This window comes from Ranitomeya imitator, chromosome 6, assembly GCF_032444005.1.
Source record: "Ranitomeya imitator isolate aRanImi1 chromosome 6, aRanImi1.pri, whole genome shotgun sequence".
In the NCBI taxonomy this organism is placed as follows: Eukaryota; Metazoa; Chordata; class Amphibia; order Anura; family Dendrobatidae; genus Ranitomeya; species Ranitomeya imitator.
This window is the reverse complement of record NC_091287.1, coordinates 271,911,556-271,983,644: the sequence shown is the minus strand read 5'-3', so window position 1 is coordinate 271,983,644 and position 72,089 is coordinate 271,911,556.

The window sequence follows — 72,089 nt, the reverse complement described above, 5'->3', positions numbered from 1 at the left end:
ACTGCTAAGACTCTTACTGTCGCTCTCATTCATTCCCGTCTGGACTACTGCAACTCTCTTCTGATCGGTCTCCCTTTTTCCAAACTTTCTCCTCTCCAATCCATCTTAAATGCGGCAGCCAGGGTCATATTTCTGTCCAGCCGCTTCACTGATGCCTCCATCTTGTGCCAGTCATTACACTGGCTACCCATTCGCTGCAGGGTCCAGTATAAACTCATCTCTCTCACCCACAAAGCTCTCCACAGTTCTGCACCGCCTTATATCTCCTCTCTCATCTCAGTCTATCGCCCTACACGTGCCCTCCGTTCTACAAATGACCTAAGACTAACATCCCCCATTATCCGAACCTCGCACCTCCGTCTTCAAGACTTCTCTCGTGCTGCGCCAGCTCTCTGGAATGCACTTCCCCAGACATCAGACTGATACCTAGCCCCAACCTATTCAAGCGCGCTTTAAAAACCCATCTCTTCAAACAAGCCTACCAAATCAACTACTCTGTAAACTAACTTTGTCCTGTTCCCTCCTTCCAAATATTATCTGCATGTGAATCTGCACCCTACTATTCATCTGTCTCCACACCCTCCATGCACATGATAACTGCACTTGATGCTTGACTATTGCACTTAAACACACGGGCTGATGACCGGATCATGCAGCTTTATATGAAAATCCCTATTTATTATAATTGCCAGACCTGAAATAACACGCACTTTTCACCTATTGTGTCCCCCCATTTCCTTGTGGATTGTAAGCTTGCGAGCAGGGACCTCACCCCTAATGTCACTGTTTAAATTGTCTTAACTTGTACTGAATTTGTCTGTACATGCCCCCGCTTAATTGTAAAGTGCTGCGGAATTTGTTGGCGCTATATAAATAAAAATTATTATTATTATTATTATTATTATTAATTGTGGTAATGTCTATAATCAAAATTAGAAAAATGTTGTCTCTGTCCAAATATATATGGACCTAACTGTATGTTTTTGATCTCCTTTTATTGCATCTTTTTGCAGTAGTATGCTGAAAAACCAATGTTTGCCATGCTTTTAATTTTTTTGCTGCATAAACTGAAGGAGTTAGTTAGTGTGACAGCTTTAAGGATGGAGTTATTGAGGACACGATGATGCCAAACATGTGTACTTTTTCATTATTATTTTTACATAAAATGTATTGTTTTTTATTATTATTATTATTATTATTATTATTATTATTATTATTATAACATTTTTTATTTAGTTTTTTACTTTGTCCCTCTATGAGACTCTCACTTTTTTTTATTTTGATGGCACGTTTAATGCATTGCAATGCACTATGCCTGTAAAGAACCACCTTAGACCATGCGCTGAGCATGGTCTAAGGTTCTTTCCATAGCTTGGTGACCCGGGGTCGTCATGATGACCTCGTGTCACAATGGCAACAATTGTGCCCCCCTCGATTACGTTGCTGGGGCTCAGATTAGCATTTAAGGGGTTAAACATCGTCTCTGGCTGCCACAACAGGAGCCCAGCCACTAGCAGCATCGAGCTCCTGCTATAATTGTGCTTGAGGTGCTGAAATTTCAGCACCTTTTGCGTCAGCAAGCTGTGATCAGTCAGTCAGATTGACCGACTGATCACAGCTCTTTAAGGGCGGGGACAGAGGCATGGGTCCCTGCACCTCTTCCTGTGCCACTTATGTGTCAATGACAGCTGTTGTGATTCAACTGTCACTGCATTTTATATGCAGTGACAGCTTAAATGCATGATGGACATAACACGTCATGGTGTGGGAACTGACACCCATTCATGACCGGCTATGTCTTTCATTAGTCATTATGAGGTTAAAGGGGATTCAATACAGTCGATAAGACCTCTGAGTGTTTTCCAGACACTAAGAAGCCTTGCAGCATTGAGGTTCACTGTGAATTTATCAGCTGCAAATAACATTTTAGGTGAAATTATGAATTTCAAATGCTCATTAATATTAGTAGCATTAATAGTAACATAGTAACATAGAAACATAGTTAGTGAGGCCGAAAAAAGACATTTGTCCATCCAGTTCAGCCTATATTCCATCATAATAAATCCCCAGATCTACGTCCTTCTACAGAACCTAATAATTGTATGATACAATATTGATGGTAACATAGTTAGTAAATAGATTAAAAATATTCTCCAATTCATGCCAAGTTACAGCAGTTTTTCCATCTACCCCACAAAAAAGTCAATGAAGGAAAACCAATACATATAAAGGTAACCTGTAACTCTCTTTTTTGCTATTAAACTGCCCTCAATGTCTTGTTAGTGATGCACATTGCATCATTAACATGTTTATCTCAAGTAAAACGTCCCAGTACACCATGTTCCAAATTATTAAGGTACCGTCACACTAAGCGACGCTGCAGCGATACCGACAACGATCCGGAACGCTGCAGCGTCGCTGTTTGGTCGCTGGAGAGCTGTCACACAGACCGCTCTCCAGCGACCAACGATGCCGGTAACCAGGGTAAACATCGGGTTACTAAGCACAGGGCCGCGCTTAGTAACCCGATGTTTACCCTGGTTACCATCGTTAAAGTAAAAAAAACAACCACTACATACTTACCTACCGCTGTCTGTCCCCGGCGCTCTGCTTCTCTGGTCTGGCTGTGAGCACAGTGGCCGGAAAGCAGAGCGGTGACGTCACCGCTGTGCTTTCCGGCTGCCCGGCGCTCACAGTCAGAGCAGAGAAGCACAGACAGGGAAGGTAAGTATGTAGTGTTTGTTTTTTTTACTTTAACGATGGTAACCAGGGTAAACATTGGGTTACTAAGCGCGGCCCTGCGCTTAGTAACCCGATGTTTACCCTGGTTACCAGCGAAGACATCGCTGAATCGGTGTCACACACGCCGATTCAGCGATGTCAGCGGGAGAGCCAGCGACGAAATAAAGTTCTGGACTTTCTTCCCCGACCAGCGACATCACAGCAGGGGCCTGATCGCTGCTGCATGTCACACTGGACGATATCGCTAGCCAGGACGCTGCAACATCACAGATCGCTAGCGATATCGTCCAGTGTGACGGTACCTTTATGCAAGACATTTTTCTCGGATTTTCCTAAGTGGCCAGTGCAAATGACAGTCAGTCTAATAAAAGTCATCACCCGTTAGAGTATACATCAAATTTTATTTAAGAAACCTTCCAATGATAACAGTATAATCTCCAAAATGAACAAAAAATCAAAATGCACTGTTCCAAATAATTAGGTACAGTAGAATTTCTAAACATTTGATATGTTTTAACCCCTTTCTGCCAATGGACGTACTATTCCGTCCATGTGGGGTGGGCCCTACTTCCCAAGGATGGAATAGAACGTCCAGCGCGATCGGCCACGCTCATGGAGGGAGCGCGGCCGATCACGGCAGGGTGTCAGCTGCCTATCGCAGCTGACATCCGCCACTATGTGCCAGGAGCGGTCACGAACCGCCCCCGGCACATTAACCCCCGGCACATCGCGATCAAACATGAACGTGGTGTGTCGGCGGTACAGGGAAGCATCGCGCAGGGAGGGGTCTCCCTGCGGGCTTCCCTGAGACCCCCGCAGCAACGCGATGTGATCACGATGCTGCGAGGGTCTGCTCACGTCCCTCCCTGCTCCAGGCCCGGATGCCGCGGCCATCTTGGATCCAGGAGGGAGGTGGCTTCACAGAGCCTGCTCAGATCAGGCACTGTTAGCCTGCAGTGCTGCAAGTCAGATCGGTGATCTGACAGAGTGCTGTGCAAACTGTCAGATCACCGATCTGTGATGTCCCCACCTGGGATCAAATAAAAAAAAAAAAAAAATTTCCACACGTGTAAAAAAAAATAAAAAAAAAATTCCTAAATAATGAAAAAAAAAATATATTATTCCCATAAATTCATTTCTTTATCTAAATAAAAAAAAACCAAACAATAAAAGTACACATATTTAGTATCGCCGGGTCCGTAACGACCCCACCTATAAAACTATATCACTAGTTAACCCCTTCAGTAAACACCGTAAGAAAAAAAAAAAAACGAGGCAAAAAACCACGCTTTATTATCATATCACCGAACAAAAAGTGGAATGACGCGCGATCAAAAAGACAGATATAAATAACCATGGTACTGCTGAAAGCGTCATCCTGTCCTGCAAAAAACGAGCCACCATACAGCATCACCAGCAAAAAGTAAAAAAGTTATAGTCCTCAGAATAAAGCGATGCAAAAATAATTATTTTTTCTATAAAATAGTTTTTATCGTATAAAAGCGCCAAAACATAAAAAAATGATATAAATGAGGTATCGCTGTAATCGTACTGAACCGAAGAATAAAACTGTTTTATCCATTTTACCAAACGCGGAACGGTATAAACGCCCCCCCCAATAGAAATTCATGAATAGCTGGTTTTTGGTCATTCTGCCTCACAAAAATCGGAATAAAAAGCGATCAAAAAATGTCACGTGCCCGAAAATGTTACCAATAAAAACGTCAACTCGTCCCGCAAAAAACAAGACCTCACATGACTCTGTGGACCAAAATATGGAAAAATTATAGCTCTCAAAATGTGGTAACGCAAAAAATATTTTTTGCAATAAAAAGTGTCTTTTAGTGTGTGACGGCTGCCAATCATAAAAATCCACTAAAAAACCTGCAATAAAAGTAAATAAAACCCCCCTTCATCACTCCCTTAGGTAGGGAAAAATTAAAAAGTGTAAAAAATGTATTTATTTCCATTCTCCCATTAGGGTTAGGGCTAGGGTTAGGGTTAGGGTTAGGGTTAGGGTTAGGGTTAGGGCTAGGGTTAGGGCTAGGGTTAGGGTTAGGGCTAGGTTTGGGGCTAGGGTTAGGGCAAGGGTTAGGGCTAGGGTTAGGGCTAGGGTTGGGGTTAGGGTTAGGGCTAGGGTTGGGGCTAGTTTTAAGGCTACAGTTAGGGTTGGGGCTAAAGTTAGGGTTAGGGTTTGTATTACATTTACAGTTGGCAATAGGGTTGGGATTAGGGTTAGGGGTGTGTCAGGGTTAGAGGTGTGGTTAGGGTTACCATTGGGATTAGGGTTAGGGTTGTGTTTGGATTAGGGTTTCAGTTATAATTGGGGGGTTTCCACTATTTAGGCACATCAGGGGCTCTCCAAACGCGACATGGCGTCCGATCTCAATTCCAGCCAATTCTGAGTTGAAAAAGTAAAACAGTGCTCCTTCCCTTTCCGAGCTCTCCCGTGTGCCAAAACAGGAGTTTACCCCAACATATGGGGTATCATCGTACTCAGGACAAATTGGACAACAACTTTTGGGGTCCAATTTCTCCTGTTACCCTTGTGAAAATACAAAACTGGGGGCTAAAAAATAATTTTTGTGGGGAAAAAAAGGATTTTTTATTTTCACGGCTCTGCGATATAAACTGTAGTGAAACACTTGTGGGTTCAAAGTTCTCACAACACATCTAGATAAGTTCCTTGGGGGGTCTAGTGTCCAATATGGAGTCACTTGTGGGGGGTTTCTACTGTTTAGGTACATATGGTGCTCTGCAAATGCAATGTGATGCCTGCAGACCAATCCATCTAAGTCTGCATTCCAAATGATGCTCCTTCCCTTCCGAGCTCTGCCTTGCACTCAAACGGTGGTTCCCCCCCACATATCGGGTATCAGCGTACTCAGGACAAATTGGACAACAATATTAAGGGTCCAATTTCTCCTGTTACCCTTGGAAAAATACAAAACTGGGGGCTAAAAAATAATTTTTGTGGAAAAAAAATATTTTTTATTTGCGCGGCTCTGCGTTATAAACTGTAGTGAAACACTTGGGGGTTTAAAGCTCTCACAACACATCTAGATAAGTTCCTGGGGGGGTCTAGTTTCCAATATGGGGTCACTTGTGGGGATTTCTACTGTTTAGGTACATTAGGGCTCTGCAAACGCAATGTGACGCCTGCAGACCATTCCATTTAAGTCTGCATTCCAAATGGCGCTCCTTCCCTTCCGATCCTTCCCATGTGCCCAAACTGTGGTTCCCCCCCACATATGGGGTATCAGCGCACTCAGGACAATTTGCACAACAACTTTTGGGGTCCAGTTTCTCCTGTTACCCTCGGGAAAATACATAACTGGGGGCTAAAAAATAATTTTTGTGGGAAAAAAATATTTTTTATTTGCGCGGCTCTGCGTTATAAACTGTAGTGAAACACTTGGTGGTTGAAAGCTCTCACATCATATCTAGATGAGTTCCTTAGGGTGTCTACTTTCCAAAATGGTGTCACTTGTGGGGGGTTTCTACTGTTTAGGTACATTAGGGGCTCTGCAAACGCAATGTTACGCCTGCAGACCATTCCATATAAGTCTGCATTCCAAATGGTGCTCCTTCCCTTCTGATGCCTCCCATGTGCCCAAACGTTGTTTCCCCCCACATATGGGGTATCAGCGCACTCAGGACACATTGGACAACAACTTTTGGGGTCCAATTTCTCCTGTTACCCTCGGGAAAATACAAAACTGGGGGCTAAAAAATAATTTTTGTGGGAAAAAATGTTTGTTTTATTTTTACGGCTCTGCATTATAAACTTCTGTGAAGCCCTTGGTGTTAGGGTTGGCGGAACGCACCAAATATATAGTTTATTAGATGGAATTGGTGCGTTCGCAACCCGGGATCCACCGTGCAGGAAAGTACCTGCTGCTAAGTAAGACGGACTATATGGCGGTACTATAAGTATACATACAAGGGTTAACTTCACCCTGCGTGAAGGAAGCGATCCTGTTGCGTCACAGGACCGCAGTACCGCACATAGAGCGCGAGCAATAAGTCAGCGAACACAACCCCAACTAGGATTGAAGTCCGATTAGACCACTGCTGGCACAACACCGCAACTAGGTGTGTAAGGAAACTAAAGAAATAGTAAATAAAAGCACGAGAGTGCGTGCGGTGCCGCACAAATGGACGCCGCTAACCACCCAGGCTTGGGTAAGGAAAGCGCACGGCACCGTACAGGCGGTCACAGCAACTAGACGCTGTTATGTGTGTTTTGTGCTGATGGCTAGTCGGGCGCTAGATAGCTATCATCATCCGCAAACAGTCAACAACACTAGGGAGGGATATTTAGGAGCTTTCATCCTTCGACATACATCCATCTACACACACACATATTTTCAAGACAATACTAGCTCATGGCCGTGCGGTCATGCGCAGTTTATATAGTTGCAGCACAGGAAGCTGCTACTGAAGTTTTTGCCCTTTCAGGACCTTCCAGAAGGACCAATGGAAAGTGCTGCAGTACTTGAGCATGTTTTGCCCTTTCAGGACCTTCCAGGAGGACCAATGGAATGTACTGCAGCACCTGAGCATGTGAGCAAACATGTGGCCCTCGACCTCCAATGTGAGACCCTGCCCTGGGCATGCTCAGTGTGAGTAAACAAGGACTTAGTCCCAGAGAGGCTCGCTCACCGCAGATCAGTGCAGGGTACCATAGGAAAGCCAGAAAAGGCAGTAGTGACCCTATGCACCGAATCAGCCTCAGCGAGACGCTGGGAGCGACGTCTCCGCTGAGCAGAGCCCACTGCGGACGATACCGAATGGGAGACCGCAGCAGACACGGATCGAGATTCCCCCTGTGCAGCAGAGGAAACTCGACTCCTAACATTACCCCCCCCTCCTAGGGCCCCCCCTCCTTGAGCCTCACTACGCTCAAAAGCTGCGATAAGCAGTGGAGCCCGAATGTGCTCCACAGGCTCCCAGGTTCTATCCTCTGGGTCGTGACCCTTCCAGTCCACCAGATAAAATTTCTTGCCACGTACCACCTTGCATCACACAATAGCATTCACCTCAAACTCATCCGTGGATGAACCCGATGTCCCAGCAGATGACTCAGAAAACCGGGACAAATGAACGGGCTTTAAGAGGGAAACGTGGAATGTATCGGTGATACCAAGGTGTGGAGGAAGAGTCAAACGGTAGACTACAGGGTTGACCTGTTCCAGAAGCTTAAACAGGCCAATGTAGCGAGGAGCAAACTTAGTGGACTCAACTCGCAGCCTGATGTTACGGGCGGAGAGCCACACTAAGTCGCCAGGAGCAAAGACCGGAGCGGGGCTCCGGTGTGTATCAGCTGAAACCCTCATTCTCTCCTTGGAGGCCCGGATGGCATCCTGTGTGTGGTCCCAGATGTCATGTGCCTCCACCGCCCAGTCTGCCACCCTAGAATCGGTGGATGACACGGGCATGGGCACAGGGATACGCGGATGCTGGCCGTAATTAAGGAGAAAAGGAGTTTGACCAGTGGAATCGGCTACGGCGTTGTTCAAGGCAAATTCCGCCCAAGGTAGCAAAGATGCCCAGTCATCCTGCCTAGCAGAGACAAAATGTCGCAAATATGTCACCAGAGTCTGGTTGGTTCTCTCCACCAACCCATTCGTCTCGGGATGGTATGCAGAGGAGAGGTTTAACTCTATGCTGAGTAAACGGCAGAGCTCTCTCCAAAACCGAGATGCGAACTGGGGACCCCGATCACTGACAATCTTATCAGGCATACCATGCAATCGGAAAACGTGCTTAATGAACAACACCGCCAAGGCCCGTGCTGAGGGTAACCGAGGAAGCGGCACCAAATGCACCATCTTGGAGAAATGGTCGGTGACAACCCAAATAATGGAGCAGCCACGCGACTTGGGTAGACCCACCACAAAGTCCATCCCGACCATCTCCCAGGGCCTGTCTGCCACCGGTAGAGGGTAAAGCAACCCAGCAGGCCGTTGCCGAGGAGACCAATTCTGGGCGCAAGAAACGCACACCTGAATATAGTCCTTGACATCTCGGGCCATATGCGGCCACCAGTATGTTCTCGCCAGAAGCTCAGATGTCCTCTTGGTCCCAAAATACCCACCCACTCTGGAGGAGTGAGCCCAAGAGAGAACCTCCGGTCGCAAGTTAGCTGGTACGAAAGTCTTGCCCGGGGGCACAGACTCTAGCGAAACCAGAGCTACAGTTCTCAGGCTCTCAGAAGGGACAATAAGCCAAGGCTCCTCCTCCTCCTCTTCCGATGACACCACGGAGCGGGAGAGAGCGTCAGCACGAACGTTCTTCTCCCCGGAGAGGAAATGGAGAGTAAAATGGAACCGGGAGAAGAACAGGGACCATCTAGCCTGGCGAGAATTCAGCCGCTGGACCGTTTGCAGATACACCAAGTTCTTGTGGTCAGTGAAGACTTGGAAGGGAAAGCGAGCTCCCTCCAAGAGATGTCTCCACTCCAAAAAAGCCAACTCCATGGCCAGCAACTCCCTGTCCCCGATGGAATAATTCCTCTCCGCTGGTGTGAAGGTCTTGGAGAAGAAGAAGCAAGGATGCTTCCGACCTTGAGCATCCTTTTGGAAAAGGACTGCTCCAGCACCAACGGATGAGGCATCCACCTCCAAGATAAATGGCTTATCAACATCGGGGCAATGTAGGATGGGAGCGCTAGCGAAGTGTGACTTGATCGATAGAAAGGCTTTGGAGACCTCCTCTGACCACAACTTGGGATTTGCTCCCTTCTTGGTGAGGGCAACCAAGGGAGCTACCAATGTTGAGAAGTGTGGAATGAACTGGCGATAATAATTAATGAACCCCATAAAGCGCTGCACCGCTTTAAGAGAATGGGGTTCCTGCCAGTCCATTACAGCCTGTAGCTTGGCAGGATCCATAGCCAAACCCTGGGCAGAGATGATATAACCAAGAAAAGGCAAGGACTCCTGCTCAAACACACACTTCTCCAACTTGGCGTAGAGGGAGTTTGCCCGTAAGAGGTCGAAGACTTTGCGAACATCTCTCCGATGGGAGTCAATATCTGGAGAGTAGATGAGAATATCATCCAGATAGACTATGACCGAGGTGGTGAGCATATCCCGGAAGATGTCGTTCACAAAGTCTTGGAAAACGGCTGGGGCATTACAGAGCCCAAAGGGCATCACCAGATATTCATAGTGCCCATCCCTGGTGTTAAAAGCCGTCTTCCACTCATCCCCTCACGGATGCGAATCAGGTTGTAGGCACCTCGCAGATGCCTCCCCGTAGCCTATCAAAGAGCTCAGATATCAGGGGTAATGGGTACTTGTTCTTAACGGTGATGGAGTTAAGACCCCTGTAGTCTATGCATGGACGTAAGTCTCCAGTCTTCTTCTGTACGAAGAAGAACCCAGCCCCTGCCGGTGACACTGACTTCCTAATGAATCCTCTTGCCAGATTCTCTTGGATGTACTGAGACATTGCCTCCGTCTCCGGGAGACATAACGGATAGACTCGACCCCGGGGAGGCTCAGCACCAGGCAAGAGGTCAATAGGACAGTCATAGGGGCGGTGATGCGGAAGGGTCTCCGCAGCTCTTTTGGAGAACACGTCTGCATAGGGCCAATAGTGCTTGGGGAGAGAGGAAAGATCTGTGGGTACCTGTGTAGTAGCAACCTGAACGCACTCCTTCTGACATCTACCCTCGCAGGATTTACTCCATCCCAAAATTCTCCCAGAGGACCACTCAATATGAGGAGAATGGTAGCGAAGCCATGGTATCCCCAACAGGACCTCATCAATTCCCTCAGGAATGACTAATAGGGAGATTATCTCCTGATGTGATGGAGACACAGAAAGCGTGAAAGCAATGGTTTGGTGGGTAATCTGTGAGGGTAGTGTTGACCCATTTACCACTCGAACGGTCACAGGCTTGGCGAGCATCACCAAGGGTATTGCGTGACGCTGGGCAAAAGAGGAAGACATAAAATTACCCTCTGCCCCAGAATCCACGCATAGCTCGACCATAAGAGTGGATGGGCCTATGGTAATTGTCCCCTTGAAGGACAACTTTGAGGCAATCGTCGCCGTGTCTAGTGTACCTCCTCCAACTGCCACTAAACGCTGACGTTTCCCCGACCGCTGAGGACCCTTGGAGGCAAGATGTCCTGACTGCCGTTAAACATGACGGACCTTATGTGCACGGGCGGACTGAGACTTGGATCCCGCTCGTGTCACCTCTAAGGCCTCATGTGACTCGGACGCCTGGACTGGAGATTCCAAAGGTTTGGCGAAGGTGGGAGCCAGCCGAAACCTCTGCCTACACTGGGCTCGCTCCAACCTTCGCTCGTGAAAACGAAGGTCTATGCGAGTAGATATGGCTATGAGTTCCTTCAGTGTGGCGGGAATCTCCCTAGTGGCCAAAGCGTCTTTCACATGGTCAGCCAGCCCCCTCCAAAATACGGGAATGAGGGTTTTATCTGACCATTCCAACTCAGACGCTAATGTCCGGAAGAGAACAGCAAAATGGCTGACCATGGTTGAACCCTGAGTCAAAGCCAGCAGCTGGAGTGCTGTATCATGGGTGACTTGAGGTCCTAAAAAGACCTGTTTCAGAGAGTCCAGAAACCGAGGAACACTCCGCACCACATGATCGTTGCGCTCCCACAGCGGCGTAGCCCACTCCAACGCTCTGTCCGACAAAAGGGAGATTATGAATTCCACCTTTGCCAGCTCAGTAGGGAAACGTGCAGCCAGGAGCTCGAGGTGTATACCACATTGGCTCACGAAACCCCTACAGGACTTACTGTCCCCAGAGTATCTCTCAGGCAAAGGAAGGTGAGATAGGGTCGGAACAGAGGTGGCAGTGGGTAAAGCTGCTGCAGCCACGCTAGCAGCCTGAACAGCTATTGCGGTAACATCCACCGCCGAGGTTGCACGCTCAAGAGACGCCAACCGGCCCTCCAGCAGCTTGATGTACCCCTGCAATCGCTGTTCATCCGCCATTACTTAGCCAGATCCTGGCGCTAGTATTCTGTTAGGGTTGGCGGAACGCACCAAATATATAGTTTATTAGATGGAATTGGTGCGTTCGCAACCCGGGATCCACCGTGCAGGAAAGTACCTGCTGCTAAGTAAGACGGACTATATGGCGGTACTATAAGTATACATACAAGGGTTAACTTCACCCTGCGTGAAGGAAGCGATCCTGTTGTGTCACAGGACCGCAGTACCGCACATAGAGCGCGTGCAATAAGTCAGCGAACACAACCCCAACTAGGATTGAAGTCCGATTAGACCACTGCTGGCACAACACCGCAACTGGGTGTGTAAGGAAACTATAGAAATAGTAAATAAAGGCACGAGAGTGCATGCGGTGCTGCACAAACGGACGCCGCTAACCACCCAGGCTTGGGTAAGGAAAGCGCACGGCGCCGTACAGGCGGTCACAGCAACTAGACGCTGTTATGTGTGTTTTGTGCTGATGGCTAGTCGGGCGCTAGATAGCTACCATCATCCGCAAACAGTCAACAACACTAGGGAGGGATATTTAGGAGCTTTCATCCTTCGACATACATCCATCTACACACACACATATTTTCAAGACAATACTAGCGCATGGCCGTGCGGTCATGCGCAGTTTATATAGTTGCAGCACAGGAAGCTGCTATTGAAGTTTTTGCCCTTTCAGGACCTTCCAGAAGGACCAATGGAAAGTGCTGCAGTACCTGAGCATGTTTTGCCCTTTCAGGACCTTCCAGGAGGACCAATGGAATGTACTGCAGCACCTGAGCATGTGAGCGAACATGTGGTCCTCGACCTCCAATGGGAGACCCTGCCCTGGGCATGCTCAGTGTGAGTAAACAAGGACTTAGTCCCAGAGAGGCTCGCTCGCCGCAGATCAGTGCAGGGTACCATAGGAAAGCCAGAAAAGGCAGTAGTGACCCTATGCACCGAATCAACCTCAGCGAGACGCTGAGAGCGACTTTTTCGCTGAGCAGAGCCCACTGCGGCCGATACCGAATGGGAGACCACAGCAGACACGGATCGAGATTCCCCCTGTGCAGCAGAGGAAACTCGACTCCTAACACTTGGTGGGTCAAAGTGCTCACTACACCTCTAGATAAGTTCCTTAGGGGGTCTACTTTCCAAAATGGTGTCACTTGTGGGGGGTTTCAATGTTTAGGCACATCAGTGGCTCTCCAAACGGAACATTGTGTCCCATCTCAATTCCTGTCAATTTTGCATTGAAAAGTCAAATGGCGCTCCTTCCTTTCCGAGCTCTCCCATGCGCCCAAACAGTGGTTTACTCCCACATATGGGGTATCAACGTACTCAGGACAAATTGTACAACAACTTTTGTGGTATAATTTCTTCTCTTACCCTTGGGAAAATAAAAAATTGGGGGCGAAAAGATAATTTTTGTGAAAAAAAAATGATTTTTTATTTTTACTGTTCTGCATTATATACTTCTGTAAAGCACTTGGTGGGTCAAAGTGCTCACTACACCTCTAGATAAGTTCCTTAGGGGGTCTACTTTCCAAAATGGTGTCACTTGTGGGGGTTTCAATGTTTAGGCACACCAGTGGCTCTCCAAACGCAACATGGTGTCCCATCTCAATTCCTGTCAATTTTTGCATTGAAAAGTCAAATGGCGCTCATTTGCTTCCGAGCTCTGTCATGCGCCCAAACAGTGGTTTACTCCCACATGTTGGGTATCGGCAAACTCAGGACAAATTGTACAACAATGTTCCGGGTCCATTTTCTCCTGATACCCTTGGTAAAATAAAACAAATTGGAGCTGAAGTAAATTTTTTGTGAAAAAAGTTAAATGTTCATTTTTATTTAAACATTCCAAAAATTCCTGTGAAACACCTGAAGGGTTAATAAACTTCTTGAATGTGGTTTAGAGCACCTTGAGGGGTGCAGTTTTTAGAATGGTGTCACACTTGGGTATTGTCTATCATATAGACCCCTCAAAATGACTTCAAATGAGATGTGGTCCCTAAAAAAAATGGTGTTGTAAAAATGAGAAATTGCTGGTCAACTTTTAACCCTTATAACTCCCTAACAAAAAAAAATTTGGGTTCCAAAATTGTGCTAATTTAAAGAGACATGTGGGAAATGTTACTTATTAAGTATTTTGTGTGACATATCTCTGTGATGGTATTGCATAAAAAATCAAAGTTGGAAAATTGTGAAATTTTCAAAATGTTCGCCAAATTTCCGTTTTTTTTCACAAATAAACGCAGGTAATATCAAATAAATTTTACCACTATCATGAAGTACAATATGTCTCGAGAAAACAATGTCAGAATCACCGGTATCCGTTGAAGCTTTCTAGAGTTATTGTTATGAAAGGCAATTCAGTACTACAATGGACATAGCGGTCAGAGCACATACAGTGATCTGACAATAACCCAAAATCATAGAACGAGCTCTGAGACGTGGGAACTCTGCAGACCGCAATCCCTAATCCTCTCCAAACAACACTTGAGGCAGCCGTGGATTGCGCCTAACTCTGCCTATGCAACTCGGCACAGCCTGAGAAACTAACTAGCCTGAAGATAGAAAATAAGCCTACCTTGCCTCAGAGAAATACCCCAAAGGAAAAGGCAGCCCCCCACATATAATGACTGTGAGTTAAGATGAAAAGACAAACGTAGAGATGAAATAGATTCAGCAAAGTGAGGCCCGACTTTCTTAACAGATCGAGGATAGAAAAGGTAACTTTGCGGTCTACACAAAACCCTAAATAACACCACACAAAGGGGGCAAAAAGACCCACCGTACCGAACTAACGGCACGGAGCTACACCCTTTGCGTCCCAGAGCTTCCAGCAACAAATTAGACAAGCTGGACAGAAAAAATAGCAAACAAATAGCAAAGAAGAACTTAGCTATGCAGAGCAGCAGGCCACAGGAATGATCCAGGGAAAAGCAAGTCCAACACTGGAACATTGACAGGAAGCCAGGATCAAAGCATTAGGTGGAGTTAAGTAGAGAAGCACCTAACGACCTCACCAGATCACCTGAGGGAGGAAACTCAGAAGCCGCAGTACCACTTCCCTCCACCAACAGAAGCTCACAGAGAGAATCAGCCGAAGTACCACTTGTGACCACAGGAGGGAGCTCTGCCACAGAATTCACAACAGTACCCCCCCCTTGAGGAGGGGTCACCGAACCCTCACCAGAGCCCCCAGGCCGCCCAGGATGAGCCACATGAAAGGCACGAACAAGATCGGGAGCATGGACATCAGAGGCAAAAACCCAGGAATTATCTTCCTGAGCATAACCCTTCCATTTAACCAGATACTGGAGTTTCCGTCTAGAAACATGAGAATCCAAAATCTTCTCCACAATATACTCCAATTCCCCCTCCACCAAAACCGGGGCAGGAGGATCAACAGATGGAACCATAGGTGCCACGTATCTCCGCAACAATGACCTATAGAATACGTTATGTATGGAAAAAGAATCTGGAAGGGTCAGACGAAAAGACACAGGATTAAGAACCTCAGAAATCCTATACGGACCAATGAAACGAGGTTTAAACTTAGGAGAGGAAACCTTCATAGGAATATGATGAGAAGATAACCAAACCAGATCCCCAACACGAAGTCGGGGACCCACACGGCGTCTGCGATTAGCGAAACGTTGAGCCTTCTCCTGGGACAAGGTCAAATTGTCCACTACATGAGTCCAAATCTGCTGCAACCTGTCCACCACAGTATCCACACCAGGACAGTCCGAAGACTCAACCTGTCCTGAAGAGAAACGAGGATGGAACCCAGAATTGCAGAAAAATGGTGAAACCAAGGTAGCCGAGCTGGCCCGATTATTAAGGGCGAACTCAGCCAAAGGCAAAAAGGACACCCAGTCATCCTGATCGGCAGAAACAAAGCATCTCAGATATGTTTCCAAGGTCTGATTGGTTCGTTCGGCCTGGCCATTAGTCTGAGGATGGAAAGCCGAGGAAAAAGACAAGTCAATGCCCATCCTACCACAAAAGGCTCGCCAAAACCTTGAAACAAACTGGGAACCTCTGTCAGAAACGATATTCTCTGGAATGCCATGTAAACGAACCACATGCTGGAAAAACAATGGCACCAAATCAGAGGAGGAAGGCAATTTAGACAAGGGTACCAGATGGACCATCTTAGAAAAGCGATCACAGACCACCCAAATGACTGACATCTTTTGAGAAACGGGAAGATCAGAAATAAAATCCATAGAGATATGTGTCCAAGGCCTCTTCGGGACCGGCAAGGGCAAAAGCAACCCCCTGGCACGAGAACAGCAGGGCTTAGCCCGAGCACAAATCCCACAGGACTGCACAAAAACACGCACATCCCGCGACAGAGACGGCCACCAAAAGGATCTAGCCACCAACTCTCTGGTACCAAAGATTCCAGGATGACCAGCCAACACCGAACAATGAACCTCAGAGATAACTTTATTGGTCCACCTATCAGGGACAAACAGTCTCTCCGCTGGACAACGATCAGGTTTATTAGCCTGAAATTTTTGCAGCACCCGCCGCAAATCAGGGGAGATGGCAGACACAATTACTCCTTCCTTGAGGATACCCGCCGGCTCAGACAAACCCGGAGAGTCGGGCACAAAACTCCTAGACAGAGCATCCGCCTTCACATTTTTAGAGCCCGTAAGGTACGAAATCACAAAGTCAAAACGGGCAAAAAACAGCGACCAACGAGCCTGTCTAGGATTCAACCGCTTAGCAGACTCAAGATAAGTCAAGTTCTTATGATCAGTCAATACCACCACGCGATGCTTAGCTCCTTCAAGCCAATGACGCCACTCCTCGAATGCCCACTTCATGGCCAGCAACTCTCGGTTGCCCACATCATAATTTCGCTCAGCAGGCGAAAACTTCCTGGAAAAAAAAGCGCATGGTTTCATCACTGAGCAATCAGAACCTCTCTGCGACAAAACAGCCCCTGCTCCAATCTCAGAAGCATCAACCTCGACCTGGAACGGAAGAGAAACATCTGGTTGACACAACACAGGGGCAGAAGAAAAACGACGCTTCAAGTCTTGAAAAGCTTCCACAACAGCAGAAGACCAATTGACCAAATCAGCACCCTTCTTGGTCAAATCGGTCAATGGTTTGGCAATACTAGAAAAATTGCAGATGAAGCGACGATAAAAATTAGCAAAGCCCAGGAACTTTTGCAGACTTTTCAGAGATGTCGGCTGAGTCCAATCATGGATGGCTTGGACCTTAACAGGATCCATCTCGATAGTAGAAGGGGAAAAGATGAACCCCAAAAATGAAACCTTCTGCACACCAAAGAGACACTTTGATCCCTTCACAAACAAAGAATTAGCACGCAGGACCTGAAAAACTGTTCTGACCTGCTTTACATGAGACTCCCAATCATCCGAGAAGATCAAAATGTCATCCAAGTACACAATCAGGAATTTATCCAGGTACTCTCGGAAGATGTCATGCATAAAGGACTGAAACACTGATGGAGCATTGGCAAGTCCGAATGGCATCACTAGATACTCAAAATGACCCTCGGGCGTATTAAATGCAGTTTTCCATTCATCTCCTCGCCTGATTCGCACCAGATTATACGCACCACGAAGATCTATCTTGGTGAACCAACCAGCCCCCTTAATCCGAGCAAACAAATCAGATAACAATGGCAAGGGGTACTGAAATTTAACCGTGATCTTATTTAGAAGGCGGTAATCTATACAAGGTCTCAGCGAACCATCCTTCTTGGCTACAAAAAAGAACCCTGCTCCTAATGGTGACGATGACGGGCGAATATGCCCCTTCTCCAGGGATTCCTTCACATAACTGCGCATAGCGGCGTGCTCAGGCACGGATAAATTAAACAGTCGACCTTTTGGGAATTTACTACCAGGAATCAAATTGATAGCACAATCACAATCCCTATGCGGAGGTAGGGCATCGGACTTGGGCTCATCAAATACATCCCGGTAATCAGACAAGAACTCTGGAACCTCAGAAGGGGTGGATGATGAAATTGACAGAAATGGAACATCACCATGTACCCCCTGACAACCCCAGCTGGACACCGACATGGATTTCCAATCTAATACTGGATTATGGGCTTGTAGCCATGGCAACCCCAACACGACCACATCATGCAGATTATGCAACACCAGAAAGCGAATAACCTCCTGATGTGCAGGAGCCATGCACATGGTCAGCTGGGTCCAGTATTGAGGTTTATTCTTGGCCAAAGGCGTGGCATCAATTCCTCTCAATGGAATAGGACACTGCAAGGGCTCTAAGAGAAACCCACAACGCTTAGCATACTCCAAGTCCATCAAATTCAGGGCAGCGCCTGAATCCACAAATGCCATGACAGAATACGATGACAAAGAGCAGATCAAGGTAACGGACAGAAGAAATTTTGACTGTACCGTACCAATGGTGGCAGACCTAGCGAACCGCTTAGTGCGCTTAGGACAATCAGAGATAGCATGAGTGGAATCACCACAGTAGAAACACAGCCCATTCAGACGTATGTGTTCTTGCCGTTTAACTCTGGTCAAAGTCCTATCGCACTGCATAGGCTCAGGTTTAAGCTCAGGTAATACCGCCAAATGGAGCACAGATTTACGCTCATGCAAGCGTCGACCGATCTGAATGGCCAAAGACATAGACTCATTCAAACCAGCAGGCATAGGAAATCCCACCATGACATCCTTAAGGGCTTCAGAGAGACCCTTTCTGAACATAGCTGCCAGCGCAGATTCATTCCATTGAGTGAGCACGGACCACTTTCTAAATTTCTGACAATATACCTCTATCTCATCCTGACCCTGACAAAGAGCCAGCAAATTTTTCTCTGCCTGATCCACTGAATTAGGTTCATCGTACAGCAATCCGAGCGCCAGGAAAAACGCATCGATATTACTTAATGCAGGATCTCCTGGCGCAAGAGAAAATGCCCAGTCCTGAGGGTCGCCGCGCAAAAAAGAAATAACAATCAAAACCTGTTGAACTGGATCACCAGAGGAGCGAGGTTTCAAGGCCAGAAATAATTTACAATTATTTTTGAAACTCAGAAACTTAGTTCTATCTCCAAAAAACAAATCAGGAATAGGAATTCTTGGTTCCAACATAGCTTTCTGATCAATAGTGTCTTGAATCTTTTGTACTCTTGCCGAGAGCTGATCCACAAATGAAGACAGACTTCTAATGTCCATCGCTACACCTGTGTACTGAACCACCCAAATGTCTAGGGGAAAAAAAAGGCAAAACACAGTGCAAAGAAAAAAAAATGGTCTCAGAACTTCTTTTTTCCCTCTATTGAGAATCATTAGTACTTTTGGCTTCCTGTACTGTTATGAAAGGCAATTCAGTACTACAATGGACATAGCGGTCAGAGCACATACAGTGATCTGACAATAACCCAAAATCATAGAACGAGCTCTGAGACGTGGGAACTCTGCAGACCGCAATCCCTAATCCTCTCCAAACAACACTAGAGGCAGCCGTGGATTGCGCCTAACTCTGCCTATGCAACTCGGCACAGCCTGAGAAACTAACTAGCCTGAAGATAGAAAATAAGCCTACCTTGCCTCAGAGAAATACCTCAAAGGAAAAGGCAGCCCCCCACATATAATGACTGTGAGTTAAGATGAAAAGACAAACGTAGAGATGAAATAGATTCAGCAAAGTGAGGCCCGACTTTCTTAACAGATCGAGGATAGAAAAGGTAACTTTGCGGTCTACACAAAACCCTAAATAACACCACGCAAAGGGGGCAAAAAGACCCTCCGTACCGAACTAACGGCACGGAGGTACACCCTTTGCGTCCCAGAGCTTCCAGCAACAAATTAGACAAGCTGGACAGAAAAAATAGCAAACAAATAGCAAAGAAGAACTTAGCTATGCAGAGCAGCAGGCCACAGGAATGATCCAGGGAAAAGCAAGTCCAACACTTGAACATTGACAGGAAGCCAGGATCAAAGCATTAGGTGGAGTTAAGTAGAGAAGCACCTAACGACCTCACCAGATCACCTGAGGGAGGAAACTCAGAAGCCGCAGTACCACTTCCCTCCACCAACAGAAGCTCACAGAGAGAATCAGCCGAAGTACCACTTGTGACCACAGGAGGGAGCTCTGCCCCAGAATTCACAACAGTTATAACCTCATAAAGCGACAGTGGTCAGAATTGTAAAAATTGGCCCGGTCCATAACGTGCAAACCACCCTTGGTGGTAAAGGGGTTAAACATAGTAACATAGTAACATAGTTAGTAAGGCCGAAAAAAGACATTTGTCCATCTAGTTCAGCCTATATTCCATCATAATAAATTCCCAGATCTACGTCCTTCTACAGAACCTAATAATTGTATGATACAATATTGTTCTGCTCCAGGAAGACATCCAGGCCTCTCTTGAACCCCTCGACTGAGTTCGCCATCACCACCTCCTCAGGCAAGCAATTCCAGATTCTCACTGCCCTAACAGTAAAGAATCCTCTTCTATGTTGGTGGAAAAACCTTCTCTCCTCCAGACGCAAAGAATGCCCCCTTGTGCCCGTCACCTTCCTTGGTATAAACAGATCCTCAGCGAGATATTTGTATTGTCCCCTTATATACTTATACATGGTTATTAGATCGCCCCTCAGTCGTCTTTTTTCTAGACTAAATAATCCTAATTTCGCTAATCTATCTGGGTATTGTAGTTCTCCCATCCCCTTTATTAATTTTGTTGCCCTCCTTTGTACTCTCTCTAGTTTCATTATATCCTTCCTGAGCACCGGTGCCCAAAACTGGACACAGTACTCCATGTGCGGTCTAACTAGGGATTTGTACAGAGGCAGTATAATGCTCTCATCATGTGTATCCAGACCTCTTTTAATGCACCCCATGATCCTGTTTGCCTTGGCAGCTGCTGCCTGGCACTGGCTGCTCCAGGTAAGTTTATCATTAACTAGGATCCCCAAGTCCTTCTCCCTGTCAGATTTACCCAGTGGTTTCCCATTCAGTGTGTAATGGTGATACTGATTCCTTCTTCCCATGTGTATAACCTTACATTTATCATTGTTAAACCTCATCTGCCACCTTTCAGCCCAAGTTTCCAACTTATCCAGATCCATCTGTAGCAGAATACTATCTTCTCTTGTATTAACTGCTTTACATAGTTTTGTATCATCTGCAAATATCGATATTTTACTGTGTAAACCTTCTACCAGATCATTAATGAATATGTTGAAGAGAACAGGTCCCAATACTGATCCCTGCGGTACCCCACTAGTCACAGCGACCCAGTTAGAGACTATACCATTTATAACCACCCTCTGCTTTCTATGACTAAGCCAGTTACTAACCCATTTACACACATTTTCCCCCAGACCAAGCATTCTCATTTTGTGTACCAACCTCTTGTGCGGCACGGTATCAAACGCTTTGGAAAAATCGAGATATACCACGTCCAATGACTCACCGTGGTCCAGCCTATAGCTTACCTCTTCATAAAAACTGATTATATTGGTTTGACAGGAGCGATTTCTCATAAACCCATGCTGATATGGAGTTAAACAGTTATTCTCATTGAGATAATCCAGAATAACATCCCTCAGAAACCCTTCAAATATTTTACCAACAATAGAGGTTAGACTTACTGGCCTATAATTTCCAGGTTCACTTTTAGAGCCCTTTTTGAATATTGGCACCACATTTGCTATGCGCCAGTCCTGCGGAACAGACCCTGTCGCTATAGAGTCCCTAAAAATAAGAAATAATGGTTTATCTATTACATTACTTAGTTCTCTTAGTACTCGTGGGTGTATGCCATCCGGACCCGGAGATTTATCTATTTTAATCTTATTTAGCCGGTTTCGCACCTCTTCTTGGGTTAGATTGGTGACCCTTAATATAGGGTTTTCATTGTTTCTTGGGATTTCACCTAGCATTTCATTTTCCACCGTGAATACCGTGGAGAAGAAGGTGTTTAATATGTTAGCTTTTTCCTCGTCATCTACAACCATTCTTTCCTCACTATTTTTTAAGGGGCCTACATTTTCAGTCTTTATTCTTTTACTATTGATATAGTTGAAGAACAGTTTGGGATTAGTTTTACTCTCCTTAGCAATGTGCTTCTCTGTTTCCTTTTTGGCAGCTTTAATTAGTTTTTTAGATAAAGTATTTTTCTCCCTATAGTTTTTTAGAGCTTCAATGGTGCCATCCTGCTTTAGTAGTGCAAATGCTTTCTTTTTACTGTTAATTGCCTGTCTTACTTCTTTGTTTAGCCACATTGGGTTTTTCCTATTTCTAGTCCTTTTCAGGACTGAAAAGTTAAAGGACTGAAAATTCTAATTTGTGGAATTTGCAGCATTAGGAGGTCACATTCACTGAACAAAAAATCTGTTTAACTCCAAAACATCCTAACAAGCCAAGTTACATGTTAACATAGGACCCCTTCTTTGATATCACATCCACAATTCTTGCATCCATTGAATTTGTGGGTTTTTGGAGAGTTTCTGCTTATATTTCTTTGGCAGAATAGCCTCCCAGAGCTGCTGTTTTGATGTGAACTGCCTCCCACTCTCATAGATCTTTTGCTTGATGATACTCCAAAGGTTCTCTATAGGGTTGAGGTCAGGGGAAGTTTATCTTCTTTTATGTCCATAGCAGCCAATGACTCAGAAGTATTATTTGCAGCATGAGATGGTGCATTGTCATGCATGAAGATGATTTTGCTCTTAAAGGCATGTTTCTGCTTTTTAGACCTTGGAAGAAAGTTGTCAGTCATAAACTCTATATACTTTGCAGTGGTCATTTTCACACCTTCAGGAACCTTAAAAGGCCTTACCAGCTGTTTCCCCATGATTACGGCCCAATACATGAGTCCTCTACCTCCTTACTTATGTCACAGCCTTCTTGGGACATGGTGGCCATCCACCAACCATCCACTACTCCATTTATCTGGACCAACCAGGGTTGCTTGACACTCATCAGTAAACAAGACTGTTTGAAAATTAGTCTTCAGGTATGTCTGGGCCCACTGCAACTGTTTCTGCTTGTGAACACTGTTTAGGGGTGGCCGAATAGTTGATTTATGCACCACAGCAAGCCTTTGAAGGATCCTACACCTTGAGGTTCGAGGGACTCCAGAGGCACCAGCAGCTTCAAATAACTGTTTTCCTGCTTTGTAATTTGGCAGCTGCTCTCTTAAAGGAAACCTGTCACCTGAATTTGGCGGGACAGGTTTGTGGTCATATGGGTGGGGTTTTCGGGTGTTTGATTCACTCTTTCCTTACCCGCTGGCTGCATGCTGGCCGCAATATTGGGTTGAAGTTCATGCTGTGTCCTCCGTAGTACATGCCTGCACAAGGCAATCTTGCCACTTTGACTCTCAGCGGCAATGGAGATTTTGCACATAGGAGCTTAGACATACACCCAGAGTCAGTCCACATGCCTGGAAATTTGAGAGTCATTGCACAAGCACAGGATGTGCTGAGAGATTGCAGGGAGGTAGGGAGCAGTGAGGGGAAGATGTAATGTGATGAGTGTTGGGAATTTGAAAAGGGCATTTGACTGATCAATACTGAAAAGTTAGAGATCCCCACCCATATGACTTGAAGCAGAAGGTATGTGGGGCAATCTTCAAAGTATAAATAGTGAATTTAGCAATAAATACTAGGGCATTTTTCTTTAGATAAACATGTTAGCGTTGCAATGTGCACAACTAACATGACATTAAGGACAGTTTAATAGCAAAAATGGATGTGACATGCTAACCTTTAATTTATAAGATATTTGTGACACTGAAAAATCCAAATCCTACAAAAATAAAACAAATTAATAGCAGAGGTAAATTTCACAAACTTTTATGGAAAACTTTGTGCAAGGTTACTTAAAGTGTTAATTTCAGTTTCCTTAAGGTATTCTGCGCAAACCGAATAACTCACCAGTGTATATTTATTCTCCTAATCACATAAAATGTGTATACAAGTTTATTTTGCTAAACACTGAGGATGGCGCAGAAGAGAATTATAAGAACATTCTTTATTCCATTCTCCTAAAGCCAAATGCATTCTGTGAGAAGTGCAATTGTGCACGTTGTGCATAACAAGCAATCTATGAAAATACATATTTATAAAGATCTTTTAAAATTATGAACTCTGTTTTTTCATGCTATAATATTTTCAATAATATTTATAGCTGAGGAATACATATATAGACTTATTTGTAACTCTATAGTTGGTGGGTGTGAAGTTAGTCTTCTCATTCTTATTGGCTGAGTATTCACATTTCAAACATTTTAGAAAAACCTGATGCTATATCTGTATAAAGAATCATAAAAGTAGAAATAATCTCAGCTCAAATACAACAAGACAAAATGGAAAATGCATATACCACAAATAAAGTCAAATTTAGATATTTTTATGACAAAACAAAGTCAGAAAAAACATCTAAATGCAATATAAAGTACAAAAGAGTATATAAAAGCACACACAGGACACATCCATTGGATTTAAGAAGCCTTTTAAATATATTATACAGCGATCAGCTGTAATCTCAGGGGATCCTCATGAAAAAGTGTACATGTTTCCTGCAGCAAAATTTTACATGAAATTAATTGTCCTGTAGTATTCTTGCAACCACAAAATTATTGGGTGTGAGCAAATGCAGATTTGAGCTAAACAGATGTATCCACTTTTGCTATTTCTTGATTATGGTTATGAGGCTGGCCACTTACACTTGAGAGTGCAAACAAGTTGATCAGCCTCTTCCAATACAAGACCAGTTTCACATGTGAAGTGTTTTACAATTGAAGAAGGCTAAGAACTAGTCTCGTGGCCAACCGGTTAGGGACTCCAATTTCTCTTGAAACAAAGTTAACAAAATATCACAATATTTGACTGGCTGCAAGTTACATCAAAACAACATAGAGGGTTGATTTGTCATGACTAGTGTTGAGCGATACCTTCCGATATTCAAAGGCATCGGTATCGGATGGTATCGGCCGATATCCAAAAAATATCGGATATCGCCGATACCGATACCCGAAACCAATGCAAGTCAATGGGACACAAATATCGGAAGGTATCCTGGATGGTTCCCAGGGTCTGAAGGAGAGGAAACTCTCCTTCAGGCCCTAGCATCCATATTCATGTAAAAAATAAAGAATAAAAATAAAAAATATGGATATACTCTCCCCTCCGAAGGACCCTGGCTGTCACCGCTGCGAGTGTCTGCCTCCGCCCATAAGAATGCAGTGAGTGAAGGACCTTCGATAATGTTGCGGTCAGGTGACCGGTCACCTGACTGCTCATGTGACCGTGACATCACCGAAGGTCCTTCACTCACTACAGTCTCAGGAACGGAGGCAGATGCTCGCAGCGGTGACAGCCAGGGTCCTTCGGAAGGGTGAGTATAGCCATATTTTTTATTTTTATTCTTTATTTTACATGAATATGGATCCCAGGGCCTGAAGGAGAGTCTCCTCTCCTCCAGACCCTTGGAATCATATGCACCGCACACGCCGATTCCGATTTCCGATATCGCAAAAATATCGGAACTCGGTATCGGAATTCCGATACAGCAAATATCGGCCGATACCCAATATTTGCAGTATCGGAATGCTCAACACTAGTCATGACCTAAAATTACAAAATCTTGTTGTTTTTAAAAGCTCGTGATCTTGAACAAAGCAAAGCCAAAACCCTTGATAAATGTCCAGATGCACAAATTCTGGCACTTTTGCCCAGCTCATCCCACTTGTTCTGGTGTGTTGGTTAGTGGAGTAATATTTTGAGGTTTATGTCTGCTTTGTAATGTCAGCTGACATCAAGCCCAGGGGTTAGTAATGAAGAGACATTTTTCAGACGCCCCCTTACTAAGACAGTAGTCAAAAGTTATAAAGACACATAAAGAAAAAAGTTATTTAATTGAACAAAACACTCCTTAACAAATCCTGTCTTTTTCCCATTTATTAACATAACAATAAAAATTAAAGAAAGTGGAAAGTGGGAAGATTTTAAATTTTTTATTTTAATAAATGGAAGAAGAGGATAATTGTTGGTGAATGTTTTGTTCAATTAAATGACTTTTTTTCTGTGTGTCTTTATTACTTTTTTCTTACTGGATTATTAATGGGGGTCTGCAATATACACCTCTTCATAACTAACAACTAGGCTTGATGAGTGGACATAAAACAGCTGACATCATCCCAAAAACCATTACCCCACTTGACAACGCACCAGAGCAAGTGGGAGGAGCCAAGGCTAAGTGACAGAATTCTCACATCCAATAAATGATTTCTGAACTGGCTGACAGCTGATGTTATTAGCCTGGGAGTGGGCCAATATCCAAGGCCCCTTCTCAGCCAATTAATATCAGCCCACATCTGCATTTTTAGCCTTTGCTAGTTATTGAAAAGAGAGGGGACCCTCATGTAATTTTTAGGGTGTCCCCTTTTTAATACCAGTAAAAGCTATGCAGATGGCTGTAAGCTGATATTAATAGGTTGGGAATCTTGATGGATATTGACCACTTCCAAGATTAATAACACCAGCTCCCAGCTGCCTGCTTTACCTTGTCAGGTTATTAAAAATAGAGGGGAACCCACATTGTTTTTTAAATGTATTTATTTATTAACAAATACAGTAAGATACACACCCAAGGTAACCTTAGTTCACAGCCTCCAGGTGTTCCAGCAGCTGGAGACTCCAGTAACCTTAACATTTTCCTTATAGTTTTCCACAAGGTTTCCAGGCCTCTCAACTGCTGAGAGACCCGGTGGCTGTGATCTCTGGTGCCTGACTAATGAGTGCCAGAATGCCAAGTGCCAGAATTGCAAGTTGCTCATCAGTAAGGCAATGGAACTGCACAGCATGAGAACCAGTTGCTATGAACTCAGGTGACCTTACAGTAAGGTTATCTCAGTTCACAGCGGTTCTACATTCATAAGAAGCAGCCAATGTGAGCTGAGTTAACTTTACTGATGTCACCTTAGTTCACAGCAGCCAGGTCTCGCTGATTATAGCATGACATCTGGCAGTTCTGCAGCTCCTGTGTATTGAGCTTTGCTCTTTGAATGGAGTTTCATACACTGGATGTGAAGTAGATATTGAAAACTAGGAAAAGACAACAGAGCGCAATAGGGTCTTAACTGATAACACAATAAGGTGCAGAGAAAATCTGTTCACCTAAAGAAGTTTCAACTAAGCAACATATTCAGCACATATCAGCTGCTGCAAGACACTTGTCCATACGGAAAGAGTGACACAGGATCTGGGTGAAAAGTCAATGGATGCACTGCTGATGAATATATTCAGATAGTTGATGATATTTTCAAAAGCTTTATTGGACATGTTTCAGGTCAACATGTTTTGAAGTCATACACAGGATCTCTTCATTGGGATTCTATACACTGAATGTATCAGAGATGGGGCTTGCGAGGGATATGATTATCATGGAGTAACTATGGACAGGTAAAGATTGCTTTGATTTTATTTTTAAATTAAGAATTGGTAAAAAAGTGAGTGTTTTGTTGAATTAAAGGATTTATTTTTATGTGTCTTTCTTACTTTTGACTACAGGGTAAGTATTTGGAGTGTCTGATAAATGCCTCTCCATTACTATCTCCTGGGCTTGATGTCATCACTCAGTGGACATAAAACAGCTGACATCAACCCCAAAACCATTAGCTCATTTGCCAGCACACCAGGGTAAGTGGGAAGACCCAAGGCTAAGAATTGGTGCACCAAATGGATGTGCCATTCTTGGGGTGGCTGAGGGCTGGTGTTTATAGTCTTGGAGGGGGGCGATATCCATGGCCCCTTCCCAGCCTAATAACCCCTTCATGACCCCAGTATTTTCTGATTTTGCGTTTTCGTTTTTCGCTCCCCTCCTTCCCAGAGCCATAGCTTTTTTATTTTTCTGGCAATATGGCCATGTGAGGGCTTATGTTTTTCTGGACAAGTTGTACTTTTGAATTACATCATTGGTTTTAGCATATTGTGTACTAGAAAATGGGAAACAAAATCCAAGTGTCTTGAAATTAAAAAAAAAGTGCAATCCCACACTTTTTTGTTTGCCTTTTTTGCTAGGTTCACTAAATACTGAGACTGACCTGACATTATGATTCTCCAGGTCATTATAAGTTCATAGACATCAAATATGCCTAGGTTCTTCTTTATCCAAACTTTGCTAAAAAAAAAAAATTGCTCATTTTTCCGAAACCCATAGCATCTCCATTTTTCGTGCTCTGGGGTCGGTTGAGACCTTATTTTTGTGTGCAAAGCTGCTGTTTTTAATGATACCACTTTGGTGCAGATATGTTCTTTTGATCGCCCATTATTGCATTTTAATGCAATGTCGTAGCGACCAAAAAACGTAATTCTGGCGTTTTGAATTTTTTTCTCGCTATGCCTTTGACGATCAGGTTAATCTTTTTTTTATTGATAGATTGGGCGATTCTAAACACGGCGATACCAAATATGTGTAGGTTTGATTTTATGTTTATTGTTTTATTTTGAATGGGGCAAAAGGGCGGTGATTTAAACTTTAATATTTTTTTACTTTTTTATTTTTTTTTTACTTTTTTTTTAACTTTTGCCATGCTTCAATAGCCTTTATGGGAGGCTAGAAGCTGACACAAATTGATCGGCTCTGCTACATAGGAGCGAAGCTCAGATCGTTCCTATGTAGCAAAATTACAGGCTTGCTATGAGCGCCGACCACAGAGTGGTGCTCACAGCAATCTGCCATCAACAACCATAGAGGTCTCAATGAGACCTCTGGTTGTCATGCCGATACATCGCTGACCCCTGATCATGTGATGGGAGTCAGCGATGCGCTAATTACCAGCCCGATGGCCAGAAGCGCTAGTTAAATGCTGCTGTCAGAGTTTGACAGCGGCTTTTGACTAGTTAATAGCAATGTGTGGATTGCGATTCCACCCACCGCTATTGCAGGCACATGTCAACTGTACAAAACAGCTGATATGTCCCAGCTTTGATGAGGGCTCACTGCCGGAGCCCGCATCAAAGCAAGGGATCTGACCTCGGATGCACTATCCCATCTGAGGTCAAAAGGGGTTAATTTCAGCCCAGCCCACAGATGCCTGTTTTGCCTTTGCTGGTCATTAAAAATAGGGAGGACCCCATGCCATTTTTTAAATTATTTAAATAAATAATTAGAATAAAATGGTGTGAGGTACTCTGTATTTTTAATAACCAGCCAAGCTGAAACAGACAGCTGGAGGCTGGTATTCTCAGCCTGGGAAGGCCCATGGATATTTGGCTGTCCTCAGCCTAAATATAGCAGCTCGCAGCCACCCTAGAAAAGGTGGATCCATTAGATGCTCCAATTCTGGCACTTTGGCTGTCTTTTCTCGCTTGCTCTGGTGCATTAGCAAGGAGGTTAATATTTTGGTGTTTATATATTATCAGCTGACGTCAAGCCCAGGGGTTAGTAATGGATAGGTGTTTATAAGACACCCCTATTACTAACCCATTAAGCAAAATAAATACACACAGAAAAAGTCCTTTAATTTAACAAAATACCCCACAGCAATTACCCTCTTTTACTCATTTATTAAAATAAAAATTTAAAAATCTAAGTAATCTTCACATGTCCACCATTAATCCATGATGATGATGTCCCATAAAGAAAACCAACTCTGTTACATCTGGTTGCATTGCTGAGTGGTGACAAAATAATTTTTTTCTTTTATTTATTCATCAGCTAAATACATGTACAATAAAATACACAAGGACTGCACTCATTATATGTCACACTGACATCTTTATTTGTGTGCTCAGCTATCAGTGAGTCCAGGTGTATGCTGAAGAGAACAGTACTCATCAGCCAATGCCTGACCCATAGCAACCTTTTCACCACCGGCCACGGCTGCTGGTTCACATGCTGTCCTCTGTGTGACAGCATGGAGACCTCAGCGCTGTGTCAGAATGTAACGTCAGTAAGGTTCCCACCAATCATAGCCAGTATTTCATGCACTATCATACATAAGACATTGTGGGAACCGCCAAATATTCCAGACCCTCATTAATTTGAAAGGTGTAAGGGTTTGGGATGAAGTTCGGGTACTGTTTTGCTACCAGAACCAAACTTTTTAAAAAGTTCAGACAAACCCAATGGGCTCAAGCCTTAAATACAAAGTTGTTTATTTTCATGTGTACTACTGATTTATGAAATAAAAATTAAAATGACAGTTGCTTCCTGGTTGGGAAGGTGTTCCAGACCTAGGATGTATGGGTATATCCTGGCTATCGTACTCAATTGCCACCAAGAACTTGGCTTAAATGACAGTCGAGATACAGCTCTAAGAACCAGTAGAGGTGCTCGCACTGCCCAGGCTGTTTAACCTTCTAAATGCTTCGATCTTCAGCTCTTGCAAAAATTAAGAGACCATTGCAAAATGTTGTGTTTGAATGATTTTTCTATTTATAGGTATATTTTTGAGTAAAATGTAAAATGTTTTTTTATTCTATAAACTTCTAACAACATGTCTCAGAATTTCCAAGAAATACCTTTTGTATTTTTTTTCTGACCAACAAAATAGTAAAATTAAAAAACAAACAAACAGTGCTTTCAGACCTCAAATATTGCAAAGAAAACACGTTCATAATCATATAGAAACAAAAATACTAATGTTTTATCTCAGTTCAGAAATCAATATTTTGTGGAATAACCATGATTTTTAATCACAGCTTTCATGAGTCTTGGCATGCTTTCCACCAGTCTTTCACACTGCTTCTGGTGCAAAAATCTAAGCAGTTCTTCATTGTTTGATGGCTTGTGACTATTCATCATCCTCTTGATTACATTCCAGAGGTTTTCAATGGGGTTCAGGTCTGGAGATTGGGCTGCCCATGGCAGTGTTTTGATGTGGTGGTCTCTTAATTTTTGCCAGAGCTGTATATCTATTGCAAAATTTTGCATTGTTCCACACATTGTCATCGCAGGACCTGATCTTTGCGATTGCAACCCGAGGTCATCATGACAACACCCTAATTACCCAGCTATGGAAAGCCTGTTAAATCATGCTCAGAGCATGTTTGAAGAGGCTTCTGCAGTACAGGTATAACACATTGCAATGCATTATACTAGCTATTAGAGTGATAAAGGATAAAATCCCATAGAGTGACCAAGTCAGAAAGTAAAAATAAGGAAACATTAAATTTTAAAACTAAGTATTTCTTAAAATCACTAAATGATAACATTAAAAAATTATATCCATAATTGCTAATTTTTATATAAAAAAGAGGCAAAAAACTGTTTTTTCATCATACCACCAAGGGAGAAGTGAAAAAAAGATGAATGTACTGTAAATAAAGAGTATATCTGAAAATGCCACCTTGTATTGCAAAAAACAAGGCACAATACAGCTCCATTAATTGAAAAATTAAAAAAGCTATAGCTCTCAGAACATAGCAATGCAAAAATAATATTTTTTTCTTTAAAATAGTTTTTATTGTGGAAAGCCTCAAAACATAAAAAAAGATATAAATGGGATCTTGCTTTAATTGTACTGACCTGAAAAATAAAACTGCCTTATCAATTTTACCACTTACGAAACAACATATAAAAAAATCTTGAATTGCTGGCTTTTGTTCATTCTGCCTTCCAAAAATCTGAACAGAAAGTGATCAATAATTGGTATGTGAAAGAAAATGGTATCAGTAAAATGACAATTTGCAAAAATCAAGTCCTAACATGACTATGTTCGCAGACATGTGGAAAAGTTATAGCTCTCAATATATGGCAATAAAAAACTTGTTTTTGCAACAAAAAAAGTATTTTAGTGTGTGACAGCTTGACAAACAGAAAAAGAAGAATATAAATCTGGCATCACTGTAATTGCACTGACCCGAATAATAAAGTCGTCTAATCATTTATACTGTACAAGGAATGGCATTAAAAAATAAATAAAAACAATTCCTGACATACTATTGATTTTTTTCATTATGCCCCCAAGGACGTGATTCAGACTGAACTCCCGATGGAAGATTTTACTATAATGAAGCAGCTTGAGGCACCGTGGACTATGGCCTATGCTCCAGTGGTGTCCATCTTTTTAAGTTTTCATAAATGTGCAGTAGGCCACAGTTTTGAGCAATTCTATAAAGAAGGAGAACACTGAATAGAGGCTAGACTAAATCTAGATTGACTCTGCTTCCTCATTGTAGGGATTGGATTCATCGGTGGTTGCATCTCAATCGCATTATTAGGAGATTTAGATGGAAACCTTGATATGTGCCAAAACCACATTTATTATCTACATGTGCTTTCTGCTATAAATACAGTAATCAAACAATCACAGTGTGTGTTTACCTGTTAGGTGAGGGACGTATTCAAATTGCTCAATGGGAGGTGAGTGCACTACTCGGACCGAAACAAATGGAATTAGAAGCTATGGTTAAAAGAGAAAAAAAGGGGGTCTTAATAAATGATTCCTTTTCTTAAAAATATAGCCAGGATACTATTGCGATACTATTCCTACACCAAACCAACTGACTCAAACAGCTTTATCTCCATGAACAGCTGTCACCTACCACGGTGGTTGCTGAATGTTCCCCGTAGCCAATTCATCAGATCAAATCGCAACTGTACGAATACATCCAACTTTGATAGGGAGGCAGACATGCTCATTAATAAATTTATAAACAAAGGGTATGATAAAAAATCTTTGACCTTAACAAAAAACACGGTAAAAGAAATCCCTCGAATAAAACTCCTTGCTGATAGCAATAAGGAGGAACAGGATCCCTTTAATCAGTAATCCCAGATTCGGATACCTATTATCACTCAATATAATTCAAACACACAAATATTGAGAAAAATCGTAAATAAACACTGGGAGCTTCTGAAAGAGGACAAAATAATAGGGGACAAACTATCTGAACGCCCACGCTTTGTTTTTAGGAAAGCACGCAATTTGGGCTTAATAATTGCCCCTATTGTGCGTAATCTAAATCCCCCAAGTAAAACAAAGGGCCCTTTTAAACAAACAATTCAGGGCTTCTTTCCGTGCCAAAAATGTAAAATGTGCATAATCACTAAAACTGACCAAACAAAAACAAGTGATATCACGGAATGGTACGGAAATTCCCATCACTGACTTTATAACTTGCACGACGAAAGGAGTGATATACGTTATTGAATGTCCATGTGGGAAATAATATATGGGACGCACTAAACGTACTTTGAGTAAAAGAATTAACGAGCATCTCCGAAACATACGAAATAAATATACTGAACATCCATTATCTAACATACATAGATAGGTATAACATATTGTATATATCACTTTAGTATCATTCATTCCTGCGTGTGGTACGGAATACTACCTGCAGCTAGAGTTGAGCGACCTTGACCTTTTTAGAGTCGAGCCGGGTTTTGCGAAACCCGACTATGTCCAAAGTCGGGTCGAGTGAAATCGGCCGATTATGACGTAAAGTCGGGATCGACCGAAACACGAAACCCAATGCAAGTCAATGGGGCAGCATAGTCGGCAGTGAGTGGGGGCCAGGAAAACACCTAGAGTGGCCATTTTAATGTCAAAACCATCCATTCTTCTTAATGAAGCTTGTCAAGCGTAATTTACCTTATAATAATTGGAAGGCATTTGAAATTGGGGGTCATTTGGCTAAAGTTGTGGGGGGTAGGGCTGGTTCAAGTAATTAGTGGGCCCAGGAAATCTGGACCACGTCACGGCAGTGGAGCAGGGAGAGGTAAGTATTTCAACTTTGCAAGTGCTGTGAACCTGAGCAAGCAGGGGGGGCCCACTCGTTGGCATTGGCACTGGCACAGGGCCCCTCAAAGTACAGCGGTGTGTTTGCACGGCGGGGGCGCCTCCCACCGGCAGCAACACTTTTGCGTACTATGAGAGGCCCTGTGCCAGTGACGTCGCCAACTAGTATTCCTCCCCCCACCTGATGAAGGAACCTGCACTTTCATCTGCACCTTCCTCTTTGTCCCCGTGTAAGGTGGTATGGTATGCGGGAAGAGCAACCTGACTTTCAGCAGGGTCACAATGTTGTTGTGTAGCGTGCACGGGGAATGTTGCGTTATGGGTCAATGTACCAGCAGACTCATCTATCACTGGCTGGGCAATGGGCACGATGAAGTGGAAACACAGATATAGGCCCAAAGAAGAAAGTGGGCTAAATGCAGTTCAAAATTGGTAACACAGGAATAACCAGGGGGCATTGCAGTGGAGGACAACTGGAATGAGAGGCTGACACAGAGAGTAGGGCCAAATCAGTAAGTAGTCGAAATGCAGTTCAAAATTGGCAACCGTAGTAAACAGGCGGCACAGCTTTGTTCAGTGGAGGAGAACAGCAAGGAGTGGCAGACACCGATAGTAGGCCCCAAACCAACTAGTACGCCAAATGCAGTTGTTCCATTTAACCACAATTTAATGAGAGCCTGAAGATAGAAGCTCAGGAAAGGCAACCTGGGGAACACCTTGGAGTGTAACACACCATCTCTCTCCACCCCATACCCATTTTGTATGGCCTAATGCAGTGTACTTTTCTACAACTACTAAACGAGAGTCGGAAGACCGAAGCAATGGCAAGGAAACCTGGGGAACACCTTAGAGTGTAACACACCCTCTCTCTACACCCCATACCCAATTTGAAGGTCTAATGCAGTGTAGTTTCCAAGAACTACTAAACGAGAGCCGGAAGATCGAAGCTCAGGAAAGGCAACCTGGGGAACACCTTGGAGTGTAACACACCCTCTCGCTACACCCCATACCCAATTTGAAGGCCTAATGCAGCGTAGTTTCCAACAACTACTAAACGAGAGCCGGAAGATCGAAGCTCAGGAAAGGCAACCTGGGGAACACCTTGGAGTGTAACAAACCCTCTCTCTACACCCCATACCCAATTTGTAGGCCTAATGCAGCGTAGTTTCCGACAACTACTAAACGAGAGCATGAAGATCGAAGCTCAGGAAAGGCAACCTGGGGAACACCTTGGAGTGTAACACACCCTCTCTCTACACCCCATACCCAATTTGTAGGCCTAATGCAGCGTAGTTTCCGACAACTACTAAACGAGAGCCGGAATATCGAAGCTCAGGAAAGGCAACCTGGGGAACACCTTGGAGTGTAACACACCCTCTCTCTACACCCCATACCCAATTTGAAGGCCTAATGCAGTGTAGTTTCCAAGAACTACTAAACGAGAGCCGGAAGATCGAAGCTCAGGAAAGGCAACCTGGGGAACACCTTGGAGTGGAACACACCATCTCTCTACACCCCATACCCAATTTGAAGGCCTAATGCAGCGTAGTTTCCAACAACTACTAAACGAGAGCCGGTAGATCGAAGCTCAGGAAAGGCAACCTGGGGAACACCTTGGAGTGTAACACAACGTCTCTCTACACCACGGAAGGGATGATTCTTAGGAAGGAAGGCTGTTGGAAATAAGCATTGCGCGTCCGAGGGTGATTAGATTCTTATTAGGTATATACTCACCCTCGGACGCGCCCTGCTTCTTTATTTGGAATGAATGTTTATTTGCAATGTGGTGTTGACTTTCTCTATTATTTTGGTAATTAATGATTTTATTATTTTCATTATTTTGCATCTTCTCGGCAATAATATAAAGAAGACGCGACAGGACAACACTCGGTGGATGCCATATGTGTGTTTTCAATTTAAAAAACCTTTCAGTTAACTACTTGCAGGAGAAAGTAATTGTAGCTGGTGGCCATTTTTAGTACTGTACCAGATTTTAGCTGTTTGTTTGTTTTTAATGTCAAAATGTCTGCATTTGATATCTCACCAGTATTTTCTTTTTTATAAGCAAAATCCTTTTTTTTTTATTTTATGATGTTGGTTCAAGGGGTACACGGGCAGCAGTAGACAGGTCAGTGGAGGCCTAGTGGAAGGAGGGACCGCAGACAGGCTTCGAAGCCCTAACATAATAAATTGGGCTGCCTGTAGGCAATTTAAAATTGGTTCCAGGGGAACACGGGCAGCAGTAGACAGGTCAGTGGAGGCCTAGAGGAAGGAGGGACCGCAGATGCGCCAATGTTTCCCCCATACCAAATTTGTAGGCCTAATGCAGTGTAGTTTCCAACAACTACTAAACGAGAGCCGGAATTTCGAAGCTCAGGAAAGGCAACCTGGGGAACACCTTGGAGTGTAACACACCCTCTCTCTACACCCCATACCCAATTTGAAGGCCTAATGCAGTGTAGTTTCCAACAACTACTAAACGAGAGCCGGAATATCGAAGCTCAGGAAAGGCAACCTGGGGAACACCTTGGAGTGTAACACACCCTCTCTCTACACCCCATACCCAATTTGAAGGCCTAATGCAGTGTAGTTTCCAAGAACTACTAAACGAGAGCCGGAAGATCGAAGCTCAGGAAAGGCAACCTGGGGAACACCTTGGAGTGGAACACACCATCTCTCTACACCCCATACCCAATTTGAAGGCCTAATGCAGAGTAGTTTCCAAGAACTACTAAACGAGAGCCGGAAGATCGAAGCTCAGGAAAGGCAACCTGGGGAACACCTTGGAGTGTAACACAACGTCTCTCTACACGACGGAAGGGCTGATTCTTAGGAAGGAAGGCTGTTGGAAATAAGCATTGCGCGTCCGAGGGTGATTAGATTCTTATTAGGTATATACTCACCCTCGGACGCGCCCTGCTTCTTTATTTGGAATGAATGTTTATTTGCAATGTGGTGTTGACTTTCTCTATTATTTTGGTAATTAATGATTTTATTATTTTCATTATTTTGCATCTTCTCGGCAATAATATAAAGAAGACGCGACAGGACAACACTCGGTGGATGCCATATGTGTGTTTTCAATTTAAAAAAACTTTCAGTTAACTACTTGCAGGAGAAAGTAATTGTAGCTGGTGGCCATTTTTAGTACTGTACCAGATTTTAGTTGTGTGTTTGTTTTTAATGTTAAAATGTCTGCATTTGATATCTCACCAGTATTTTCTTTTTTATAAGCAAAATACTTATTTTTATATTTTCTGATGTTGGTTCCAGGGGTACACGGCCAGCAGTGCCCTGGTCAGTGTAGTAGTAGTTGAAAGAATGGACCGCAGACAGGCATCGAAGGCCTAAAATAATAACACATGGCTGTAGGCAATTTTAAATTGGTTCCAGGGGTACACGGACAGCAGTGGTGTGGTCAGTGGAGGCCTAGTGGAAGGAGTGACCGCAGACAGGCATCGAAGGCCTAAAATAATAACACATGGCTGTAGGCAATTTTAAATTGGTTCCAGGGGTACACGGGCAGCAGTGACCTGGTCAGTGTAGTAGTAGTTGAAAAAATGGACCGCAGACAGGCATTGAATGCCTAAAATAATAACACATGGCTGTAGGCAATTTTAAATTGGTTCCAGGGGTACACGGGCAGCAGTGACCTGGTCAGTGTAGTAGTAGTTGAAAGAATGGACCGCAGACAGGCATCGAAGGCCTAAAATAAAAAAATTGGGCTGGCTGTAGGCAATTTTAAATTGGTTCCAGGGGTACACGGGCAGCAGTGGTGTGGTCAGTGGAGGCCTAGTGGAAGGAGTGACCGCAGACAGGCATCGAAGGCCTAAAATAATAACACATGGCTGTAGGCAATTTTAAATTGGTTCCAGGGGTACACGGGCAGCAGTGACCTGGTCAGTGTAGTAGTAGTTGAAAAAATGGACCGCAGACAGGCATCGAATGCCTAAAATAATAACACATGGCTGTAGGCAATTTTAAATTGGTTCCAGGGGTACACGGACAGCAGTGGTGTGGTCAGTGGAGGCCTAGTGGAAGGAGTGACCGCAGACAGGCTTCGAAGGCCTAACATAACAAAATTGGGCTGGCTGTAGGCACTTTAAATTGGTTCCAGGGGTACATGGGCAGCAGTGTATGGTCAGTGGAAGTCTAGTGGAAGGAGTGACGGCAGACAGTCTTCGAAGGCCTAACATAACAAAATTGGGCTGACTGTAGGCACTTTTAAATTGGTTCCAGGGTAACACGGCCAGCAGTGGCCTGGTCAGTGTAGTAGTTGTAGAAAGAAGGGACCGCAGACAGGCTTCGAAGGCCTAACATAACAAAAATGTCAAAACAATGGTATTGTCAGTGCCAGGCATTGAAGGATGTCAGCGCCTAGACTACACATTGGTGAAGCTGTGAGAGATAATTTTGCTAGTGGTAGAGCACTGTTTGAGCTGGGGGGGGGAACTGTCTTGTGGCCGGCGGTACAGGCACAGGGCCCCTCATATTACAACGGTGTGTCTGACGTTGGGTGCGCACCACCACCGCCAGAGACACTTTATTGTACTATGAGGGACCCAGTGGCAGTGCCGTCGACCAAAAGCGGCCACACCCACCTCTTCAGACAAACAGCACTCTCAAGGGTCCAAGCGCAAAGTGGCGATAGCACGGCCCCGTGTGGGGAGTTTGGCCATTTCGTGAGGTGGAAACATGTCGTATGCTGGACAATCAGGTGAAGAAAATTACGAGATTGGAAAAGTCATTCAGAATAGTCCACAGGCAAGACCTTTTCATAGGAAAGCTAGGTGTCAGCCGGGCAGGGTGGGGCAAAAGATTTTGAAATCCAGTTGTGGTTCATTTTAATGAAGGTTAGATCATCTACATTTTGGGTAGCCAGACGAGTCCTTTTTTCTGTTAGTATTGAACCTGCAGCACTGAATACTCTTTCTGATAGGACACTAGCTGCCGGGCAAGCAAGCTCCTGCAATGCATATTCTGCCAATTCTGGCCAGGTGTCTAATTTGGATGCCCAGTAATCAAATGGGAATGACGGTTGAGGGAGAACGTCGATAAGGGATGAAAAATAGTTTGTAACCATACTGGACAAATGTTGTCTCCTGTCACTTTGAATTGATGCTGCAGTACCTGTCCTGTCTGCGGTCATAGAAAAATCACTCCACAACCTGGTCAGAAAACCCCTCTGGCCAACGCCACTTCTGATTTCTGCCCCTCTAACACCTCTGGTCTGCTGGCCCCTGGAGCTCGTGTGAGAACGATCACGGGCGCTGTGTGCAGGGAATGCCAGAAGCAAACGGTCAACAAGAGTTGATTGTTTTGTTGCTAATATTAGTTCCAAGTTCTCATGTGGCATAATATTTTGCAATTTGCCTTTATAGCGAGGATCAAGGAGGCAGGCCAACCAGTAATCGTCATCGTTCATCATTTTTGTAATGCGTGTGTCCCTTTTGAGGATACGCAAGGCATAATCCGCCATGTGGGCCAAAGTTCCCGTTGTCAAATCTGCGGTTGTGCTTGGTTGAGGGGCAGTTGCAGGCAAATCTACGTCACTTGTGTCCCTCAAAAAACCAGAACCCGGCCTTGCCACGCCACCAATTTCCCGTGCCCCCGGGAAAGCTTCCTCATTAAAAATATACTCATCCCCATCATCCTCCTCATCCTCCACCTCCTCTTCGCCCGGTACCTCGTCATGTACACTGCCCTGACCAGACAATCGCTGACTGTCATCAAGGCTTTCCTCTTCCTCTGGTGCAGACGCCTGATCCTTTATGTGCGTCAAACTTTGCATCAGCAGACGCATTAGGGGGATGCTCATGCTTATTATGGCGTTGTCTGCACTAACCAGCCGTGTGCATTCCTCAAAACACTGAAGGACTTGACACATGTCTTGAATCTTCGACCACTGCACACCTGACAACTCCATGTCTGCCATCCTACTGCCTGCCCGTGTATGTGTATCCTCCCACAAAAACATAACAGCCCGCCTCTGTTCGCACAGTCTCTGAAGCATGTGCAGTGTTGAGTTCCACCTTGTTGCAACGTCTATGATTAGGCGATGCTGGGGAAGGTTCAAAGAACGCTGATAGGTCTGCATACGGCTGGAGTGTACAGGCGAACGGCGGATATGTGCGCAAAGTCCACGCACTTTGAGGAGCAGGTCGGATAACCCCGGATAACTTTTCAGGAAGCACTGCACCACCAGGTTTAAGGTGTGAGCCAGGCAAGGAATGTGTTTCAGTTGGGAAAGGGAGATGGCAGCCATGAAATTCCTTCCGTTATCACTCACTACCTTGCCTGCCTCAAGATCTACAGTGCCCAGCCACGACTGCGTTTCTTGCTGCAAGAACTCGGACAGAACTTCCGCGGTGTGTCTATTGTCGCCCAAACACTTCATAGCCAATACAGCCTGCTGACGTATGCCAGTAGCTGCCCCATAATGGGAGACCTGGTGTGCAACAGTGGCAGGTGCGGATGGAGTGTTTGTGCGACTGCAGTCTGTGGACGAGCTCTTGCTTCTGCAGGAGGACGAGGAGGAGGAGGAGGAGGAGGAGGGGGTGCGAACGGCTACAGACAACTGTTTACTAGACCGTGGGCTAGGCAGAACTGTCCCAAACTTGCTGTCCCCTGTGGACCCTGAATCCACCACATTTACCCAGTGTGCCGTGATGGACACGTAACGTCCCTGGCCATGCCTACTGGTCCATGCATCTGTTGTCAGGTGCACCTTTGTGCTCACAGATTGCCTGAGTGCATGGACGATGCGCTCTTTAACATGCTGGTGGAGGGCTGGGATGGCTTTTCTGGAAAAAAAGTGTCGACTGGGTAGCTCGTAGCGTGGTACAGCGTAGTCCATCAGGTCTTTGAAAGCTTCGCTTTCAACTAACCGGTAGGGCATCATCTCTAACGAGATTAGTCTAGCTATGTGGGCGTTCAAACCCTGTGTACGCGGATGCGAGGCTAAGTATTTCCTTTTTCTAACCATAGTCTCATGTAGGGTGAGCTGGACTGGAGAGCTGGAGATCGTGGAACTAGCGGGGGTGCCGGTGGACATGGCAGACTGAGAGACGGTGGGAGATGGTATTGTTGCCGCCGGTGCCCTAGATGCAGTGTTTCCTACTACGAAACTGGTGATTCCCTGACCCTGACTGCTTTGGCCTGGCAAAGATACCTGCACAGATACAGCAGGTGGTGCGCTAAATGGTGGTCCTACACTGCCGGAAGGGATGTTGCGTTGATGACTAGCTTCATTGGCCGAGGGTGCAACAACCTTAAGGGACGTTTGGTAGTTAGTCCAAGCTTTCAAATGCATGGTGGTTAAATGTCTATGCATGCAACTAGTATTGAGACTTTTCAGATTCTGACCTCTGCTTAAGGAAGTAGAACATTTTTGACAGATGACTTTGCGCTGATCAATTGGATGTTGTTTAAAAAAATGCCAGACTGCACTCTTTCTAGCATCGGATACCTTTTCAGGCATTGCAGACTGAGCTTTAACCGGATGGCCACGCTGTCCTCCACCAGGTTTTGGCTTTGCCACGCGTTTTGGGCAAGATACGGGCCCGGCAGATGGAACCTGTGGCGATGTTGATGCCTGCTGCGGCCCCTCCTCCTCCTCTGCTTCAGAACTGCTGCCGCCTGCACCCTGTTCCCCCAATGGCTGCCAATCGGGGTCAAGAACTGGGTCATCTAATAACTCTTCTTGTACCTCCTGCGCAACTTCGTCTGTGTCACCGTGTCGTTCGGTGGTATAGCGTTCGTGATGGGGCAACATAGTCTCATCAGGGTCTGATTCTTGATCAGCACCCTGCGAGGGCAATGTTGTGGTCTGAGTCAAAGGACCAGCATAGTAGTCTGGCTGTGGCTGTGCGTCAGTGCACTCCATGTCAGATTCAATTTGTAATGGGCATGGACTGTTAACTGCTTCACTTTCTAAGCCAGGGACGGTATGTGTAAAGAGCTCCATGGAGTAACCCGTTGTGTCGCCTGCTGCATTCTTCTCTGTTGTTGTTTTTGCTGAAGAGGACAAGGAAGTGACTTGTCCCTGACCGTGAACATCCACTAACGACGCGCTGCTTTTACTTTTACCAGTTTCACGAGATGAGGCAAAAGAGCTAGAGGCTGAGTCAGCAAGATAAGCCAAAACTTGCTCTTGCTGCTCCGGCTTTAAAAGCGGTTTTCCTAATCCCAGAAAAGGGAGCGTTCGAGGCCTTGTGTAGCCGGACGACGAACCTGGCTCCACAGCTCCAGACTTAGGTGCAATATTTTTTCCCCCACGACCACCTGATGCTCCACCACTACCACTACCCTCATTACCAGCTGACAATGAACGCCCCCGGCCACGACCTCTTCCACTAGACTTCCTCATTGTTTTAAAAACGTAACCAAACTAACGTTATTTGTTGCAGTCACACAACTTACACGGTGAGCTATAACTTCAGTATGATTTAGCTACCCCTTTACAGGTTGGTGAGACCACAGCGAAAATCAGGCCCAATGTTACACACTCTTTTTTTGGTGGCTGCAAATTAGAGAGATGCCCCACACGCAGGACTGTCACTGAAGCACAAATGTTAATATTAATGTCACACTATTATTTTTTTTTTATTTTTATTTTTTTCAGGAACACTTTAGAAACCCCCCAAAAAAAAAAAAATAGATTTTTGCAGGGAGAATTTAGAAAACAAATGTAACAAACTATATGCTTTCTATGGGCCACTGAGTGAGAGATGACGCACACAGGAATCAGGAGTGGCACACAAGCCCAGAGGCCAATATTTTTCTACCAATGATTGATGGAGTTATTTTCTCTGGTAGATTTTGGAACCCAAATCAAGGAAAAAAAATGTAGGCTTTCTATGGACCACAATTGGAGAGAGAGAGAGAGAGAGAGAGAGATGGCACACCCAGGAGTCAAGACTGGCACACAAGCAGAAAGGCCAATATTAATCTCCCACTGTTTTTTTTGTTTTTTTGTTTTTTTTCAGGGAGACTTTAGAAAAAAAAATAATAAAAAAAATATGATTTTATCAGGAAGAATTTAGAAACCAAATAAAATAAAATGATTTTTTCAGGGAGAATTTATAAAACAAATAAAAACAAAAATAGGCGTTCTATGGCCCACTGACTGAGAGATGACGCACACAGGAGTCAGGAGTGGCACACAAACCCAGAGGCCAATATTTTTCTACCAATGATTGATGTAGTTATTTTCTCTGGTAGATTTTAGAACCCAAATCAAGGAAAAAAAATATAGGCTTTCTATGGACCACAATTGGAGAGAGAGAGAGAGAGAGAGAGAGAGAGAGAGAGAGAGATGGCACACCCAGGAGTCAAGACTGGCACACAAGCAGAAAGGCCAATATTAATCTCCCACTGTTTTTTTTGGTTGTTTTTTTTTTTTTTTTTTCAGGGAGACTTTAGAAAAAAAAATAATAAAAAAAATATGATTTTATCAGGAAGAATTTAGAAACCAAATAAAATAAAATGATTTTTTCAGGGACAATTTATAAAACAAATAAAACCAAAAATAGGCGTTCTATGGCCCACTGACTGAGAGATGACGCACCCAGGAGTCAAGACTGGCACACAAGCAGAAAGGCCAATATTAATCTCCCACTGTTTTTTTTTTTTTTTTTCAGGGAGACTTTAGAAAAAAAAATAATAAAAAAAATGTGATTTTATCAGGAAGAATTTAGAAACCAAATAAAATAAAATGATTTTTTCAGGGAGAATTTATAAAACAAATAAAAACAAAAATAGGCGTTCTATGGCCCACTGACTGAGAGATGACGCACACAGGAGTCAGGAGTGGCACACAAACCCAGAGGCCAATATTTTTCTACCAATGATTGATGTAGTTATTTTCTCTGGTAGATTTTAGAACCCAAATCAAGGAAAAAAAATATAGGCTTTCTATGGACCACAATTGGAGAGAGAGAGAGAGAGAGAGAGAGAGAGAGATGGCACACCCAGGAGTCAAGACTGGCACACAAGCAGAAAGGCCAATATTAATCTCCCACTGTTTTTTTGGTTGTTTTTTTTTTTTTTTTTTCAGGGAGACTTTAGAAATAAAAATAATAAAAAAAATATGATTTTATCAGGAAGAATTTAGAAACCAAATAAAATAAAATGATTTTTTCAGGGAGAATATAGAAAACAAATAAAACCAAAAATAGGCATTCTATGGCCCACTGACTGAGAGATGACGCACCCAGGAGTCAAGACTGGCACACAAGCAGAAAGGCCAATATTAATCTCCCACTGTTTTTTTTTTTTTTTTTCAGGGAGACTTTAGAAAAAAAAATAATAAAAAAAATGTGATTTTATCAGGAAGAATTTAGAAACCAAATAAAATAAAATGATTTTTTCAGGGAGAATTTAGAAAACAAATAAAACCAAAAATAGGCGTTCTATGGCCCACTGACTGAGAGATGACGCACCCAGGAGTCAAGACTGGCACACAAGCAGAAAGGCCAATATTAATCTCCCACTGTTTTTTTTTTTTTTTTTCAGGGAGACTTTAGAAAAAAAAATAATAAAAAAAATATGATTTTATCAGGAAGAATTTAGAAACCAAATAAAATAAAATGATTTTTTCAGGGAGAATTTATAAAACAAATAAAAACAAAAATAGGCGTTCTATGGCCCACTGACTGAGAGATGACGCACACAGGAGTCAGGAGTGGCACACAAACCCAGAGGCCAATATTTTTCTACCAATGATTGATGTAGTTATTTTCTCTGGTAGATTTTAGAACCCAAATCAAGGAAAAAAAATATAGGCTTTCTATGGACCACAATTGGAGAGAGAGAGAGAGAGAGAGAGAGAGAGAGATGGCACACCCAGGAGTCAAGACTGGCACACAAGCAGAAAGGCCAATATTAATCTCCCACTGTTTTTTTGGTTGTTTTTTTTTTTTTTTTTTCAGGGAGACTTTAGAAATAAAAATAATAAAAAAAATATGATTTTATCAGGAAGAATTTAGAAACCAAATAAAATAAAATGATTTTTTCAGGGAGAATTTATAAAACAAATAAAACCAAAAATAGGCGTTCTATGGCCCACTGACTGAGAGATGACGCACCCAGGAGTCAAGACTGGCACACAAGCAGAAAGGCCAATATTAATCTCCCACTGTTTTTTTTTTTTTTTTTCAGGGAGACTTTAGAAAAAAAAATAATAAAAAAAATGTGATTTTATCAGGAAGAATTTAGAAACCAAATAAAATAAAATGATTTTTTCAGGGAGAATTTAGAAAACAAATAAAACCAAAAATAGGCGTTCTATGGCCCACTGACTGAGAGAGAGAGAGAGATGGAACGCTTAGTACTGGCACACAAGCCCAAAGGGCAATATTAATCTCCCTTTTTTTTTCCAGGGAGAATTTCTAAAACCCAAAAAAAAAATAAAATAGGCTTTCTATGGCCCACTATTTGTGAGAGAGATGGGACGCTCAGGACTGGCACAGATGGCACGCTCAGGACTGGCACAGAAGCCCAGAGGCCAATATTAATCTCCCTTTTTTTCTGGGAGAATTTATAAAACCAAAAAAATATTTAAATAGGCTTTCTATGGCCCACTATTTGTGAGAGAGATGGCACGCTCAGGACTGGCACAGATGGCACGCTCACAACTGGCACACAAGCCCAGAGGCCAATATTAATCTCCCTTTTTTCAGGGAAAATTTATAAAACAAAAAAAAAAAATAAATAGGCTTTCTATGGCCCACTATTTGTGAGAGAGATGGCACGCTCAGGGCTGGCACAGATGGCACGCTCAGGACTGGCACACAAGCCCAGAGGCCAATATTAATCTCCCTTTTTTTCAGGGAGAATTTATAAAACCCCCAAAAAAAATAAAATAGGCTTTCTATGGCCCACTATTTGTGAGAGAGATGGGACGCTCAGGACTGGCACAGATGGCACGCTCAGGACTGGCACAGAAGCCCAGAGGCCAATATTAATCTCCCTTTTTTTCTGGGAGAATTTATAAAACCAAAAAAATATTTAAATAGGCTTTCTATGGCCCACTATTTGTGAGAGAGATGGCACGCTCAGGACTGGCACAGATGGCACGCTCACAACTGGCACACAAGCCCAGAGGCCAATATTAATCTCCCTTTTTTCAGGGAAAATTTATAAAACAAAAAAAAAAATTAAATAGGCTTTCTATGGCCCACTATTTGTGAGAGAGATGGCACGCTCAGGGCTGGCACAGATGGCACGCTCAGGACTGGCACACAAGCCCAGAGGCCAATATTAATCTCCCTTTTTTTCAGGGAGAATTTATAAAACCCAAAAAAAAAATAAATAGGCTTTCTATGGCCCACTATTTGTGAGAGAGATGGCACGCTCAGGGCTGGCACAGATGGCACGCTCAGGACTGGCACACAAGCCCAGAGGCCAATATTAATCTCCCTTTTTTTCAGGGAGAATTTATAAAACCCCAAAAAAAATAAAATAGGCTTTCTATGGCCCACTATTTGTGAGAGAGATGGCACACTCAGGACTGGCACACAAGCCCAAAGGCCAATATTAATCTCCCACTGTATTTTTATCAGGGAGAATTTATACACCCCACAAAAAAAAATACAGAAAAATGAAAAGGCTTTCTATGGCCCACTATGTGAGAGAGATGGCACACACAGGGATGGCACTCTAGCAGAAATGCCAAATTGCCAATCTTAATCTCCCACCAAAAAAAAAAAAAAAAAAAAAACAGGGAATGTCCTACAATTACTATCTCCCTGCCTGCAGTAATCTCAGCCAGGTATGGCAGGCAGCTACTATCTCCCTGCCTGCAGTAATCTCAGCCAGGTATGGCAGGCAGCAATAAGGAGTGGACTGATGCACAAATTAAATAAAAAGTGTGGACAAACAAAAAAGATAGCTGTGCAGAAAGGAAGGAACAAGAGGATTTGTGCTTTGAAAAAAGCAGTTGGTTTGCACAGCGGCGTACACACAGCAATGCAGCTATCAGGGAGCCTTCTAGGGCAGCCCAATGAGCTACAGCGCTGAGGGGAAAAAAAAAAAAATTCCACTGTCCCTGCACACCGAGGGTGGTGTTGGACAGTGCAAATCGCTGCAGCACAAGCGGTTTTGTGGTTAATGGACCCTGCCTAACGCTATCCCTGCTTCTGACAAAGCGGCAGCAACCTCTCCCTAAGCTCAGATCAGCAGCAGTAAGATGGCGGTCGGCGGGAACGCCTCTTTATAGCCCCTGTGACGTCGCAGACAGCAAGCCAATCACTGCAATGCCCTTCTCTAAGATGGTGGGGACCAGGACCTATGTCATCACGCTGCCCACACTCTGCGTTTACCTTCATTGGCTGAGAAATGGCGCTTTTCGCGTCATTGAAACGCGACTTTGGCGCGAAAGTCGCGTACCGCATGGCCGACCCCGCACAGGGGTCGGATCGGGTTTCATGAAACCCCGACTTAGCCAAAAGTCGGCGACTTTTGAAAATGTTCGACCCGTTTCGCTCAACCCTACCTGCAGCTACTCACATCCATCTGCACTAGCGCTGCTACTTTATTCTATTTCTTGTATTATCTACATGTTTGGCATTTCTGTAGCAATTAGAGCCTGCCTAATATACAAGTTCAAGTCTGAAGAAGCACAAGCTGGGCTTAACATACTGGACACTATAACTTACTGGCACTGTAATGTATGGGTCCCTCAATAGCAGATTTGCAGTTTTCCCTCAGCAGCATCCCCTGCTGCTAATACCTAGGGGTATCATGCTCTTCTAGCACTTAGAGACTCTGTATATGGAATCCACCAAACAATTCTAGGAAAATCTGTGCTCTAGGAGCAAATAGCACTCTTTCCATTCCAACATTCGCCGTGCGGCTAAGCAGTACTGTTCAGCCACATATGGGGAATTTCCATGTTCAGCAATTGTGTGACAAATTTTGATGCCATATTTACCAATTTCCTCTTGTGAAAAATGTAAAAGCTTGAGCTAAAACAAGATTTTTATGGCAAAAATGTATTTTTGTTCACTGCCAAATGGTATAAAATTCTTTAACACAACCATGGAGTCAAAATGATTGCTGCACCCTTAGCTGAAATAATTGAGAGGTGTAGTTTGTAAATTGGGGACAGTTATGAGAGGGGGTTCTGCTGTTCTGGCAACTCAGGGGCTCTTCCAGTCATAGCACCCTCAAACCACAACAGTAAAATCTACACTATAATATGGCACCAATTCATTTCTGAGATTTCCACTGTGCCTGAAAAATATTTCTCAATTACATGTAGGATATTAGCGCATTCAGAAGAAATTGCACAACAAAGTGAGAAATCCATTTTTTCTTATTAGCCCTTAAAAAATTTAAAATTGGGGGTAAAATCAACATTTTAGTGATAAAAAAGTATTTATTCTTTCTTCACCACCAATGGTAGAAAATTCTGTGAGGCACATGTGATGTTAACATGGTCACTGCACCCTTAGATGAATTAATTATGGGGTGTATTTTGTAAAATGCAGTTACTGATTTGGGGGGTTCTGCTCTTCTGAAACCTCAGGGGCTCTGCCAATGTGATATGACACCCTCAAATTATTTCAGCAAAATTTGATCTCCAGTATGATGCGTCTGCCCTTCTGAGCTTTGCACGGGGTCATTTTGACTATATATGGGATATTGGTGTACTCAGGAGTAATTGCATAAAAAATTGTACTTTTCATTTTCTCCTATAATCCCTTCTAAAAATTAAAACTTGAGCCTAAAGCTACATTTTAGTGAAAAAAACTGTAATTTTCCATTTACTCAGCATAATGTTATACAATTCTGTGACTTGCCAGAAGGTTAAAAGTGCTCACTATACCTCTAGAAGAATTCTTCAAGAGGTTCAATTTCCAAAATAATCTGAATTGTGGGGGGTTTCCACATCAGGGGCTTTGCAAACGCAACATGATTTCCATTTTCACTTCCAGCCAAAATTGAGATCCAAAAGTCAAAAAGTGCTCCTTCCCATCGAAACCCTGCTCTGTACCCAAAGAGCAGTTTTCTACCACATATGAGGTATTGGAATTGTATGATTAATTTTTTCCTGTTACCCTTGTCAAAATTTAAAATTTGGGGCAAAACTAACATTTTTGAAGGACTGATATTTTTTAAATTTTCACAGTACTGCATTATAAAATTCTGTGAAGCACCTGTGGATTCAAGGTGCTCACTACACCTATAGATACATTTGCTGAGAGGTGTAGTTTACAGTTGTGGGAGTTTCAAATGTTTAGGGACATCATGGGCTCTCCAAAAATGCGACATGGAGTTCGCTGTCTATTTAAGCCAATTTTATGGGCAGCACAGTGGCTTAATGGTTAGCATTGCAGCGCTGAAGTCCTAGGTTCAATTCCCACCATGGACAACATCTGCAAAGAGTTTGTATGTTCTCTCCGTGCTTTCGTGAGTTTTCTCTGGGCACTCCGGTTTCCTCCCACATTCCAAAGGCATACGGATAGGGAATTTAGATTGTGAGCCCCATTTGGGGACAGTGATGGTAATGTCTGTAAAGCGCTGCGGAATATCTTAGCGCTATATAAAGATTATTATTATTTTGCCCTCTAAAAGTCCAATGGTTCTCATTCACTTCTCATCTCTGCCTTAAGTCCAAACAGTATTTTTCCACCACATATTGGGAATCTGCGTGCTCAGGAGAAATTGAATAAGAAATATTATGGTCCATTTTCTCCTGTTACCCTTGTGAAATTGAAAAATTTGGTGCTAAATCAACACTTATGAGGGAAGAAGTGAAATTTTCATTTTTTCCTTCCACATTTCTTTCATGCCAGTGAAGCACCTAAAGGGTTAATAAAGTTTTTTTGTGGTTTTGAGTACTTTGAGGGAAGTACTTTAAAATGTTGTCACTTTTGGGTATTTTCTGTCATATAGTCCCTTAATGTCACTTCAAAAGTGACGTGGTCCCTACAAAAGTTGGTTTTGAAAATTGAGAAAATACTGATAAACTTTGAACCCTTCCAGCTTCCTAACAATTAAAAAACATGTTTTAAAAATGATGTTAATGTAATATAAACATGTGGTGAAAGTTATTTATTAACTATTTTGTCTCATATATATATATATATATATATATATATATATATATATATATATGGTTTAAGGGCATAATTATTAAAAGTTTGAAAATTGAGACACTTTCAAAATTGTCACCAAAATTCTGATATATGCACAAACAAACGTAGAAATTACGTAGAAATGATCAGCCTAAATGTATCACTACCACGGAGTGCAAAATGTCATGAAAAAACAGTCTCAGAATCACTGGGATACGTTGAAGCATTGCATAGCTATTGTCACATAAATTGACACTGGTTAGAATTATGAAATTGGGCCTGGTCAGGAAGGTGAAAATAGGCTGGGTGGTGATGGGGTTAAGTGTGACTATGTTCTATGTTATAATACCATAGAAACTTGAGCTAGTTCTAATGACCTTGTCATGCATTTTGAACAATATAAGGATACATAAGTATTTACTTTGTTTTGTACTGTAATTTAGATGTATTTGGTTGAATATATGGGTGTACCTTGTTTTGTTGATTTATGGCAGAAATACTTGAAACACAGGCATCAAATTATCGAATTAAGTGTTGTAAAATGTATAACTGCATGCCCAGCATTTCCAGACACTTTCTATTATTGGGTAATTTTAATTTGTGACTGTGACAGTTTAATGAGACTTGTTCTCCTTCAAAATTCAAGAGGATATAACAGATAACATATGTGAAAGATACGCCAGTACATGCAATAGTTGATAGGTAAGAGAACAATGCATAATCAATGGCTTTCGAGTTTCATAGAGGTAAGGTTATTTTTTATGGCCACGACTCGGCTACATATAAAAATCATTCACTGCAGCAGTCATCATAAATCAAATACTATTTTCTAATATTCATATTTATGCAGGTAAAATTAACACCTATCTTTAATGGGATTTAGTCAAGCATAACATACCCAATGGTATATAACAGGGGTCCCCAACTCCAGTCCTCAAGGCCCACCAACATGTCATGTTTTCAGGATTTCCTTAGTCTTGCCCAGGTAATAATTGCATCACCTGTGCAATGCAAAGGAAATCCTGAAAACATGACCTGTTGGTGGGCCTTGAGGACTGGAGTTGGGGACCCCTGGTATATAAGGGGCTCAAACCTATCTACATATTAGCTTGTCATGTACATAACTATTTCAACTAGTAAAGATTCTATAAAAATAGATTTATTGAGAAAGTATCTTACAAATTCCACTGGGGAATCAGGCTGATGAGGGTAGTAATGGTGCTGTTAATTTACCAAGTTGGATAATTACAGTGAATTGCGCTGACGGTCTTTTTAATTATTTGCTCATTTTTATTTAAGAGTAAATAAATTATGTGTGCAAGACAAGTAAATAGGATTGCACTATGGTATGGATAAATATTACAAATTACCTAACCATATTCCTAAAAGGATAGAACATTAATGATTTTTTTTTACTCAGTGATAGTAGGTTATACAATTTATTTTTTTCAACATAAAAATTATCTGCCACAGTTTTTTTTTAAATTATTATTTAACTAGTTAAAATTGCATAGGTCTTTTAAGATATGTAAATTAGCCTGTAGGGAAATCAGCGTGTAGAAATCTTTCCTGTCGCTGGAACAAAAAGAAATGGTTCGCCTTGATATGTTTAGTTATAACCTGCCTAGGTGCTGATGAACCTCAACATTGATATTAAAAAAAGGTCATGTTTATTTTCTATAGAGATCTACAGTCTGGTTATTTCATTAGTTCATAAAATAAAATGGCCACGGCTTCCCTTTAAATTATGAGAATTTCAAGGTCATTGAGAACCGTTTCTGCTACTTAAATGTTTGAAAAGAAGGTAATTCTTCATTTTTTTAAAACATTTCTAGGTTTTCTCATCACCTACAGACTGAAATCATTGTGACAAGTCCAATTTCACAGAGCAGATGTATAAAAGCTACATTTGTCCATTAGTAAAACGGAGTGAAAATAATCAACATTTGATACGAAAAAATGTTATTTCATTTTTTTTCGATAATTGCTTCCTATATATTTACACAAACTGCTTCTTGGCAATAAAAAGAGCATCTCCAGAATAATAATGTGGCCGAGCTGTAATTGTACCTTATTTTTCTAGCTATCAAAGCAATGAAAAAAAAATGACAGGTATTTTGTTACTGTTAAATAAGGATCTCGTCTCCCTTCAGACAGGTGACAATCACAATGACTGGATAGAATCCAACACTCATCAGCAGGATATTTGCCAGTTTGAAAATAATTCAAATATGTCAAGTTAGAAACCAGAAATATGTTATATCCATTACATTAGGACACAGTGAGGCATGACATTTTATATTGACTCATGTCGTTTCACATTGCATACTTTTGCATCAAGCTGTGCCAAAAGAAAAAAAAAAGCACCTTCTCTGGGATAAAGCATCTGAAGAGCAAATGTCACAGCTTAAAATAAACAGATAATTACATAAATTGATTCAGAGGAGTGTGTGCCATGAATATAAACATGTCTTTTTGATTTGTACTTTTATAAATCATTTGAACATTTTTAATATTCACATTGTTGTCATTAAAAACAATACCCACTATACGGTTAGTAGGTTACCCATAAAAATATAGACTAAAAATTATAATAAAAAAAGATTATTATATAATACTAGAAGGTGGCCCGATTCTAACGCATCGGGTATTCTAGAATATGCATGTCCACGTAGTATATTGCCCAGCCATGTAGTATATTGCCCATCAATGTAGTATATTGCCCAGCGATGTAGCATATTGCCCAGTCACGTAGTATATTGCCCAGCCACGTAGTATATTGCCCAGTTACGTAGTATATTGCCCTGTTATGTAGTATAATGTTCAGTCACGTAGTATACAGCACAGAGCCACATAGTATATTGCACAGCGACGTAGTATATTGGCCAGCCACGTATTATATTTCCCAGCCACGTAGTATACAGCACAGAGCCACGTAGTATATTGCACAGCGACGTAGTATATTGCCCAGCCACGTAGTATACAGCACAGAGCCACGTAGTATATTGCACAGCGACGTAGTATATTGCCCAGCCACGTAGTATATTGCACAGCGACGTAGTATATTGCCCAGCCACGTAGTATACAGCACAGAGCCACGTAGTATATTGCACAGCGACGTAGTATACAGCACAGAGCCACGTAGTATATTGCACAGCGAGGTAGTATATTGTCCAGCCATGTAGTATACAGCACAGAGCCACATAGTATATTGCCCAGCCTTGTAGTATACAGCACAGAGCTCTAGTAAATTGCCCAGTGACGTAGTATATTACCGAGCCACGTATGTCACAGGTTAAAAAAATAAAAAATAAACATACTCACCTAACGATCCGAGGGCCCCTTGTAGTTTAACATACTCACCATTCTGGTCGCTGCTCCTCAGCGTCCTGTCTCTCCGCCTCCTGGGATCCAACGGCGCTGTGCAGATGGGCGCACGGCTGCCGCCATCTTGCGTTCCCAGGATGCTTTGCAAAATTACCCGTATGACTTAGCGGTCTTCTAGGTCTTCTGGGTAATTTCGCAAAGCATCGCTGGGAAAGGAAGATGGCGGCAGGCGCGAGCGCCTCAGCGGACAACGGAGGGTGAGTATAGCAGGTTTTTTGTTTTTTTACTATTTTTAACATTACTTTTTTTTACTATTGATGCCGCATAGGCAGCATCAATATTAAAAGGTTGGGGACACACAGGGTTAATAGTGGCGGTAACAGAATGCGTTACCCACGGCATAACGCGGTCCATTACCGCCGGCATTAACCCTATGTTAGCGGTGACCGGAGGGGAGTATGGAGTGGGCGCCGGGGACACTGACTGCGGGGAGAAAGCAGCGGAGCGCAGGGGACTTTGACTGCGGGGAGCAGAGCACCGGGGACACTGACTGCGGGGAGCGGAGTGTCGGGGACACTGACTGCAGGGAGCGGAGCGCCGGGGACACTGACTGCGGGGAGCGGAGCGCCGGGGACACTGACTGCGGGAGTATGGAGCGGCCATTTTCTTCTGGACTGTGCCTGTCGCTGATTGGTCATGGCTGTTTTGCAGCGACCAATCAGTGACTTAGATTTCAATGATAGACAGAGGCCACGACCAATGAATATCCGTGACAGACAGACAGACAGAAGGACAGACAGAAGTACCCCTTAGACAATTATATATTAGATCTGAGATTTATTATGTAATAGGCAAATGGAAAGAAACCTCTGAGTACAGTGTAGTTTAACTATAAAAATGTTACATAAAACCTTGATTTTAGTGATTACCTTTAGTCATCAATATCAGATAAATAAGGTCGAACACACAGTCACCCATTAACCAGCTGATTGATAGGACTATATCGGCGGACAAGTGCTATGATCATGTCTTTATAACCATGTCTAAGAAACCTTGAAGTTTATAATGGATAGGTTACTTAAATATAGCATTAAGTGGTTTATATTCCATTTTGCTTGACCTACATTGATTTTCTCTCTTTCTAGCCAACACTGGCTCGAAGTGCAGTCGGTGCCTTGGGGTTCAGAAGTCACCTATTTGGTGAGCAGGAGAAGCTCTTCTTTTATTTCTCTTCATTGACTTCATTGCTTACCAACATACAGCTCTGTATATTTCCTAAGAATTTTTATTTTTATTTTATGCTTTAATGCCTGAGCACATTGACTTATGTTTAGTCTTGGAAAGTGATGGGGTCAGTCAATTTATTAATTATTTTAAAGTCTACAAAAGTCCATGTGTTACATAGCTTAAATTGTATTGGAACAATTTTTCTGTAAAATGTTAGGAAAATGCAATACAGTAATCCTAGCTAAAACTGGGGATACTACATTGTGCTATTACGTTGCATTTTGCCAAGTGACAGACCCTTGAAAAAAAATACCTTACTAGTTTTTCCAATGCTGACCCCCATTAACATTTTCTGTTGCATGGGTGCAACCGAGGACAGGTTTATCTATTGCTTCTGTAATATTTACACTCCGAAGAAAATAATTATTGATACATTATTTGTAAGCTACTGGGAATATGTCAAATCAAGCAAAATGAAGAGTCTGTATTTTTCTACTGGGGCAAATAGTATATAAACAAGGATTCATGAGGTCCTGTCATCTCTACTGGCATGACTTGTATTCAACATGGAAGGTAATGGAAACATTAAAGAAAAACTGTCACCATGTACTTCTTGCCCCCATTTGACATTTATTTTGCACTATGTATTTTTGTCACTATACCCTTTTTGATGATCCAGGCTAACACCAGTTTTAAAGGGACACTGTCACCTGGATTTGGAGGGAACAATCTTCAGCCATGGAGGCGGGGTTTTGGGGTTTTTGATTCACCCTTTCCTTACCCGCTGGCTGCATGCTGGCTGCAATATTGGATTGAAGTTCATTCTCTGTCCTCCATAGCACACGCCTGCGCAAGAGAAGATTGCACCTTGTGCAGGCATGTACTACGGAGGACAGAGAATGAACTTCAATCCAATATTGCAGCCAGCATGCAGCCAGCGGGTAAGGAAAGGGTGAATCAAACACCCCAAAACCCCGCCTCCATGGCTGAAGATTGTTCCCTCCAAATTCAGGTGACAGTGTCCCTTTAGACAACCATGTGATACACAGAGTTGCCAGGGGACCTCTCGCTCAAATTTTGCAGCCTCCTTTATAGCTGTGAGGTGTTTTTGTCCAAATCATTAGTCCTGCAGATACTAATTGCATAGAAGTCCATATTTAGATACACAGAAGCTGATAATGTCATGGGTGGAGTGGAGGGACGTGGGTAGCAGACTGAACGCATTGCATATACCCCATATTTTACTTTTTTTATTATTTTCACTTAACAAGAGTTTACATCCTGGTTGTTCTTAGAATTAGCTCCAATCATATTCTGTAGGAGGATATTCACCTCAACCACACATCCAATGTCATTAAATGTAGTCTGTCAGCAGATTTTAGCTATGTAATGTGAGGACAACATGAGGTTGGAGTTAAAGGGAACCTGTCACCTGAATTTGGCGGGACTGGTTTTGGGTCATATGGGCGGAGTTTTTGGGTGTTTGATTCACCCTTTCCTTACCCGCTGGCTGCATGCTGGCTGCAATATTGGATTGAAGTTCATTCTCTGTCCTCCATAGTACACGCCTGCACAAGGCAAGATTGCTTTGCACAGGCGTGTACTATGGAGGACAGAGAATGAACTTCAATTAAATATTGCAGCCAGCATGCAGCCAGCGGGTAAGGAAAGGGTGAATCAAACACCCGAAAACTCCGCCCATATGACCCAAAACCAGTCCCGCCAAATTCAGGTGACAGAGTCCCTTTAAAATACAAAATTCAACAATGTGCCACAAGCTAGGCTGTGTACTGTTATTTACTTAGAATTAAAGTTTTATTAGCTGATAATTAACATTGTTGTGGCTAGCTGGCACGCATTTGTAAGTTCCACTTTGCCCTTCCTTTGATAGGCAGGTCACTGTCTACAGACATTGTACATATGGAGCCTGGTTTGGCCAGGGTTAGCTTTTTCAGCTGCATTGCTAAATCTAAAAACTAAGGACACTAAGTTATACATCATTGGATTCAGAATCTCTTTGCCTACATGTTTCTGCTCTCAGGTGAAGTAGCAAAACCCTGCTGACAGATTCCCTTTAAGAGCAATATCCAGTGTAAAGAAGAACATGGAGTCCTGGAGGTAACATGTCTGCCACAGAGCCCTGATCTCATCATCATCAACTCTGTCTTGGATAACATGAATGACAAAAAAATTTGTGAAAGCTTACATCCACATAAAATCTATGCTTTATCATCTTTAATGTTTGAAGCAATTTCCCTGCTGATTTCCTGCAAATTTTTTGTGCAAGTGTAGCTAGAATCAAAAAATGTTAGGAAGCAACCTCAAGGGTCATCACATCCAACCCCCTGCTCAATGCAGCACAGGATTCACTAAACCATCTCATACAGATGTCTGTCCAGACTCTGTTTGAAAACTTCCTTTGAAGGAGAACTAACCACCTTTCATGGCAGCCTGTTCCACTCATTGATCACCATCCCTATCAAAAAGGTTTTTTTTCTAACATCTAATCTGTATCTTCTCTTTTTCAGTTTCATCCCATTGCTTCTTGTGTACCCATATGCAAAAGAGAATAAAGATGATCACACTACACTGTGACTGAAGAGTCAGCTGTTGTTTTAAGGAGAACCTAACAGTGGATAAGTGCAGCCCAAACTATGGTCAGTATGTATCAGACACTGGCTGCATGATTTCAGCCATATATGCTTCATTTTGAAACACTCGATTATCAGAGGAAATGTGATTCCCAATGTCTCTCTGCAGCTAGATCTATACACAATCTACCTGGTCCCCTTCCCTTCACCACCTGGACACACAGATCTAGCAGGTTATGGGAATGAGAAAGTAAAAAACTACAAAAAAAAGCTCCACCTCCTGCAATCAGCTGCTCTAAGCAAAAGACCTCCAGTGCCCAACAACAAATGCAAGACTACCTGAAAACAAGATAAGCAAGGGGCACATACCTTTTTTCTAACACTGGGTCTCTGACTAAGTTTCTTGCTGTAACTGTAAGAAAACACAAAAACACTTCTTTGATCTACTGTTGATCCACTGTATATATATATACATTGCTTAAAAAATAAAGGGAACAATTAAACAACACAATGAAACTCCAAGTAAATCACACTTCTGTGAAATCAACCTGTCCAGTTATGAAGCAACTCTGATTGTGATCTACTTTTCCTGCTGCTGTGCAAATGGAACAGACACCAGGTAGAAATTATAATAAATTAAGAAGACAACCCCTATAATGGAGTGGGTCCTTAGGGGTGATCACAGACTATTTATCTATTCTCATCCTTTTTGGCTGTTGTTTTAGTCACTTTTGCATTTTGCTATTGATCTCAACCCGAGAGGTACTGTACATTCGTATATGGTGATGTCTACAACAGACAGAAGTTGCTCAGGTAGTGCAGCTCATCCAGGATGGCACATCAATGGGATCTGTGGAAGGAAGAGAAGTTGTTTATGTCAGCACCATGTACAGAGCATTGAACAGATACCAGGAGACAGGCCATTGCACCAGGAGGTTTGAAGGGGGCCATAGGAGGGTAACAACCCAGCATCAGGACCGCTACCTCCTCCTTTGTGTAAGGAGGAGCAGTGTCAATGTCCAGAAAAATGACCTCCAGCAAGTCACTAACATCCATGTGTCTGCTCAAACTGTCAGAAACAGACTTCATGAGGATGGTATGAGGACCCAACATCAACAAGGTGGTGCTGTGCTTACAAACTAACACCCATAGAACCTACAGAAGAGTACCCCAAAACAAAGGACGGAAGAAGGTACAGGACAACCGAAATATTCAAATAAAATTGCCTTTAATACAAAACATTGGCAGATAGATAATACTAAACAATAAAAACATGTACCCGTGCTAGGACTAAAAGTAGATAAATAATAAGATTAATTATGTTATTCTAACGAACAAAAGAAGAAAAATAAAGGAACAATATAATAATTGGTCATATAAAAATCAGCAATGCTATAAGGACCAAGGACCAAGTATGAAGCCCCTCCAAAAAGGGAAAAAAATGATCAATTACACTGGGGAACACAATTTTTTAAGAGTTAGGTCAGACAACTGTTCTTAATTAATTTTCAACGTCAAGTTTTTGAACTATAGGATTTTTGTCTTCTCAAAACTATGTAAACTACTGTACCTAAAAAGTGTTTTTTTTTTAAATAGTACAAATATGAACAAAAAATGAAATATATAAGAAATAGGCATGACAAAGTTGTGACTACTCTTACAAGTTGCCACGTAGCTCTATATGAGTCGAATTGTAATCAGATAACAAGTCTTATTACAGATATCAGTGCAATTGTGCTTCTCTGGCAGGTAAGTTGTGTAGGAAAAACTTGACGTGCTAGAAAAAAACTGACTACATTTTTTGAATCAGCATGCCAATTTTAGTATAAATCAGCTCAAAAACCTAACTCAACAGAAATTTTTTTTCAACTTGTTCCCCTGTGTTATTCATATCAAATAAGTGAAAAATTAAAATACAAAGTAGTGCACACAACCCATAGCACATCCATAATGGGAATATATATCACTAATTAAACAAACAGAAACCATTCTCTGATGTAGGAGCATTAAAAAGCGCCATAGTGCAAACAATAAGAGGAATTAAATACATAAAGTTCAAAGTGCATTGATTCAAAGTATGGATGCAAAACAAGAAGCATACAGTATACAGGTGCATCTCATAAAATTATAATATCATCAAAAAGTTAGTTTATTTCAGTTATTCAATACAAAAAATGAAACTCATATATTAGGTAGAGTCATTACAGATAGAGTGATGTATTTCAAGTGTTTATTTCTGTTAATGTTGATGAATATGGCTTATAGCCAATGAAAACCCAAAAGTCATTATCTCAGTAACTTAGAATACTTTAGAACACCAGCTTGAAAAATTATTTTAACATCCAAAATGTTGGCCTAATGAAATGTATGTTGAGTAAATGCACTGAATACTTGGTCAGGGCTCCTTTTGCATCAATTACTGCTTCAATGGGGTGTGGCATGGAGGCGATCAGTCTGTGTCACTGCTGAGGTGTTATGGAAGCCCAGGTTGCTCTGATAGCAGCCTTCAACTCATCTGCATTGTTGGGTCTGGTGTCTCTCATCTTCCACTTGACAATACCACATAGATTCTTTATGGGGTTAAGGTCAGGCGAGTTTGCTGGCCACTCAAGCACAGCGATACTGTTGTTTTTAAACCAGGTAATGGTACTTTTGGCATTGTGGACAGGTGCCAAGTCCTGCCAGAGAATTAAATTTCCATCTCCAAAATGCTTGTCAGCAGAGGGAATAATAAAGTGCTCTAACATTCCCTGGTAGATGGCTGAACATCAAGTTCAGCAGTCAACAGCATCGGCTGCAGTAGTAGTAGCAGTTGCAGTGACACTGGCACTTCTAATTATGATGGTGATGAAGGTGAATGGCATTTTAGTCCAAAAAAATGTAATTTGGTAAGATCTGTCTTTTGGTAACTCTGTAGTGTGCTGTTGCTCTAGACAAAACTAATAGCAGTGATAGAAAAGCAACCTACCTTCTTGCTGCTGCTTCTGAGCTAGGCTCACTTAAGGAGTGTCTAGTTGAGCTTTGCACCAACCAGCTGGCACAATGCCATTCAAGATATCATTATAAGCAATAGTTAACAGTGGCTCTCCTGTTCCTTCGTTCGCCAGCAAACCCAGACATACACATCAATACTCCAGGTGCCTACCACCAGGCCCGATGGATGGCCAAAGTGATATATGCTCTAAAGATCTTCAAAATTTGTCACCAATTTTGTTTAACTTTAACCCCTTCATGCCGCGGCCCTTTTTCATTTTTGTGTTTTCGTTTTTCGCTCCCCTCATTCCCAGAGCCGTAACTTTTTTATTTTTCCGTCAATATGGCCATTTGAGGGCTTGTTTTTTGCGTGCCGAGCTGACGTTTTTTATGATACCACATTTGTGCAGATATGTTCTTTTGATTGCCCGTTATTGCATTTGAATGCAATATCGCGGCGACCAAAAAAAACGTAATTCTGGTGTTTCAAATTTTTTTCTCGCTACGCTGTTTAGCAATCAGGTTAATGCTTTTTTTTTACTGATAGATCGGGCGATTCTGAACGCGGCGATACCAAATATGTGTAGGTTTGATATTTTTTTTTTTATTATATTTTGCATGGGGCGAAATGGGTGTTATTTAAACTTTCATATTTTTTTATTTTTTTTCATATTTTTAAAAACATTTTTTTTTTACTTTTGCCATGCCTCAATAGCCTCCATGGGAGGCTAGAAGCTGGCACCACTCGATCGGCTCAGCTACATAGCAGTGAACATCAGATCGCTGCTATGTAGCTGAATTCTCATATATCCAAATTATGATCCAAAATTATTTAGTGCTAAGACTAACTATCTATTCCGTCCGTGTCACCTATAGCTGAAAAACAGCGGTAACACAGAAAAGCACACCAATTCAATTTAGCCCAATAAAATCATTTTATTAAACATCCAAAAAAAAGGGAAACAAAAATTATATTAAATACATGTACATCAAAAAAAAAAAAACCAAAAACAAAATACAGCAACCAGGTATCTCAGATGTGAGGGACCCAAAAGACTACTCCAATCAAAAAAACACAGAGCATAAATATAGCAAAATGTTCAAAAAACCTTATGCTGGACTCTGGAAAAACAACAGCTATCTACAATATCATATGGAATCCACAAGGGTATATAAATGCTGCACATGTATTCCCCTCCCTTGCATACTACATGGAGCACAAGATTGACTGCTGCTGGGGTACTAACTTTCAATAAAGCACATATAATATTCCCATTTTGGATATAATGCCTAATCCGATAGCACAGCAGCAGTGAGCGAACACAGTACTTACTGCTAGGTGTAAGATGGAGTGTCAAGTCCCTCTACCCCGACGCGCGTTTCGTCCACACTTCTTCAGGGGGCGTGTCGGGGTAGAGGAAAAGCCGGGCTTATATACTTCGCTAGTCCAATGAAATGTTGAAAAGCTGATCTATGCATAACTCCTGCGCCTAGTAAATACGGCGCACCGGATCGTTCCCCCGCCACGTGTAAGTGACTCATCACTCTCGGACTGCGGGTAGCGGCGCATTCATGGAGCCATGGTAACGGCTTTCATGTCTGCACGCTAACCCTGAATGCCGAAGAGATCCGAGTCATTGGTCGGGAGGATCCGAAACAGCGCACACTATACAGGCAGAAGTTATGTCGGGACTATCAAATAAAATAAAGAATGTGAGAGATGCTTATGGGTATATAGGAACAACTATATTACTTGCTGCGGTGACATGTATTCTATTTTCCAAAGAAGATTCAAAGTGACTTATGCTAGAAACTACAAAATATTAATTAAGAATTAATGGTCAATTTAAAGTGTCTAGTGCCTACTAATTATAACTATTTTATAATATTGTGAATTTATGTGCATTATTATTAGCCAAATGTTAAAACTACCCACATTAAACAAATACTCTTACAATAAATTTAAAAACATTCTATAAATATACCGTAAACCACATTTTCCAAATAATCTATATTGCATTAAATATTATATGAAACAAATTATATCATTTCATTACAAGTGAATTAAGAACCAAGTGAATAGAAAACTATATAAATATAAAGATAAATACATCTCTATTAAAATCAATAGTAATTATGATAATATAATGATGTGAAGCAAAAAAATTAATAATGACACAATATAGATTTAATATTGCAAAATTTCCCAAGTCTTCTGGCGGCTCTTCATTAATAGTCCCGTTTTTTAATTTTACAGCGAACACTCTTGTAGTACTTATATCCAAGAAAGTGAGCTTCTGGTATAATCATGGCATATGCCGCAGCTATAAGTCCTATATAAACTAAACACAAAATAAACAAAATTTTAATACATATAATATGCATACATTAAAAACCGAACATTTTCCCTCTACCCCTAAAAAAATAATAAATATACAACAAAGAGAAATATAGATCAGGCAGTATAGAATTATTATAAAAAGGCACTAAACCCAAAACTCTCGTTAAGTCCCTCAGGGGCCATGGTGCCCAGTCTGAAGATCCATTTACATTCTAGCTTTGCTAAATTTTTAGCTAAATCTCCTCCCCTCGGGCCCATCTTAATGGCATCAATTCCTTTGGGGAAATTGATGTATTAAGGGACTTAACGAGAGTTTTGGGTTTAGTGCCTTTTTATAATAATTCTATACTGCCTGATCTATATTTCTCTTTGTTGTATATTTATTATTTTTTTAGGGGTAGAGGGAAAATGTTCGGTTTTTAATGTATGCATATTATATGTATTAAAATTTTGTTTATTTTGTGTTTAGTTTATATAGGACTTATAGCTGCGGCATATGCCATGATTATACCAGAAGCTCACTTTCTTGGATATAAGTACTACAAGAGTGTTCGCTGTAAAATTAAAAAACGGGACTATTAATGAAGAGCCGCCAGAAGACTTGGGAAATTTTGCAATATTAAATCTATATTGTGTCATTATTAATTTTTTTGCTTCACATCATTATATTATCATAATTACTATTGATTTTAATAGAGATGTATTTATCTTTATATTTATATAGTTTTCTATTCACTTGGTTCTTAATTCACTTGTAATGAAATGATATAATTTGTTTCATATAATATTTAATGCAATATAGATTATTTGGAAAATGTGGTTTACGGTATATTTATAGAATGTTTTTAAATTTATTGTAAGAGTATTTGTTTAATGTGGGTAGTTTTAACATTTGGCTAATAATAATGCACATAAATTCACAATATTATAAAATAGTTATAATTAGTAGGCACTAGACACTAGAGTTGAGCGACCTTGACCTTTTTAGAGTCGAGCCGGGTTTTGCGAAACCCGACTATGTCCAAAGTCGGGTCGAGTGAAATCGGCCGATTATGACGTAAAGTCGGGATCGACCGAAACACGAAACCCAATGCAAGTCAATGGGGCAGCATAGTCGGCAGTGAGTGGGGGCCAGGAAAACACCTAGAGTGCCCATTTTAATGTCAAAACCATCCATTCTTCTTAATGAAGCTTGTCAAGCGTAATTTACCTTATAATAATTGGAAGGCATTTGAAATTGGGGGTCATTTGGCTAAAGTTGTGGGGGGTAGGGCTGGTTCAAGTAATTAGTGGGCCCAGGAAATCTGGACCACGTCACGGCAGTGGAGCAGGGAGAGGTAAGTATTTCAACTTTGCAAGTGCTGTGAACCTGAGCAAGCAGGGGGGGCCCACTCGTTGGCATTGGCACTGGCACAGGGCCCCTCAAAGTACAGCGGTGTGTTTGCACGGCGGGGGCGCCTCCCACCGGCAGCAACACTTTTGCGTACTATGAGAGGCCCTGTGCCAGTGACGTCGCCAACTAGTATTCCTCCCCCCACCTGATGAAGGAACCTGCACTTTCATCTGCACCTTCCTCTTTGTCCCCGTGTAAGGTGGTATGGTATGCGGGAAGAGCAACCTGACTTTCAGCAGGGTCACAATGTTGTTGTGTAGCGTGCACGGGGAATGTTGCGTTATGGGTCAATGTACCAGCAGACTCATCTATCACTGGCTGGGCAATGGGCACGATGAAGTGGAAACACAGATATAGGCCCAAAGAAGAAAGTGGGCTAAATGCAGTTCAAAATTGGTAACACAGGAATAACCAGGGGGCATTGCAGTGGAGGACAACTGGAATGAGAGGCTGACACAGAGAGTAGGCCCAAATCAGTAAGTAGTCGAAATGCAGTTCAAAATTGGCAACCGTAGTAAACAGGCGGCACAGCTTTGTTCAGTGGAGGAGAACAGCAAGGAGTGGCAGACACCGATAGTAGGCCCCAACCCAACTAGTAGGCCAAATGCAGTCTAACATTAACAACTACTTAACGAGAGGCTGAAAATGGTATTTCAGGACAGGAAACCAGGAGAACAGCAAGGAGTGGCAGACACCGATAGTAGGCCCCAAACCAACTAGTACGCCAAATGCAGTTGTTCCATTTAACCACAATTTAATGAGAGCCTGAAGATAGAAGCTCAGGAAAGGCAACCTGGGGAACACCTTGGAGTGTAACACACCATCTCTCTCCACCCCATACCCATTTTGTAGGCCTAATGCTGTGTACTTTTCTACAACTACTAAACGAGAGTCGGAAGACCGAAGCAATGGCAAGGAAACCTGGGGAACACCTTGGAGTGTAACACACCATCTCTCTCCACCCCATACCCAATTTGTAGGCCTAATGCAGCCTACTTTCCGACACCTACTAAACGAGAGCATGAAGATCGAAGCTCAGGAAAGGCAACCTGGGGAACAACTTGGAGTGTAACACACCATCTCTCTCCACCCCATACCCATTTTTTAGGCCTAATGCAGTGTACTTTTCTACAACTACTAAACGAGAGTCGGAAGACCGAAGCAATGGCAAGGAAACCTGGGGAACACCTTGGAGTGTAACACACCATCTCTCTCCACCCCATTCCCCATTTTTTAGGCCTAATGCAGCATACTTTCCGACACCTACTAAACGAGAGCATGAAGATCGAAGCTCAGGAAAGGCAACCTGGGGAACACCTTGGAGTGTAACACACCATCTCTCTCCACCCCATACCCATTTTGTAGGCCTAATGCTGTGTACTTTTCTACAACTACTAAACGAGAGTCGGAAGACCGAAGCAATGGCAAGGAAACCTGGGGAACACCTTGGAGTGTAACACACCATCTCTCTCCACCCCATACCCAATTTGTAGGCCTAATGCAGCCTACTTTCCGACACCTACTAAACGAGAGCATGAAGATCGAAGCTCAGGAAAGGCAACCTGGGGAACACCTTGGAGTGTAACACACCATCTCTCTCCACCCCATACCCATTTTGTAGGCCTAATGCTGTGTACTTTTCTACAACTACTAAACGAGAGTCGGAAGACCGAAGCAATGGCAAGGAAACCTGGGGAACACCTTGGAGTGTAACACACCATCTCTCTCCACCCCATACCCAATTTGTAGGCCTAATCCAGCCTACTTTCCGACACCTACTAAACGAGAGCATGAAGATCGAAGCTCAGGAAAGGCAACCTGGTGAAAACCTTGGAGTGTAACACAACCTGTCTCTACACCCCATACCAAATTTGTAGGCCTAATGCAGCGTAGTTTCCACCAACTACTAAACGAGAGCCGGAAGATCGAAGCTCATGAAAGGCAACCCGGGGAACACCTTGGAGTGTAACACAACCTCTCTCTACACCACGAAAGGGCTGATTCTTAGGAAGGAAGGCTGTTGTAAATAAGCATTGCGCGTCCGAGGGTGATTATATTCTTATTCGGTATCTACTCACCCTCGGACGCGCCATGCTTCTTGATTTGTAATTAATGTTTATTTGCAATGTGCTTTTGACTTACTCAATTATTTTTTTAATTATTGATTTTATTAAATTAATAGTTTAACATCTTATTGGAAATAATTTAAAGGAGACGCGACAGGACAACACTCGGTGGATGCCATATCTGTGTTAACAACTCCAAAAAACTTTCAGTTAACTTCTTGCAGGAGAAAGAAATTGTAGCTGTTGGACCTTTGTAGTACAGTTCCAGATATTTGTTGTGTGTTTGTTTTGATTGTTAAAATGTCTGCATTTGAGATCTCAACACGATCTTATTTTTTATAATCAAATTAATTTTTTAAATATTTTATTAGGTTGGTTCAAGGGGTACACGGGCCGCAGTACACAGGTCAGTGGAGGCCTAGTGGAAGGAGGGACCGCAGATGCGCCACTGTTTCACCCATACACAATTAGTAGGCCTAATGCAGCGTAGTTTCCAACAGCTACTAAACGAGAGCCGGAAGATCGAAGCTCAGGAAAGGCAACCTGGGGAACACCTTGGAGTGTAACACAACCTCTCTCTACACCACGGAAGGGCTGATTCTTAGGAAGGAAGGCTGTTGTAAATAAGCATTGCGCGTCCGAGGGTGATTATATTCTTATTCGGTATCTACTCACCCTCGGACGCGCCATGCTTCTTGATTTGTAATTAATGTTTATTTGCAATGTGCTTTTGACTTACTCAATTATTTTTTTAATTATTGATTTTATTAAATTAATAGTTTAACATCTTATTGGAAATAATTTAAAGGAGACGCGACAGGACAACACTCGGTGGATGCCATATCTGTGTTAACAACTCCAAAAAACTTTCAGTTAACTTCTTGCAGGAGAAAGAAATTGTAGCTGTTGGACCTTTGTAGTACAGTTCCAGATATTTGTTGTGTGTTTGTTTTGATTGTTAAAATGTCTGCATTTGAGCTCTCAACACGATCTTATTTTTTATAATCAAATTAATTTTTTTTATATTTAATGATGTTGGTTCAAGGGGTACACGGGCAGCAATAGACAGGTCAGTGGAGGCCTAGTGGAAGGAGTGACGGCAGACAGGCATCAAAGGCCTAACATTGGGCTGGCTGTAGGCAAGTTAAAATTGGTTCCAAGGGAACACGGCCATCAGTGGCCTGGTCAGTGTAGTTGTAGTTGAAAGAACGGGACGCAGACAGGCTTCGAAGGCCTAACATAACAAACTTGGGCTGGCTGTAGGCACTTTTAAATTGGTTCCAGGGGTACACGGGCAGCAGTGGTCTGGTCTGTGGAAGTCTAGTGGAAGGAGTGACCGCAGACAGGCTTCGAAGGCCTAACATAACAAACTTGGGCTGGCTGTAGGCACTTTTAAATTGGTTCCAGGGGTACACGGGCAGCAGTGGTCTGGTCAGTGGAAGTCTAGTGGAAGGAGTGACCGCAGACAGGCTTCCAAGGCCTAACATAACAAACTTGGGCTGGCTGTAGGCACTTTTAAATTGGTTCCAGGGGTACACGGGCAGCAGTGGTCTGGTCAGTGGAAGTCTAGTGGAAGGAGTGACCGCAGACAGGCTTCCAAGGCCTAACATAACACACTTGGGCTGGCTGTAGGCACTTTTAAATTGGTTCCAGGGGTACACGGGCAGCAGTGGTCTGGTCTGTGGAAGTCTAGTGGAAGGAGTGACCGCAGACAGGCTTCGAAGGCCTAACATAACAAACTTGGGCTGGCTGTAGGCACTTTTAAATTGGTTCCAGGGGTACACGGGCAGCAGTGGTCTGGTCAGTGGAAGTCTAGTGGAAGGAGTGACCGCAGACAGGCTTCCAAGGCCTAACATAACAAACTTGGGCTGGCTGTAGGCACTTTTAAATTGGTTGCAGGGGTACACGGGCAGCAGTGGTCTGGTCAGTGGAAGTCTAGTGGAAGGAGTGACCGCAGACAGGCTTCGAAGGCCTAACATAACAAAATTGGGCTGGCTGTAGGCACTTTAAATTGGTTCCAGGGGTACATGGGCAGCAGTGTATGGTCAGTGGAAGTCTAGTGGAAGGAGTGACGGCAGACAGTCTTCGAAGGCCTAACATAACAAAATTGGGCTGACTGTAGGCACTTTTAAATTGGTTCCAGGGTAACACGGCCAGCAGTGGCCTGGTCAGTGTAGTAGTTGTAGAAAGAAGGGACCGCAGACAGGCTTCGAAGGCCTAACATAACAAAAATGTCAAAACAATGGTATTGTCAGTGCCAGGCATTGAAGGATGTCAGCGCCTAGACTACACATTGGTGAAGCTGTGAGAGATAATTTTGCTAGTGGTAGAGCACTGTTTGAGCTGGGGGGGGGAACTGTCTTGTGGCCGGCGGTACAGGCACAGGGCCCCTCATATTACAACGGTGTGTCTGACGTTGGGTGCGCACCACCACCGCCAGAGACACTTTATTGTACTATGAGGGACCCAGTGGCAGTGCCGTCGACCAAAAGCGGCCACACCCACCTCTTCAGACAAACAGCACTCTCAAGGGTCCAAGCGCAAAGTGGCGATAGCACGGCCCCGTGTGGGGAGTTTGGCCATTTCGTGAGGTGGAAACATGTCGTATGCTGGACAATCAGGTGAAGAAAATTACGAGATTGGAAAAGTCATTCAGAATAGTCCACAGGCAAGACCTTTTCATAGGAAAGCTAGGTGTCAGCCGGGCAGGGTGGGGCAAAAGATTTTGAAATCCAGTTGTGGTTCATTTTAATGAAGGTTAGATCATCTACATTTTGGGTAGCCAGACGAGTCCTTTTTTCTGTTAGTATTGAACCTGCAGCACTGAATACTCTTTCTGATAGGACACTAGCTGCCGGGCAAGCAAGCTCCTGCAATGCATATTCTGCCAATTCTGGCCAGGTGTCTAATTTGGATGCCCAGTAATCAAATGGGAATGACGGTTGAGGGAGAACGTCGATAAGGGATGAAAAATAGTTTGTAACCATACTGGACAAATGTTGTCTCCTGTCACTTTGAATTGATGCTGCAGTACCTGTCCTGTCTGCGGTCATAGAAAAATCACTCCACAACCTGGTCAGAAAACCCCTCTGGCCAACGCCACTTCTGATTTCTGCCCCTCTAACACCTCTGGTCTGCTGGCCCCTGGAGCTCGTGTGAGAACGATCACGGGCGCTGTGTGCAGGGAATGCCAGAAGCAAACGGTCAACAAGAGTTGATTGTTTTGTTGCTAATATTAGTTCCAAGTTCTCATGTGGCATAATATTTTGCAATTTGCCTTTATAGCGAGGATCAAGGAGACAGGCCAACCAGTAATCGTCATCGTTCATCATTTTTGTAATGCGTGTGTCCCTTTTGAGGATACGCAAGGCATAATCCGCCATGTGGGCCAAAGTTCCCGTTGTCAAATCTGCGGTTGTGCTTGGTTGAGGGGCAGTTGCAGGCAAATCTACGTCACTTGTGTCCCTCAAAAAACCAGAACCCGGCCTTGCCACGCCACCAATTTCCCGTGCCCCCGGGAAAGCTTCCTCATTAAAAATATACTCATCCCCATCATCCTCCTCATCCTCCACCTCCTCTTCGCCCGGTACCTCGTCATGTACACTGCCCTGACCAGACAATCGCTGACTGTCATCAAGGCTTTCCTCTTCCTCTGGTGCAGACGCCTGATCCTTTATGTGCATCAAACTTTGCATCAGCAGACGCATTAGGGGGATGCTCATGCTTATTATGGCGTTGTCTGCACTAACCAGCCGTGTGCATTCCTCAAAACACTGAAGGACTTGACACATGTCTTGAATCTTCGACCACTGCACACCTGACAACTCCATGTCTGCCATCCTACTGCCTGCCCGTGTATGTGTATCCTCCCACAAAAACATAACAGCCCGCCTCTGTTCGCACAGTCTCTGAAGCATGTGCAGTGTTGAGTTCCACCTTGTTGCAACGTCTATGATTAGGCGATGCTGGGGAAGGTTCAAAGAACGCTGATAGGTCTGCATACGGCTGGAGTGTACAGGCGAACGGCGGATATGTGCGCAAAGTCCACGCACTTTGAGGAGCAGGTCGGATAACCCCGGATAACTTTTCAGGAAGCACTGCACCACCAGGTTTAAGGTGTGAGCCAGGCAAGGAATGTGTTTCAGTTGGGAAAGGGAGATGGCAGCCATGAAATTCCTTCCGTTATCACTCACTACCTTGCCTGCCTCAAGATCTACAGTGCCCAGCCACGACTGCGTTTCTTGCTGCAAGAACTCGGACAGAACTTCCGCGGTGTGTCTATTGTCGCCCAAACACTTCATAGCCAATACAGCCTGCCAGTATGCCAGTAGCTGCCCCATAATGGGAGACCTGGTGTGCAACAGTGGCAGGTGCGGATGGAGTGTTTGTGCGACTGCGGTCTTGGACGAGCTCTTGCTTCTGCAGGAGGACGAGGAGGAGGAGGAGGAGGAGGGGGTGCGAACGGCTACAGACAACTGTTTACTAGACCGTGGGCTAGGCAGAACTGTCCCAAACTTGCTGTCCCCTGTGGACCCTGAATCCACCACATTTACCCAGTGTGCCGTGATGGACACGTAACGTCCCTGGCCATGCCTACTGGTCCATGCATCTGTTGTCAGGTGCACCTTTGTGCTCACAGATTGCCTGAGTGCATGGACGATGCGCTCTTTAACATGCTGGTGGAGGGCTGGGATGGCTTTTCTGGAAAAAAAGTGTCGACTGGGTAGCTCGTAGCGTGGTACAGCGTAGTCCATCAGGTCTTTGAAAGCTTCGCTTTCAACTAACCGGTAGGGCATCATCTCTAACGAGATTAGTCTAGCTATGTGGGCGTTCAAACCCTGTGTACGCGGATGCGAGGCTAAGTATTTCCTTTTTCTAACCATAGTCTCATGTAGGGTGAGCTGGACTGGAGAGCTGGAGATCGTGGAACTAGCGGGGGTGCCGGTGGACATGGCAGACTGAGAGACGGTGGGAGATGGTATTGTTGCCGCCGGTGCCCTAGATGCAGTGTTTCCTACTACGAAACTGGTGATTCCCTGACCCTGACTGCTTTGGCCTGGCAAAGATACCTGCACAGATACAGCAGGTGGTGCGCTAAATGGTGGTCCTACACTGCCGGAAGGGATGTTGCGTTGATGACTAGCTTCATTGGCCGAGGGTGCAACAACCTTAAGGGACGTTTGGTAGTTAGTCCAAGCTTTCAAATGCATGGTGGTTAAATGTCTATGCATGCAACTAGTATTGAGACTTTTCAGATTCTGACCTCTGCTTAAGGAAGTAGAACATTTTTGACAGATGACTTTGCGCTGATCAATTGGATGTTGTTTAAAAAAATGCCAGACTGCACTCTTTCTAGCATCGGATACCTTTTCAGGCATTGCAGACTGAGCTTTAACCGGATGGCCACGCTGTCCTCCACCAGGTTTTGGCTTTGCCACGCGTTTTGGGCAAGATACGGGCCCGGCAGATGGAACCTGTGGCGATGTTGATGCCTGCTGCGGCCCCTCCTCCTCCTCTGCTTCAGAACTGCTGCCGCCTGCACCCTGTTCCCCCAATGGCTGCCAATCGGGGTCAAGAACTGGGTCATCTAATAACTCTTCTTGTACCTCCTGCGCAACTTCGTCTGTGTCACCGTGTCGTTCGGTGGTATAGCGTTCGTGATGGGGCAACATAGTCTCATCAGGGTCTGATTCTTGATCAGCACCCTGCGAGGGCAATGTTGTGGTCTGAGTCAAAGGACCAGCATAGTAGTCTGGCTGTGGCTGTGCGTCAGTGCACTCCATGTCAGATTCAATTTGTAATGGGCATGGACTGTTAACTGCTTCACTTTCTAAGCCAGGGACGGTATGTGTAAAGAGCTCCATGGAGTAACCCGTTGTGTCGCCTGCTGCATTCTTCTCTGTTGTTGTTTTTGCTGAAGAGGACAAGGAAGTGACTTGTCCCTGACCGTGAACATCCACTAACGACGCGCTGCTTTTACTTTTACCAGTTTCACGAGAGGAGGCAAAAGAGCTAGAGGCTGAGTCAGCAAGATAAGCCAAAACTTGCTCTTGCTGCTCCGGCTTTAAAAGCGGTTTTCCTAATCCCAGAAAAGGGAGCGTTCGAGGCCTTGTGTAGCCGGACGACGAACCTGGCTCCACAGCTCCAGACTTAGGTGCAATATTTTTTTCCCCACGACCACCTGATGCTCCACCACTACCACTACCCTCATTACCAGCTGACAATGAACGCCCCCGGCCACGACCTCTTCCACTAGACTTCCTCATTGTTTTAAAAACGTAACCAAACTAACGTTATTTGTTGCAGTCACACAACTTACACGGTGAGCTATAACTTCAGTATGATTTAGCTACCCCTTTACAGGTTGGTGAGACCACAGCGAAAATCAGGCCCAATGTTACACACTCTTTTTTTGGTGGCTGCAAATTAGAGAGATGCCCCACACGCAGGACTGTCACTGAAGCACAAATGTTAATATTAATGTCACACTATTATTTTTTTTTTATTTTTATTTTTTTCAGGAACACTTTAGAAACCCCCCCAAAAAAAATAAATAGATTTTTGCAGGGAGAATTTAGAAAACAAATGTAACAAACTATATGCTTTCTATGGGCCACTGAGTGAGAGAT